We start from the raw sequence: 71,004 nt of genomic DNA on the forward strand, positions 1-71,004 counted from the left end.
CACCCCCACCACCCATCTGCCACCACCCATCAGCCACCACCCATCTGCCAGTGGAGGCCTGCACGCTGCTGGGATGCTGAACAGGCTTCAGCAGAGATTCCAGACTAAGATGGACTAGGAAGACGGTCCTGGCGATCAGCTTCCGAAAAATCAGCCAATGAAAACGTTATAGATCACAACAGCCCAATCCACAACTGATCACCGGAATGGTGAGGGACAGGGCAGGGTTTCATTCCACTGTATACGGGGTCACCAGGAGCTGGGGGCTGGCCTGACAGAAGCTAACAAGAAGAAAACAACAGAGACAACTGTAGGACCAACCTCACGGAGCTGGTGCGAGAATGAAATGAGATGACCCCCCTAAAGGCCTGGCACTCAGTCAACGTGAACTGTTCTCACACACCGCAGAGGGAAGAGGAGGAGGAGGGTGGGTGGAGGTGGGTTTCTGATCCAGCTGCCACGGGAAGCGGACACTTGTATCCATGAACAACAGCCTGCAATATTCTCTCCTGTCTTGTCCTCTTCTCCGGTGAGCAGCGGATGTAACGCGGAATAGCAGAATAAGGTTGTTTGGTAAAGCAAGAGAGTTGAGTTTTCTAACAGCCCAGACTCGGCTCATCGGTGCCCAGCCCCGGCTCATCGGTGCCCAGCCCCAGCCCTCCTCTGTCCGCATACCCTGCTCAGTGACCCAGGATAAAGCTGAAGGGGCCGAGGACGAGGTCCAGCCAACAGAGAATTCATGGAGCGGAGCGGGGACTGAGGGCAGAATGCGGACGTTGAGGGCGGCTTGCTGCTTTATAGAGGGGATGGGAAAGGAGGCTAGGACAGTGGGGCTGGAGGTAAACACCACCACATACCTGGCCCTTAATTAAGCTAAGGGTCAAGGCCAGAAGTCGTTGGACAGCATTTGGATCTGACATGGGATGTTTAATGTCCCCTGGTGAAAAAATAACCAATGTGTTTACTTAGGGGATTTTCCAGAAGTGCTCAGTGCTCCTCCTGACCCAATTCATCCTCACCTTTATCGTGTGTCTTTTAAGGAGACAAGGCAACTGGGGCGTAGAGAGGTAAAATTTGCGGTGAGGGGAGTGGGTGCAGCGGTCAGGTGTGTGCTGTCCTCCTTGTATCTACCAGAAGTTGGGGCTGGGTGTGGGCGACCATGGGGAAGTGCCTCGATTTAGGAGCCCAAGGTAGGCCAGAGACACAGGGGCTGACCTGGTCTTCCCCTGACATTGTGTGGGTGTCTCACCTGCACAGAGGAGATGCCCACCCCCATCTTAAATCACAGGCGAGGGTCCCTCCAGCATTCAGAACCCCATCCCAAGCTGTGTGCCCCCACTCAGTGTCATTACTGTAACCGTGCTCACAGGATTCATGCTTTCCAATTTCCTGTCCCTGCTCTTTCTTGTTGGACTGAAAGTTCCCTGTGGGCAAGGACTGACGGTGTGGATGCTTCATTCAGGGTCCAAATTGGGCTTCCAGGTAAAATCCAGGACACTCAGTTAAATTTGAATTTATGATAAGCAATGCATTTTTTTTTCTCTAAGTATGTCTCCAATATTTCATGGGACATACTTAGACTAAAACAAGTATGCATTGCCACTGGAAATTCAAATTTGAATTTGCTAAATCTGGCAACCCTAGATCCCAAGCACCCTGGGTCTTTATCTCCTCCACTCTTCTGAAGATGAGCGGGGCCAGGGGGCAGGCTGCAGGGAGGCCAGAGCTAGGAGGGAGACAGGGGTGGTGCAGGAGGGCCAGCTGCTGGAGGGGGTGGGGTTCAGCTCCCGCCTCTAGACGCAGCCCCATCAGAAAGATTCCTCTTGAAAAAAGCAAAGCCATTTGGGTTTCCAAGAGCACAGAGAGGGACTAGTTCCTTGTTTTCCTTCTCCTCATCTGGGCTGGGGCTTAGAAAGAGGGCTCATAACCCCTTCTTTTTGCAGGGCAGAAAAGAGGTGGTCAGATGAGCAGCCAGCCTCCAAGTTAGAAAGAAGCATCCACACCCATGAGAAGTGGGGCAACACATTTTCCACACCCAAAGGCCCTACAAGAGGAAAGTCTCCAGCCCCCTCCTGTCAATGCCAGGGCCCCGACCCTCTTTCTGTGCCTCTGACACATCCTTACAGGCATGTGTGCCGGCAGCCTGTGGGGCAGTCAATTGGCAGGCTGAGTACATAGTTTGTTTCTATGTACACGGCCACACGGCCCGGGGCATATGGTTTTGCCCACCAGAACCTCACTCTTACCCTACAGGGAACCCCAGATCCATGAGGGAAGGGTGGGATGCCCCAATAAGCTGGGCATGCCCGAGGAGCTCACACCAGGCCACCATCCCTCTGGGAGACAGAGGGAGTCCTGGACATTCCACTGGGTCTGGCCCCAGGCTGGGGCCCCCAGCAGCTCCTCCCAACCCACCCATCACCTCTGTCCTGTTGCCCGCCTTCGAATTCAGCAGCTAGGCTCTGCTCAGGACCCTGTCCTCAAAGACCACCCCAGAAGGCCTGGCCATCAGGTCACTTTCAAGGCCTTGGACCACCTGCAGCCTCTGCCTTTCCCTGTCTGCCCTGGGGGAGTGCCACCCTGGCCACCACTCCCCCGCTGCCTGGCAGAGGCCACAGGGAAGGGGTACCACCAGGGGCTAAAGCTTGCTCCCAATTGACCCACTGTGCAAAACCAACAAGGGGCTCCCCTTCCCACTCCCTGTCTTCCAGCCCTCCTCAACTAGAAAAACAGGGAGCCAAAATGAGGCCTGGAGGTGCCTTTGTGAACCAGGCCCTGAAGGACAGGCCTGATTCTACAAGCAGGCAGCCTGCCAGGAGCAGCACCCTCACCCCCCTCACTCCCAGGGTGGCAAAGGGCATTCATTACATGGAGGGGGAGGGGGCTGTGCTCACTCTAAAGGGGACTGGGGTGTGGGGGAATGGGAGGGCCAAGTCACAAAAGCCAGCGCCAGCAACTCCCAAGGGTATTTTTTGAGAACTTCCCTCCCCTCCCCTCCCCTCCCCCTGCGCGGCGCCCCTCCCCCACCCCAGCCGCAGGTGGCCTGCAGCCAACACTGGCCACACTGTCCGCATTCAGGCCTCCCGCCCTCCCGGCCCTCTATCTCTGCCCCTGGCCGCCCCAGGACTGGCTCTCTGCCCCCCCCCATTCTGAACTGCGGTGACCTCTTCCGCCCTGGCGCCCTGGACGGCTTGGCCTCCGTCCCGGAGGACAGGCAGGGGCACGGAGGCCCCCAGCAGCCCCGAGCCCCAGGCCCCGGGCGGCCACCCCGCCAGGGGGGAAGATCGCTGCGTCTGCAGAAAGCGGGCTGCCGCCTGCCCTGCTCGAAGCTTCCAGGCAAGCTGGCAGCACCCGGAGCTAGGCCCCTCTGATCCCCCCCTCGGTCCCTTAACCCCTTTCTCCCCAAGTCGCAGTAGCCCTGGCCTTGCCACCCACAGAGAGAGGGCTGAGATGGGGACAGCCCTCCCCGCTCACGAAAGAAGCGGGGGCAGGGCCGGGCCCTCTCCTGCCACCTCGCAGGAAGCACCCGGCCCGCCCGCCCCCAACCCCCCCCCACCGCGTCGCGCCTCCAGTCTCTGGCCTGGTTGTTTCCGGGGAGAGTGCCTGGCAGAGAAAGAGCCTCGGCGGCTTCCTCCGTGGGGCGGGGCCCTGATGGCAGCAATGGACGCTGGAGAGGGTGCAAGTCCCCTGCCGCTCAACCTGCCCTACAAGGCAGGGATTGCCAGAGAGAAACATCTTCATGGTGGCAGGGCCTGCACCGGGTGGGACGCCCACGGGGGGGGGGGTGGACGCCCACGAGGGGGTTAGCTGGTCGGGTTGGTGTGTGGGGGGCTGGCCCCACTCGCGTCTTTGCGCCCCTTACCCCTCTCCCCACCACTGCCTGCTCCCAGGGTGGCCAGGGTGTCGTGGGTGCCACCTGACCGACTGACGTCAGCACCCCCACCGCAGGAATCCCCTCCCCGTTGGCGGCCCACCCGACTCCCCTGTGCGGGTCACCCCTCCTGAGGGCGTTGCCACCGGAGAGACCCGTGCACGTGGCTTTGCCAAGCTTTAGCGCAGGTCGCGCAAGTATTCCTCCTGAGACCTACAGCCGAGCTGGGGTGGGGAGGGGGGTTCCGCAACCTCTGAAGTCCCTCTGTGCTCATCGCAAACGGCAAACGGGCACCTTCAACATCACCGTTTAATATTTACATTCAAGCAGGTAATAACCGGAAGCTCAGACTTCAGACATTTCTAATAGCAGCAGTTTCTAGACAGCTTGTTTAGCCTTTTAACAAACTTTTTTTTTTTTTTTGCACATAGAAACAAGACATCCATGTGTACAGTATCAAAAAATATATACCAAGGTCACCGGTATTGCAGGTGCTGGGGAGGGAGGAGGGTAAGAAATGAAATCAACTGAAATACTGAATGACGGGGGAGAAAGGGCAACAGAAAATAGTTTGTCTGATATAGAATATAACATGATCTAGAGGAAACTCCATAAATCTAGGTTTTTATATTTCAATATATAAATACCTACAAATAAATATATATATATCAGCCCGGAGGGGGTGGTTGGGCCTTTTGAGCTCAAACAATACATTTCAATAATAACACCACGTACAAACGGGAGCAAAGTCAGCACTTGACAAGTTAGCACGGTTAAAATATAATACTATAACTCTGCGACCCCCGCGCCAGGCTGCCCTGTCAGTCCCCAGGCCCACGGGACAGGGGTGGGGAGCAGAGCGGCGCAGCTCTCCTCCCGCGTGGGCAGCGGAGGGGAGGGACTGAGGCCGCGACCCACAGGCACTGCGTGAAGGGAGGCAGTGCCCCGCGGGGACGCGGAGGGCTGTGGCTCCGCGGTTATTTCCGGGTCCTGGCCTTGGGAACCTGCAGGCTCTCCACTGGTCTGAAAGAGGGGGAGTCTGCCCCAGGCCCCAGGTGCTAGGTCCCCAGAGGGGACGACACTTCCCCTTCCGACGCCCTCCGGCTACGTGAGGCTACACCGTCACATACTCCTTGAACGTGACGGTGAGGCAGTTCGCGGTGACGTCAGTGATAATTATATTCCCAAAGAAGGGCTTAAATTCGGCCAGCGGCTCCTCGGGCTCGTCCTGGGCCTCTGCAGGAGGCTTCTCCGCCGCTGTCGCCGGCACCGCGGCCACCGCCACCGCCGCCGCCGCCAGCGCCTCGGGCTTCACCTGGCGGGAGCTGGGCGGTTCCCCGGCCTCGCCCCGCGTCTTGATGCAGCGCAAGTCTATGGGCTCGTCCAGGTCCGAGTCCAGCAGGATGACCTCAGGCTGTGGGAGGGCGGCGGCGGCAGCCGGCGGCCCGTCGGCTGGGCGCTCGGCGGCCGGGCTGCCCCCCAGGCAGGTGGGGGTGCTGATGCTGCGCGCCGTCAAGCGCTTCTTGCAAGGCTCGCGCTCCCCGTGGGTCTCCGAGAGGCAGCGCTTGCGCGCGTGGGAGAGGTTGAGGCCGACGGCGTGGTGGTGGTGATGGTGGTGGTGGTGGGGGAGCGGGTGCGTGCTCCGAGCCGGGTCCCAGGCCAGCAGGTCGGGCTTGGTGGTGAGCTGCAGGGGCTGCTCGCCGAAGGCCTCCTTGGCCGGGGAAAGCTTGCGGGAGGCGGCGTCCTGGGGTTGCGGGTCTCCGGCCCCCGGCGGCTCCTCCTCCCTCCTCTTGGAGGGCGCGTCCGCCTTCTTCTCCTCGGCGCCCGATGCCTTTTTGAAAGTCCTGTCGGCCGGGGGGTGACGCTCCTCGGCCGGGCGCTTCTTGTGGCTGGGGGAGCGCGCCTCGCCCTCGGCCGCCTCGCCGGACTTGATCTTCACCGCCTGCATGCCGTTCTCCATGTATTTGCTCATCACGATCACGATGCGGCCGTTCTTATTCTTGTTCTTGACGATCTTCATCTTGCCCCCAATCCCGTTGCCCGTCACCGCTTCCTTGGGGGTCGGCGTCATGCCGTTGGGCGGGCCCTTCTCGGCGCCCTTGCCTGGAGCTCCTGCCGACCCAGCTAGGGGCTTCACCGCTCCCAGGTAGCCCTTGGCCCCCGCGCCGTGGGCCCACTTGTCGGTTGGGTGGCCCTTGGCGCCCAGGTCCGGGCAGGTGGGGCTAGGCGCCTCCTTGTGGCCGCCTTGGTACTGCAGGTCGTACATCTTGGGGTCCGGCTGGTAGGGGTGGTGCTTCTTGCTGTTGAGCTGGTAGTAGTACTTGCCGCTCTTGCCCGGCGGCGGGGGCTTGCCGGCCCGCTCCTTGCTGTGCGGCTGGTACTGGTGGTGCTTCTTGCTGTTGAGCTCGTACTGGTGCGCCTGGCCCTTGCCCTGCGCACCCAGCTCCAGCTTGGCTCGATTGTCAGCGGAGGAGTCCTGGAGTCCAGTCAGCACATTGGAGCGACGGGCAAAGGTAGGTACCTGCGAGAACCCGGGAAGGTGAGAGAAGGGAGCAGGCCCGCCCCAGGGCATGCCGGGAGCATCAGGAGTCCCAGCCCCCGCTCGGTCTGCAGCTGCGTCATGGGGGGCGGGGTGTGGGAGGTCTAGCAGAAAGGAAGCGGAATTGGGGTGTCCGGAAGGAATTCCCACCGCCCTCGGGGTCTGGAGGCAGCTCAGTAGTAAGGCCAAGTGAAGGGCTGGGGGGGGCGGCCTGGGGCCGGCGGGTGTATTCACCTGCACCACCAGCGGCTTGGGCTTCGGGCCTCTCTTCCGATATCCCATCAGCTGCTCCTGCCGTTCCCTGGGGGGAAGGGGGGGACAGAGGGCAGCGCCGTTAGCCTCAGGCTCATCTTCCGTCATTGCCATGCCTAGAACCTGTGGTGACCCCCCTCGGTGAGCAGCGGGCAGGGGGCCCACAGGACCCGGAGGGATAAAGAGCAAGGGGCAGAAGGTCGCCTCTGCCGCCAGCTGGGCGCCTCTGTCCGGTCCCAGCTCCCCACTTCATGCTGGCGTCCACCCGCATCTGCCCAGGGTGTCCTCGACGAAGGGCCCTCCACCTCTGTGTTCCGCACCTGAACTAGCGCCCAGCGGCCCTGCCCGAGCGGCAGCGCAGGGCTGGGTCGCCGACTCTGCCGGCCGCAGCCTCGGGCCCCCGGGGCCCTGCGCAAAGTGGAGTGGGCGCGGGGGTCTGGGGACAGCAAAGCCGTCCAAGCGAGGTGGGTGCGGACCTAGTCCCTCTCCGTCAAAGAGGAGGGATGCTAATGACCTCATTAAGATTCAGATAACGAGTGCTGCCGGCAGAAGGGAGGACTCGTTTTCTTAAAGGCCAGCCACTAAACAGGGGGAGGGGCTGCGCCCTTGTTTACACAACGGCAAATGAGCCAATTAGGGGCTGGGGGCGGGGGCCGGCCTCGAAGCCAGGCCCGGCCAGGTTCGCAGCCACCTGGTGAACCCCGACAGGCGGCCCGGGGGGCGGGGCACAAAGGGCAGCCTTCTAGTCCGGCTCCGGGCCACATCGATGTCCAAATTATTAATCAAGCCTGCGAACCGTGGCGCCGGTCAATACAGCTGCCGGGCGTCCGCCTGGGGTCCTGCCGAGGCTGACCCTGCCTCGGCTGAGGACCGGTCGATTCGGTTGCTGCCCGGCTGTCCACGGAAGAAGAGGGCGCCTCTCAGGCGTTTGCCAAAATAAGCATCCCGTTCCCAGTTCCCCAGCGATCCCACCCCACCCTGCTCGTGGGCTAACTCAGGGGGGTTCCACCAGGCCCTGGGGCCAGGGCCCGTGCCTGACTCTGAAGTTGCCTGGCATTGCAACAGCCTGCGTTTGAATTCTTCAGGGACCTATTATGCAACATGGCATCAGCCGCTGACATGGTTACAGGGTGGTGAACTCCCAGGTGGAGTCGGGGCAGGAGCCCTGCTCGGCGCCCCCCTGCGCCGCGGGAGAGCAACTTCCCTGTCGGTCGCTGGCTCAGAGGGTCTAAAGTTTAGAGTTTTAGCGCCAAACACGCCACAGGAAATAATGCAAAATAAAAGGGGGGGGGGGAGGTTGGAAGGCTGGAAGGCGGCGCGGTGGCCAAGCTCCGGGCTCCTGCCGTTCCTCCCTTCCTCACCCTCCCTCCTTCTGCCCTCCCGAAACAGAGAACCACAGCCACCGGCGGCGGCAAATCCAGCTGCAGCAGCTGCAGCGTGACAAGCATCTGCGCAAGAAGATGAGCCCCTATGAAGAAGCCCCCTCACCGGGCAGCGCCCATCTTACACCCTCAGAGCCAAGCTCCCCCCGCCCCCGGCCCGGAGGATAGGGCGCCCTGCCCACCAGCAGCCCAGTGGCGGTGGGGGGGCGTCCGAGGCATCAGGGCTAGACAGAATCTGTCCCCTGACGATCCCAAGCTCCCTGGGGGGTGCAGGTGGGGGATAAGGCCTTGTCAACTTTTCTCCAGCCCCCAATAGGTTAAGTGCAGTTCCCTGACGTCCCGGCTGTTTCACAATGCCAGCCAGGTGTCGGTGCCAAGGGGCCGGTGGCTTCAGGAAAGCAACACCTTGGCCCTGGAAGTGGAGCTGCAGGTGTGCGACAGGAGGGGGGCCGCGGGACCCAGAGCCACCCACAGTACCCTTTCAGCAGTTCCCCCCAAAAGCAAGCCTCGACTTCCCCAGCCCTGCCCCCACCCCAGGCTGCAGCAACAGCCAAGGACGTTAGTTAGAGAGGAGGCGAGATCGCAGCCAGGCCCGTTCAGGCCAGCAAGGGTGGGGGGGGACATGTCCCCCTCCCCCACCCTTCCCCTTTTCCTATTGCTTGCAGCGCCCACTTTCCCATATACGGTCACGGCTGCAGGCCGTGGCTGCTGGGGGACGCTCACCTGTTCTGGAAGGCGATCAGCAGCCGGGGATCCAGGATGTTCTCCTCGGGTTCCCACGTGTTATATCTTGCAAGGGAAAAGGGAGGGGGACACGGCATAAAACAGGCGAGCCAGCTTCTCGGCCTCCAGGTGGGGAATGACATAAGGCCCTACTCTGTCTTCCTGAACCAAAAGCTATTAAGCCGTAGATGTGGGGGGTGGAGGGTGGATTTCCGCAGGCCAGATACACTCCCTGATACACCCCCCCCAAGTCAAATAAACACACAAGGGCAGGGAGAAAGGGGAGCGGTAAGGAAAATCAAACTAGCAGTTTATTTTGCAGTTGTCAAGAATTTTAAGCATGTTACCGCGACATGTTCCAAAGCCACTTTGCCCACCAGGCACCCTACGTGCAAAGCAGCCGAAATGCAAAGTCGCAGTCCCCTCCTCCTCTCCCCAGCCCCGAGTCTCCACGAGAGCTTCAGACGTTCTCCATTTGACCCCTAATCCTATAACCGTCAACCGGGCGGCCCCCCCACACCCCCTCGCGGCCCAAGAGCCCGCTGTCACAGGCAAGCAAACCCCAAATACTCGGCAGCACAAAAATATGCCTCTGTGTGTGTGTGTGAGTGTGTGTGTGCCTGCGCGTCTGTCTCCATCCGGTGCCATCGCATTTCAAATTAAAAAAAAATATTCCCTACCAAAAGCGCCGCAGTGACAGTTCCCAACATTTTCTGCCTTTTTGCGTCCCCTCCCTGCACCACTAGGAGGGAGGAGGCTCACAATTGCATTTTCGTCGCTTTTTAATTTTTTTTTTTTTTTTGGTTTTGCAATATGGAGCCGTTCGGTGGAGGGAAAGGGGAAAGGAGCCATTTTCTGCTGCACATCAGTCAGTGCCTGCGCCCTCCCTCCCTGCGCCGGCCTCCCCGGCTCGGCCCCGCGTCTCTCCAGCTCCTCCGGCTCCTTTTAGTGCATAAATTAGTGATGGCATTTCCCGGAGAGCCGAGCACAACACAGGGCGCCCGGCTCGGGCTGGCGGCTCGGCTTCCCTAGTGCCTGCCACCGACTTCCCCACCCCCTCCTCCGCCACCCCGCCTCCTGGCCGCCCCCCGCCCTCCACCCCCCACCCCCGGCTGGTCCAGCGGCCGAGCCCCGGCCTGGCGCCCCCTCCTCCCTCCCCGCTACTTACTTGGGGGACCAGCCTCTCCATTTCACCAGATACTCCACTCTGCCCTGCGGGTGGAAGAGACACGACTCCATCAGCTTCCGCGGGATCCCCGCTCCGGCCGCGGCTCCCCACCCCCTCCCGCTCCGCGCTCCCGGCCGCGGCTCCCGCGCCGCCCGCTGCCGCCCCCGCGGCCGCCCTACCTTGCGGATCCGCTTTTTCTCGATGCTTTCCACGGCGAAGACGTGTTCGCCGACAGCTGGCAGCTCCATGGCCGGGCCGAGTGCGCCGGGGCGCGGGGCCGGCGCCGCTGCAGACGCTGCTGGCCCCACGGGCGCCGCTGCCGCCCTGGCTGAGGCGCCGCCGCCCGGCCGCCCTGGCCGCCCTGCCGCCCGCTCGCCCGCTCCGCCGGCGGCCCTCCGCTGCCCGCCGCCCGGCTCGGCTCGCGCTAGCTCAGACAACTGAGCCCGGGCCGCGGTGCACAAGAACTCATGCAAATCCCGGACGTCAGCGGGCGGGGCCTGACGGGCCAGCACGGCGTCAGGGGGCGGGCCACGGCCCGGATTGGCGCAGCCCGGCCTACCCGAGGCCCCGGCCGGGCGGCGGGGGAGGGAGCAGGACGCGGAGGGGGCCGGCGGGGGGGAGGGGGCCGGGCGGTGCAGGGGAGAGAGCTGCGAGCCGGGCGAGGGAGCCTGCGGGAGGGAGCGAGGGCCGGGCGGAGAGGTGTGTCGCCTGGGGGCGGGGGTGACAGGGTCAGGGCAGTCTCTGCAGCGATCCCCGCCTCTCGCCCGGCTCCTGGGCCTCCCCCTCTCAGCTCCTGCTCGGCGTGCCTGGCCCGGGACCCCTGCTGGGTGTCACGGAAGCATCGACTGCAGTTCACAGTTGCGCCGAATTGCGTCATGTGCGCTCCGGACGCCGGGGAACCGCCGGCAGGGAGCGGAATCCGGGTCGGGGCAGCTCGCGCCCCCCTCTCCGCGCCCGCTGCCCCGCCCCGCGCGACTTCGGGCGTTTAGGAAAAGGAGGGCAGGAAGAGACAGGACTGGGCGCGAAGCACCCAGCAGGGAGTGTGCAGAAGGGACGAGGATGAGAAGCAGCCAGCCCTCGGGCCTTGGGGCGCGAGAGCCGTGACCAGAAAGGGGCTCAGAGTCGGATTCCAGCCACCCCCTCCATCCAGATCCGCTTCGAGTTTACGCTCGACTTTCTCATTGGCGGGGCGGGGGATGTCTGGTGTCCAGCAGCCCCCGCAGCCAAGCAGCGGAGAGGCGGGGAGATCAGGGAGGGCGCAGGGGCTTTCGGGGTCGGCTCGAAGCAGGGATCCGCAAAGGGTTGGGGCTGAGTCGGGAAGAGCCGGGCGGTGAATGGAATGGCGACAAGCCACGCCTTCGTCACGAGTTCGCGCTCCCTAGTCCCCGGCGGAGCCGAGGCCCTCCCGACGCGGCCAGAGAGGCCGCCGAGTGTGAAGTTTAGCACCTCCGGGCGGCGAGAGAGCATGTTCCGGCGGCGTGCTCCGGAGGGGGAACTGCGGTGCCCCCTCAGCGGCCTCCGGAGGGCATCGCCAGCGGGCCGCCATCACCGTGGGGTCCGGGGAAGGGGGGCGAGGGACGGGAGCGGTAGGGGCGCGCCTGCCCTGGGTCCTGCTTTTGAAGGACCGAGCAGGAAGCTTGCGCAATCTCTTGGCTGAGCGTCCACCGAGCAAGACAGGGAGGGAAAGAAGAGCAAGTATAGGGGGCAAGAGCCATCCGGGTCTCGGCGCTCGCCCAGCACGCATCTCGGAGTGCCATAAAGGGACTGCACCCGAGGTCGGCGAGGCCGGGAGGGGCCAGGTGCAGCAGCGAAGCCCCAGAGCACACCCAGGGCGCGTGTTCTTCCAGGAACCCGGGGAAGCCTGAAGAAGGTCTGGTGTCTGAGAGCGCACACGTTGACGCCACCGTTCCACCATGCCGTCGGCAGCTCGCGGGCACCGCGACAGCGGTGGCTCTGCGGTAGTGGCGGTCGCTGCGTAGGGGACCGCGTGGCTCCTCCTCCTACAGGGATGCTGGGTGGGGGCGTCTCCCGCGGCAGAGAGCGGCGCAACCTGCAGCCACTCTGCTCTCCGACTAGCTCGAGGCGCGAACCGGGAACTCCCTGAGAAGTCTGGGAGGGTAGGTAGGGACAGACAAGGTGGGGGCGACCCCTGCCTGCTGTCCCCTGACCAGGGGCTCACATGGTTTACACAAGCTGGGGGAGGTGAATTCTTTTTTGGGGTAACAGGGAAAGGTCTATCTCCTCCAGCTGTTTTCGGGCGTTCACCGAGCCTCTTGTCCAAGGGAAGGAACTCTCGTGTGAGACAATCGGCTCTTGAGGGAGACAGGTCCCCTAGGTCGGCACAGGACGCTCTGTCAGCCGGCAGTCACTGGTTGGATTGAGCCAGCTGTCCAGACTGTCGGCGCTATCTCGGTGGGTCGTGAGCTCTGCAGCAACCGTGTCTCGGCTGTCCCCTCTTCCGGGAAGGGGCTGAACTTCCCGACACTCTGCCGGCCCCCTCGCTCGAAAATCCCCTGGAAAATGCGTCTCGGGAGTTGTTGCCGCGGCGTCCAGGTCCGGGGGGATCGGGGGAAGGCCAGTGGCTGCTGAGCCTCCCGGCCACCAGGGGCATCGGACTCCGCAGGCTGCGGCCCTGCTCGCTCGGCTTGGACCATTCGGGGATCCGCGCTGGGGACCTCGGGGCCACACGGCGGGGCCCAGAGCCACGACGGCGAGTTCGCTCAGGAGGGGGCCGCCTGGGCCCTCGACCCCGCTGGGGAGGAAGCAGGCCTGCTTGCCCACAGGCAGATCTTTTCTGGATCTGAATGTGCCGCAGCGCAAAGAGCCGCCAGACTCCCCGACTGCATGAGTGGTTCCCCTAAGCACCTCAGAAGACCCGGGAGCCGCGGCCGCCCCGCCCGGGACGACTCAGAAAGCTACTGAAACACAGAAGCATCCGCGGGGTCAGAGCAGCGCGCTTCCCTTGCGCGGCTGTTTTGTCTTGGTGCGGGGTGGGCGGATTTGGAGAGAAGTCCACACCGGGTCCCCGTCCTCACTTGAGGGCCGGGCCTAGGCCAGCCCTCGCCAGCCAGCGTGTGGCGGAGGAGTTCAGGTCCGCAGTAGGGCGAATGTGCGGCACAGTGGAGGCGGGACAAATTCGGGAGGGGACGGTGGGCGCCCCTGAAAGATAATCTGTCTCAGCCTCTCTGGGAAACCTCCCGCGGCCGCCCCGCCCACCCCACCGCCTGCCTTGGTCCCTCGGGGGGAGTTGCAGGCAAGTGTGGCCCTAAACCCGGGATTCCCAGAGCCTTCGGATGGGGCCCCTGCTCTGGACTGGGATACCTCGAGCCCCTGGGGGAACCCCGGACAAAGGTCGCCGGAGTACATATTTGACGTTACCCCGTCCCAACCCGGGTCAGGTCGCACTCCCCAGCTCTGCTGCAGGGCAGAAGCAGCCAAAGGGGCACTTTGGGCTGTGGCCCCCAGGGGCCCTCAGGGGCCCCGAGAGAGGAGGACGCCACCTCACCCAGCCCCAGGCTCCCGCCCCAAGTAGAAAGGGACGAATCAGCGGACCCTTGGGAAGCCTAGAACCTTTCATGGCTGAGGACCAGAGGGTGGTCACCAAGTGTCCGGTTGGAAGGGGCATGACCCTCCAAGCTGGCAAACAAACAACTTCTGAAGAAACACTCTCCCTGAATGGGCGCCCGGTCTGGGAGGTCCCCACAGCCGCCCACGGAGAGGCGGGCTCTGGGCTCAGCCGGCGCCTGTGTCTTCGCGGCCAGTCCCCGCACTGCCAGTGTTCTCAGTCGGGGTGGTTTTCCCCGCCGCAGGTGGGATGCCAAGGGGAATCACCAGCACTGACTACAAACCTGTCCCGGGCTTTCCTCGTGTTCACTTCTGTCCCCTGTCCTTAGCAGGGAACTTTTTTTGACTTCAGTGCTGGCATTTGTAATGTTGTCTTTTTAGCCGAGGGGACGCTGACCTAGTGGGCGTGTGCAAGAGGCTTTGGAGGAGCCACGCACTCTGCTGTCTCCACCCTCCTGGAAGGGTGGCTTGTTTGTAAGGCCACCCCTCTGCCCCCCGTGTCCCCACCCCTCTTTGTCATACTGCCCGCAACGGGACGGTTTTCATGTGGGTGGTGAAGCCCCAGACGCCCCGCATTCCACCAGGCAGGGCTGGAGGTGAGGGTCCAGGCAGGCGGCCCCGCAGGGGGCACCGGCGGGGGTTGGTCCGGGCGCCGCCAGGCAGTGGCCCCTGGGCTGGGACCGGCACCCCTCGGGGCCACGCGGGCGCCCTCCTCTACATTGCGGCACGCGGGAACCTCCCACGCCTAGGCTGGATGCGGTGTTTTCCGCGCGGTCGGCGGGCTCGCCCCCTCCCCAAGGACTGGCCGCTTTCCAAGCCGCTCGGCTGGCCCGCGCGCGCTCGTGTTTCCCTCGGCCCGGAGCCCGGTGCCCTCGGGATCCGTATTTCAAATGTGATCTTTCCAGCGGCTTCCACTGCCTGCCTGCCGCCGCCGCCGCCGCCGCCGCCGCTGCGCGCGCTCACAACGGCCTCGGCGGACTTGGTGCTGATTTATTCGGGGTTCGTTTGCCCGTGGCCTCCTCTCGGGGTACCCTTCGCCCCAAGGGTCGCCCCTCCGCGCCTGCGCGGGTGGTTTGCGCACGGCCGCCCCCGTGGCGCCCCCAGCCCGGCGGGCCCACACACAGGGACGAGCTCTTTCTTCCCTTTTCAACCAAGAACGGTTGCAGCACGCCCGGGAAAGGGGTGGAATCGCCGGCGGACCCGGGGTGCTCGTCAGCTTGAATGCGTTGGCCCGCCCCCGCTGCGCCCCCGAAACCCTGCGCCCCCAGGGTGAAGAGCGCGGGGAGGCATGGGGGGAGGGGTCACGGTCCAGGGGGCTGGTTTGCCCCCGCTCCTCCACCCAGAGCAGTGGACCGCAAGATCCGAGGCCCGGGGACGCCCCATCCCCCCAGCTGGCCGGGCGCGGGGGCTGGCTGCGGCCCGGAACCGCGAGGACGTACTGGGAGGCCGCATCCTGCGTCGCCGAGCGAGCGGGGAGGGGCGGAGGCTCGGGAGCCGAGGCAGCGCTTCGTCCCGCGTCTGATCGATCCCGGCGGGACTCGGACACCTGGGGGCGAGGGAGACACCCATACGGGGCCAAGGGGCGAACAGAGGGGTGCCCAGGGCTCGTGTGACGGGAGATGGCGGCTGGGAGGGCCCAGCCAGACCGTAGCTAGGCCTGCACTGCAGGGCGCTGGGTCCGGGGTGGAGGGGGTGCTGACGCCTCGGGCACCCCCAGAGTTCCATCTTGTCTGTATCAGGCCCCAGCTTTGGCCACTTTCAGAGCTGAGTCTGGCGGTGGTGCGACTTCGTCCCTCCCTATTCAGACCTGAGTCTCCGCCCCACGCCCACCTCGGAGTCTAAGGTCGTCGTCGGAGGTCAGCCAACCCATCCCCTCGCCCCGCCCTCCTGTATCCTGATAGAAATGTGTGGGTGTCCCTTCGACCCCACCTCCGGAAAGGTACACCAGGTTTTCACAAGAAGCCCCCCTGCCCAGCTTCTTCCGGAGGGCCGCTTCCTGGGATGGCCCACCCTGGGCCCTAGCCGAGGCCTGGCCTGACTGCTCCCGACGCCCAGGAAGGGCCAGGGCCGGGGCGCGAGGAGCCTGCACTCGCAACGCCCTCCCCTAGGGGGCGCGCTCCCCTTGGGCTGGCCCGTGGCTCCCGGCCTCCGCGCCTCTGCGGAGTAGGGAGGCGGTCTGGTCTGCACGCGGGGAGGTGGGGGTCTCGCTGCGGCCGGGTATGGGCAGAGGCGCCCTCTGGGCCCTGCCTCCTGCACCCACACCGCACGCTTCCTCTTCCCTCTGGCTGCCACACGAGCTGCATTTCCAGCGAGAGACAGCCGGCTCCGGGGGGACTTTGAACCTTAGGAGCCCTGGCATTGAGTGCCGAGAGCGCCTTTGTTTGGAAAATGGTCGCGGATCGCGAGCCCTTCCACTCCCTGGGAGAGGACACGCGTCCTTTTGAGTTTTTAAATGTACTTCTCAGGTCGAGAGCCTCACAGACCCCTTGTTGTGCTGTGGAAGAGCCAATGAGAATCGAACTGGTATTACCGCGCTGATTTCCCGGAGATCCAGGCCCCCTCCTAAAGGCAGGAAGGACGGTTCCAGGGGACAGCCGAGAATAGAAGCCCCGCCAGGACCTGTCCACCCTAAATTGAGAGTCACTTGAAAAAAGGAGTGTACTTTGCCTTGAAGTTCATGGCCTTCTGAAAGTGGCCCCAGTCTTCTGTGTAAGGGATCCCTGGCTGCCAAGAGATAGTCTAGGCAGGGGAAAGGGGCCCAGGCCTTAGGCCTCCGACGGAGTCAACGACCTTGGGAAAGGGCAGGAGCTGGGCATTTGTCTTGAGATTATTTACAACCAGAGGGTGAAGTTCTAGATTAAGTTCAGAGTTTCATTTTTCCGGGGCTTGGACAGACATGGAATGAGAGAAGGACTATCATGAGTATAGCTGTGTGAGAGTGGTTGAGAAAGTGTGTGGGTGTGTGTGCACACGTGCATATGCACACACGCCCATATATGCATTCATACACACGTGCATGCACGTACCCACGTGCACACTTGTGCACATACATGCACATGCACTCACATGTGTGCACACTTGGTCACACACATGCACACATGCACCCATGTGTGCTCACTCACATATCATATACAAACTCATACATATGCAAGTGCACACACACGTGCACACATTCATATGTATGTGCATCCTCACTCACACACATGCATGAACACGCACACATGCACGCACCCATGTGTGCACACACACATACATGCGTGCACTCACACATGTACACCCATGTACACACACACACACATATACTGGCAGAGTGTGCTTCTCCTTCAGGCCCAGGAGGAACAGCACCAGATTTAAAAATCAGAAGAAAAAACACCTTTTAGGTTGAAGAAAATGTTTTAAAATACAGTGTTAATGCATTTCTTTATACCACTGCAACTGGAAAATATACTTTTATTTATTTATTTTAATGGAGGAAGGAGCCCACAGAGGCAAATGTGCCCAGGGCCCACGTGGGGTCAGGACATGGCCCTGTTCCTGGAGGAGATCTCAGGGGCCACTCTGGGGGGAACACCCACTCACCTGGGTATGGCTCAGGCTGTGTCAGCTGTCCTCCTCCACTGAGGCCCCAGGGGCTGGGAGCTGTCGGCTACACTCGTCCTGGGACGCTTTGTGGGTGTTCTCACTTCAGAATGCAGGTTTCTGTCTGATGCTGCCAATATAAAGAGAATGAAAAAAGGACAGGGGAAACCAGGAAAGAAAACACAGGGCATGCGTGTCTTTCTTTTCTTTCCAGAATTCGATTCTGAGCGGTTCAGAACCGGCCCTGGCGCAATGGGTTCCCCCCCGGAGCTTGATCTGGCCTGTGTCAGCTCGACGATTGCCCCTAATTTCACTGTAATTCTATAATGGGGTGATTCGGTATTCTTTGACTCATTCAGATGGGAAGATTCAGAAATGGACCCTTGTTCCCTACCTCCCACCACCTTTCTTGAAGCAGGTGTTTGCTTTGATTTCAAAGAAAATGAAGAAGTTCCATACAGGGAAAGGGTCCTTCTCGTTTTGATCATATTGGTAATTACTGGGATTTTTTTTTTTTTTTTTTGGTCTGCAGATCAAGGAATAGAAGCAAAGAAATACTGCACAGAGCCAGAAAAATATTGCCACAGAAGCCTACGTGGGAGAGAAGTCTTTCTCAGAATTTTGAGAAACAGCTACAGCTGTTGTGTACACTGAGATACCCAGGATGGGCCCTCCCACACACTCTGCTGAGTGACTCTTCCATCTCCTCCTCGGAGACCCACTGGCGAAAAGACAGTCCCATTTACTAAGCCCGACTTCTGCCTTCTTTCCCCAGATAGACCCTGAGAGACAGACAGACAGGCAGACATGGATGCAACAGTCTGGGAGTTCAGCAAGTGAACCAAGGGCATCTTGGCCCCTGGAAACTTTCCGCGGGCTTTTCAGCCTGACCTAGGTGGAGCTATGCCTGACCAGCAGCCTTTGAACGTCACAGGAATTACGAAACAGCACTGCACTCCAATATGGGGCCAGCGAGTGTGGGAGGACGCGTCGAGCCCTGGGGCAGCTCTGGTTTTGAGAAACGAGAGGCGGGTGTTTATAGACACAGCCTGTGCAAGGAACTGGTGCGAGCAGCTTAGAAGCAGCATTGATTATGTGTGCCCTTGTTTTTCATGTCACTCGTTAGATGGCCTGGCTCTTAACAATGCCCACCATTGAGTCCCCCAAACTTCGGTCCTCCAATCCCACGAAGGAGTTCCTGGACTAGGGGTTTGTATGTCTGACACCCCCTTTTTATGGTGTTTTTAGGGAGCTTACAATCTAGTAAACTTTTTTATAAACAACTCATCCTTTACCGCCCCCCCCCCCCATCTGCTGGTAACCATTAATCTTCTTTTGTCCTGATGGATTTACCTGTTCTAGCTATTTTATGTAAGTGCGGTCATACAGCATGTGGGTTTTTGTGTCTGATGCCTTCCCCTCAGCATCAGGTTGTCGAGGTTGAGCCACGTGGTGGTGTGTATTGGGACTGCGTTCCTCTGATGGCTGAGTGATACTCTGCTGTGTGGACTGACCACGTCGTATTTACGCATATGTCTGTGGATAAGCATTTGGGTTCTTCCACGCTTTTGGCTGTTGTGAATAATGCTGTAATGAGCACTGGTGCACAAGTCTCTGTCTGAGTGCCTGCTTTCACGCCTGTTGGGACCATACCCAGGAGCGGAATTGCTGGGCCACATGGCGGTTCTGTTTAACTTGCTTAGGAACCATCAGCTGGACCATGTTATATTCCCACCAGCAGTGGATAAGGGTTCTAATCTCTTCGCATCCTTGCCAACACTGGAGCCCTGGTGGCACAGTGGTTAAGGCTCCAGCTGCTAGCCAAAAGGCCGGCAGTTCAAATCCACCAACCGCTCCTTGGAAACCCCCTAGGGGCAGTTCTGCTCTGTCCTGTAAGGTCACTATGAGTTGAAATCGACTTGGCGGCAATGGGTTGGGTTTGATTTTGCCAATGCTCGTTATTTTCTGTTTTTCTGACAATAGCCATCCTGGTGGATGTGAAGTTGTATCTCATCGTGGTTTTGATTTGCATCTCTCTGTCCCACACCCCGTTTTTGTGGTGAGATTAGAGTCAATGTGGAACACCTACCTCTGTCAGCCGCAACCCCGAGTAGACGAGGGTTTCCAGTGAGGTTGCTGAAACTTTCGTTGGGGCAAAGAGGAGCACCCCACTGGATGGATGGGCCAGGAGGGGTCCCCATCTTCTGCTCTTGTCATAGCAAAAGTGCTTGGTCCCCTTCCCCACCTTGGGCCACACTCCAGGCTGCCAAGCTGGTGCCTCTGAAGACAAAAGACCCAGGCACCTATAGGTCCAAAGAGAGAAGGGTCCTTTCTCTGTAAGGCGCTTCATCCACAAGTCTCTGCCTTTTCTTTCAAATCAAAGCAAACACCCACATCAAGCAAGGTGGTGGGTGGTGGGGGACATGGGTCCATTTCTGAGCCCTCCAATCTGGGTGAGTCACAGAGTACCATGAGGCAGAAGCGCTGAGAGGAGCTGGGCTCCAGGTTGCCAGGGTGAACCTGTCAATAGAGTATTGAACAAGACCATCCACGGCCTGTAATTGTCTGTCTCAGAGCAGGCAGCCTCTGGCTCTCCTTGCTCAGCGGAGCGCAGCAGGTTGAACTGAGCCTGGGGCATGGGAGGGCTGGGGGGGGTGGGGGTGGGGGTGGGGGTGGGGTGATCCGGAGAATGAGCCCCTCCCGAGAACCGCACATGTCTCAGACCTGGGGGTTCCTCTCCGCCCACACCCCCTATCCTGGCTTGTGACTTGAGGCGACACAAGGAGGTCCCTGGAATTTGTCCTCTGTCCTGAGGACCCTGTCCATGAAGGACCCTCTTACCCGATAGCTCCCTGCCAGCCCTGGACAAGTCCAGTGGGTTGTTTGTGTACTTAGCGAAGCCCTGTGTTGATGAAAATGAGGGGCTCCTTGCTCAAAAAGTCTGAAGACTTTCAAGATGGTGATGGCTGAGCGAGCCTGAGACACAGGGTGGGACCTTCTGAGGGGACCTTGTGGGGCTACACCACCGTGACACCTGCCCTGTCCCCTCCTCAGCAACTGGCTGCTCCAGCTCTGCTGGTTCTCCAGGGACCCCTCCTGCTCCTCTCTGGTCTCTGCTCCCTGCACCCCTGTGCCCACCATCAGGTCGGCTCACTCGAGCAACCAGAGTCCTTACAGGAGGTGAGCTGTCCTGTTAACCTCATCCTTGTCGGGGGGTACCGTAGGGCTGGCCACCTCCGTCAGGTGCCCAGCTGTGGTCGAGATGGTTGCGGCAAATGTTAGGAGGAGCCTGTGGCAAGGCAGGGAGTTTGAGGGGTGCCCTCATCAGTCCCCAATCTGCTAGAATCCTACCGCTGTGTATTTACCAGCACAAGCTGTACTGACTCATGGCGAGCCCCTGTGTGTCAGAGGAGAACCGTGCTCCACAGGGTTTTCAGGGGGTGAGTTTTTGGAAGTAGATGTCCAGGCCTTTCTTCAGAGGCACGTCTGAGTGGGCTCGAACCTTCAGCCTTTCAGCTAGCAACTGAGTCTGTTCACTGGTATTACCCCTCAGGGGCTCCAGTGTGACATTTACACACCCATTGCCCTCCTGTGGTCCCTGGGGGGTGCAAACCTTTAATGTGCTCACTTGCTAAGTGAAAGATTGGAGGTTCAAGTCCCCCCAGAGGTGTCTTGACAGAAAGGCCTGGCAATCTACTTCTGAAAAATCAGCCGCTGAAAACCCCGTGGAGCTCAGTTCTACTCTGACACACGTGGGGCTGCTGCAAGGTGAGGCCACCTCTATGGCAGCTGGCTTACCTGCCTCCCAGCCTCACCCGCTGTATCCCCTTCACCTGGGTGGGCTTGCTCCCCCCCAGGCCAACTGCAGCTGGGAGGCTGTTCACACTGTGGACACGCCCTCAGGTGGGGGTCCCCACCTATTGCACGTCATACCTCATCTGACGTGTCTGCTCCTTCCAGCAGTCTCAATGTCAGCGCCATGTGATCCTCCTTTGGCCCTGGGTCTTGACACCTGGTGGTGTCTCTGCCTTCCCTGCCTGTCCCACAGTCACCCACTCAGAGATGTCGAGATTCGCGTCAAGATTCAGGGAGTTCCAGCACCTTCAGACATGGCCAGGGCGCATTGGAGACCCACTGGCAAGCCCTTCTATCTAGTGGAGGCAGGAGAGCAGAGTGGTCAGGGCCAGGCTTTAGAGCCAGCCAGACCTCCCTGTGAGCCTGTGTGTGCATACACCGACACCTGTGAGACTCTTGGCCTCAGTATCTTTATCTGCAGAAGTGAGAGAAGACCTTCTCAGTTCAACACCCACAGAGAGGTCCAGGGCCCATGTGACTGGCCCGCCTCTCCTTCCACGTGCCCCCTGCATGCTCTGCCCCAGCCACACCAGCCCCCCTGCTGACCCTCAAACATGCCATGCTGCCCTGCCCGCAGTCTGGAGCACTCTTCATCAGGCATTTGCATGGCTGTCTCCCTTTCCTTCAAGTCTTTGCTCAAATGTCATCTTTCAGTGAGCCCACCCTGATCACCCCACCCCTGCAGTCCCACCCCTGCTGCTGTCCGCCCTCCCCCGCCCCGTGTCATCTCCTTTCTGTAGCACCTCACCCCCTGACAGACGGCATTGTCTGCGTATTGATTCTGTCCACAGTCTGGTGACCTATTGATGGTGCTCCTGCTGGGATGCACCTCCTCCAGGGTAGGGTCCTGCTCAGCTCCTTCTCTGACGATTCCCCAGCACCTAGAACTGTGCCTGGCACATCACAGACACCCAGGGGAGTACTAGTGAACTAAATGTTGAATAAACAGGACTTGGGTGAGGAGTAAGAAGGGGTTATATAGACAGTGGTGTGCTGGCTCATGGGAGCCAATGGCTACATTTTCAGAAATTTGGGGACTCAGCTGTTAAACAACAACAACAACATAGTGAAAGAAGCAGCCCAGACCAGTGGGTGGTGAGCCCCGGGGCCTTTCAGGATGGTACCCCTCAGTTTCTGCCCCCCGGACAAGATGCTTACCACCCTGGAGACTGCTCAGATGGCCCCAGACCCCTGGACAAATGTCCCCATGATCCTTGGGGTGCCTCATGCTGTGCTGTCTCTCCTCCCAGCTGGCTGGGGGACCTTGTGCCCTGGGACTCGTTATGACCACGTCCACTGGCCACTGACACTGATCAAATCCACCCTCCTGGCCTCTGTATCTGCTGGCCCTGAGTAGGACCAGTCCATCTCCATCCCCAACCCTGCTCTTACTGTTGGAAAGGATATCTTTTTTTTTTTTTCTTTTTTAAATGTTTGCATAAAGTATGCTCTAGATCAGGTGGCCAGAAAGGCCTCCCTGAGGAGGATACACGTGAACTATGATCTGTGTGTTGAGAAGGAATCAGCCATGCAAAGATTTGGGGCACAGTCTTCCAGGGAGAGGGGGTAGTGGGTGCAAAGGCCCTCGGGCAGGCATGAGCCTGGGGTGCTCAGGGACTGGCAGAAAGGCAGTGAGGCTGGGGTGGCGTGGGCTGGGGGATTGAGGTAGGAGAGCAAGCTGGGGAAGAATGAAGCCAGTGGGTTGTGTTTGGCCAAGTGGCTGTGATAAGGAGCATGGACCTTATTCTAACTGCTGTGGAAAGCCTTTGGAGGTTTTAAGTAGGGGAGTGATGGAGTCAGTACTTGCTGGCAAGACCCTGGGGACACAGGACAGTTCCCAGGACCTTAGAAGCAGCCTGCAGCATCAGCACTTCTTGGAGGCAGAGAGCAGCCCAGCTAGTGACCTTTCTGGAGGTCCTTTCCCTTCAACTGGTCATCTCTTAAGAAGTATCTCAGGAATAGCCATCACCCCACTCCAAGGAGTGTGGGTTTGAAGACTCAAACACCAAAGACAGTAGAGGGTAGTGCTAAAGAGGACAGACTCTAACAGTCAGACTGCTGGTGGAACCCACTGGACCATTCGCCTGCCCTGTGACCTTGAGTACCTGACTCATTGCCCTGTGTCTCAGTTTCCCCATCCAGAAAATGAGGTTAATGATAAAATGGCTGGTAGGCGTGGAGGGTGACTGATGAATACCCACAGACTAGCGCAGCGCCTGGAAGAGTTCCTGTTATTGTTACTAAGACAGGGAGCCACCCAGGGGGCTGGGTCAGACCCCTGCCCAGGACAGGCAGCCATGCCTTCCTTTGGCCACGGGGAGGGTGGGGATCCTGTTGGGATCAATCCTGTCTGAGATCCTTCTCTCCTGTCCTGCCCCACTGCTGTGCCTCCTTGAAAGCAGACGTTCTGTGTGGTCAGGGAAGGCTGGCCGAGGCTACTAACATCTGGGGACCAAGGTTGGTGTCTGGCGTGTGGGGCCCACCCAGCCCTGGAGCCTGGGCCCAGGGCTGATAATTGCCCATCAATGTCCCCTTGGTGTCTGGGTGCAGGAGGAAGGCTGTTTTCCCTGGGTCTTTCATTCCCAGAAAGTCCTTGGGCACGGGGGCAAGCACATCCTGGCTCAGGCTGTAGGGGCCGAACTGAAGACAGGCTCTGGGGGTGTGGGGCCTGCTCTGAGAATCAGGGCCCCTGTGCCCTCTATTTTGGGGAACACTATGTGTGAGGAGGTCTTTTTAGCCTGGGCACAATGCCAGCCTTGCACGCATGGCGGACCTCTCACTCGACTGCCCACAGGCCAGGCTGAGCTCCTGGTAAAGACATACCTGTCCAATCCCTACACCCCCTCCTGAGATGGTCACTACTCTTCTCAGTTCTGTGGGGAAACTGAGGCTTAGATAGCTGAACAATATGCAAGAGGGCACATGGCTACTTGAAGGGCGGAGCCAGCCTTCCAGCCTTCCAGCCTGGGGATGTCAGTCACAGGCCTCATGTCTCACTCCCCTCCCTGCACCCTGCCTGCTGCAGGGGGTCCTGGCAGGAGAGTCCTGAATCTTCTCTTCCTGCTGATCTTTGCTGAGCACCTTGAATGACCAGGCACAATGATGTGTTTTCTCACCCTCTGGTTCCCACGCTGAGCATGTGACTTTTCTGTGTGACCCATTTCACAGATGAGGGGACAAAAATCGGACAAGGCCCTGGCCTTGCACTGAGAATGTGGGGGGCCTTCTGGGGCAGGGGTTGTAGGCCCTTCTGCCAACACAGCCCTGAATGTGCATGACATGATCTTGAAACAAGTGGATCGTCCAAAAAACAACACTGGGCTTGGAGTCCACTCCGACTCATGGCGACCCCGTGTGTCAGAGTAGAACTGCGCTCCACGGGGCTTCCGATGGCTAATTTTTTGGAACTAGATCACCAGGCCTTTCTTCTGTGGCACCTCTGGGTGGCTGAGAGCATTAGCTGTTTGCACCACCCAGGCACTCTGGTCCCTAACAGGATGCCACTAAAATCCCCATCATCCCCCCTCAATATGTGGACAAAGTCTGAAAGGATGTACCTCTTGGGGTGACTCCTTCCCTTCCCACGACTCCTGCCCTGGGCGCAGTTGTCATCCAGGAAGGCCTGGACAGGGGCAAGCCCTTTGGCTTCCCCTGTTGACCTCCCCCTTGTCTGAGCCTCAAGTTCTTCTGGCATCCATCACCCCTTGGCCCTCTCTAACCTCATCTCCGACCCCCTGCTCCCCTTGGAGAAGCCCCATCCCAGCTGAGCAGCCTTCCTACAGCCCTCCTTTTGGGCTCTGGGCTGCTCAGGTCACCGAGTCTTCCCTATGTCCCAGGCATGGCACAAGGCCTTGAACCTACTGACTCCTCATAAAAGCCCTGAATTTTGATGTTTTACAGATGAGGAAACAGGCTCCTGGTTGAATAAATTGCTTTACACAGCTGCTGAGTGTTAGTGAGTGGGGACTGCAAACTGGGCCATCTCCAAGTTTTGTGCTCTCAATGGTCATCAAGCCCCTACTGCGTGCTTGACACTCTGTGTCTCCCTGATGGCTGGCCCCAGCTCCCTGCTCTGTGAGCCCCTTCTCTGCAGCTCAGTGTTGATGGCAGGTGACCAGCTTTTGTCTGTTTCCTTGGCATCTAGATTCTTCTGTCCCTAGCAGCGCTCAGGCACACCTACAGCCATTCTTGTTGAGAACACAGAAGATGGGGAGTAAATAGTTACTTTCACCCCAGGTGTTAGGCTTCCGTGAAGCACAAATGCCCATGTAGAGGTAGGGCTAAAGAGGATCAGGTACTCGTGGAACGCTCACTTGGTGCTAAGTACCTGTGCTAAGTACTTGATGGAATTCCTCAGTCAATTTTCCCAGGAGTAGGGTAGGCGATGTTCCATTTTACAGATGGGCTCGGAGAGGTCAGATGACTTGCTTGGTGTCACTCAGTTGGCAAGTGGCTGAGCTAGAAACTGGACTCTGGCCCCTCTGACTCCCCAGTGTGAGTGAGGAGCTGGGTGGGCTTTTCTATTTCACAGTGATGGTCTAGGACAGAACAGCCCAATACAAATATCGTACGAGCCTCCCATGTCATTTCTGAAATGTTACCGATTGCCATTGTGTTAATTCCAACTCGTGGTGACCTCACGTGTGCAGAGTAGAACTGCGTCATAGGGTTTTCGAGGCTGTGACCTTTCAGAGGCAGATGGCCAGGCCTTTCTTTCGAGGAAGCTCTGGGTGAGTTTGAATCGCCAACCTTTCAGCTAGTTGTTGAGTGCTTAACCATTTCACCACCCAGGGGCTCCTAGTTTTTGAAATAGATTTTATTTTTTTAGAGCAGTCTCTAGTTTTAGAGAAAAATTTGCTGAAAGTACAGAGTTCCTGTATACCTCTCCAAAACACATAGTTTCTTCTACTATTGTTGTTGTTAGGTGCCATCGAGTCCATTCTGACTCATAGTGACCCCATGTACCACAGGACAAAACACTGCCCAGTCCTGAGCCATCCTTACAATCATTGCTATGCCTGAGCGCATTGTTGCAGTCACCGTGTCAAGTCATCTCATTGAGGGTCTTCCTCTTTTCCGCTGACCTTGTACTTTATCAAGCATCACGTCCTTCTCCAGGGACTGATCCCTTCTGACAACATGTCCAAAGTATGTAAGACGCAGTCTCGCCATCCTTGCCTCTAAGGAGCAATCTGGTTGTACTTCTTTCAAGACAGATTTGTTCGTTCTTTTGGCAGTCCATAGTATATTCAATATTCTTCGCCAAAACCACAATTCGAAGGCGTCAGTTCTTCTTCGGTCTTCCTTATTCATTGTCCAGCTTTCACATGCACATGATGTGACTGAAAATATCATGGCTTGGGTCAGGTCCACCTTAGTCTTCAAGGTGACATCTTTGCTTTTCAACATTTTAAAGAGGTCCTTTGCAGCAGATTTGCCCAATGCAATACATCTTTTAATTCTTGACTTATGCTTCCATGGCTGTTGATTGTGGATCCAAGTAAAATGAAGTCCTTGACAACTTCAATCTTCTCTCCATTTATCATGATGTGGTTTATTGGTCCAGTTGGGAGGATTTTTGTTTTCTTTATGCTGAGGTGTAATCCATACTGAAGGCTGTGGTCTTTGATCTTCATTGGTAAATGCTTCATATCTTCTTCACTTTCAGCAAGCAAGGTTGTGTCATCTGCATAATATACAGGTTGTTAATGAGTCTTCCTCCAGTTCTGATGCCATGTTCTCCTTCCTATAGTCCAGCTTCAGAGATTATTTGCTCAGCAAACAGATTGAATAGGTATGGTGAAAGATTACAACCCTGATGCACACCTTTCCTGACTTTAAACCACTCAGTACCCCCCTTGCTCTGTCCGAACAACTGCCTCTTGATCTATGTACAGGTTCCTCTTGAGCACAATTAAGTGGTCTGGAATTCCCATTCTTTGTAATGTTATCCATAATTTGTTATGATCCACGCAGCGGAATGCCTTTGGATAGTCACTAAAACACAGGTAAACATCCTTCTGGTATTCTCTGCTCTCAGTCAGGATCCATTTGACATCAGCAATGATATCCCTGATTTCCCATCCTCTTCTGAATCTGACCTGAATTTCTGGTGGTTCCCTATTGAAACACTGCTTCAGCTGCTTTTGAATGATCTTCAGCAAAATTTTGCTTGCATGTGATATTAATGATATTGTTCTATAATTTCCACATTCAGTTGGATCACCTTTCTTGGCAATAGGCATAAATATGGACCTCTTCCAGTCGGTTGGACTGGTAGCTGTCTTCCAAATTTCTTGGCACAGGCAAGTGAGCACTTCTAGCTCTGCATCCATTTGTGGAAACATCTCGAATTCTGTCAGTTCCTGCAGCCTTATTTTTCGCCAACGCCTTCAGAGCAGCTTGGACTTCTTCCTTCAGGACCATCGGTTCCTGATCATATGCCACCTCTTGAAATGGTTGAATATCGACTAATTCTTTTTGGTATAATGACTCTGTGTATTCTTTCCATCTTCTTCTTCTTCTTTTTTGATGTATAATTTTTATTGTGCTTTAAGTGAAAGTTTTCAAATCAAGTCAGTCTCTCACATAAAAACTTATATACGCCTTGCTACATACTCCCAATTATTCTCCCCTAAGAGACAGCCCGCTCTCTCCCTCCACTCTTTCTTTTTTCGTGTCCATTTCTCCAGCTTCTAACCCCCTCCACCCTCTCATCTCCCCTCCAGGCAGGAGATGCCAACATAGTCTCAAGTGTCCACCTGATCCAAGAAGCTCACTCCTCACCAGCATCCCTCTCCAATGCATTGTCCAGTCCAATCCATGTCTGAAGAGTTGGCTTCAGGAATGGTTCCTGTCCTGGGCCAGCAGAAGGTCTGGGGGTCACGACCCTTCCATCTTCTTTTGATGCTTCCTGTGTGGTTTAATATTTTCCCCATAGAATCCTTCACTATTGCAACTCGAGGCTTGAATTTTTTCTTCTTTTCTTTCAGCTTGAGAAACTTGTTCTTCCCTTTCTGTTTTTTTTCTCCAGCTCTTTGCATGTGTCATTGTAATACTTCGTCTTCTCTAGCTGCCCTTTGAAACCTTCTGTTCAGCTCTCTTACTGCATCCTGTGATACATTTGTTACAACTGATGAACCAATGTTAATACATTGTTATTAACTAGGGCCCTTAGTTACAGGAGGGTTCACTCTTCTATGGTGCAGCTCTTAGGGTTTTGACAAATGCATGATGTCATGTGTCCACCATGTGTTGTTGTTGTTGTTATTGTTATTGTGTGCTGTTGAGTTGATTCTGACTCATAGTGAGCCCATGTGACTTCTGCCCATCTGCCTCATAGGGTTTCTTAGGCTGTAATCTTTACAGGAACAGATCATCAGGTCTTTCTCCCAAACAGCCACTGGGTGGTTCAGACTGCCGACCTCTTGGTACATCTATGTAATTTTGAACTTTGGTGGTGCAGCAGTTAAGATCTACAGCTGCTCACCAAAATGTCAGCAGTTCAAATCCACCACCTGCTCCTTGGAAACCCTGTGGGGGCAGTTCTACTCTGTCTTATAGGGTTGCTATGAGCCAGCATCAACTAGAAGGCAATAGGCTTTGTTTCATTTTTGGTAAACCTGTGGCTGTCGAGTTGATTCCGACTCAGCAACCCTATAGGACAGAGTAGAACTGCCCCATAGGGTTCCCAAGGCTGCAATCTTTATGGAAGCAGACTGCCACATCTTTCTCCCATGGAGCAGCTGGTGGGTTTGAACTGCCCACCTTCTGGTTAGCAGCTGAGCGCTTAACAACTGTGCCATCAGGGCTCCTAAACTTTCTAGTACCCACATGAAAAAAAGCAAAGAGAAACAGGTATGATCATGTTATTTATATATTTTATTTATCCCAGCACATCCTAAATATTGTCATTTCAATGTGTGATCAGTATAAAAATTATTAAACAGATAGTTTATTTTATTCTTTTCTTTTTTGGGGAGAAGAGGCTAAGTCTTACAAATCACTGTGAATTTTGCCCTTCCAGCGCCCCTCCATGGGGACTTGCGGCAGGCCAGGTGCTTGACAGCCGCATGTGGCTGCGCCCCATTCTGGACACTGAGGGTCTGGGGCAGAATGTAGGGACTTCCAAGTCCCCGGCTGAAGCACCCCTTGAAGTCTGGAGTCAGTGTTTTTGCTACTTCGCCTTTGTGTGTCCCAGCACAGACATATCAGCCGAGGTGGTACCGGGCAGCTGAACTTGTGCCCAGGGTCCTGTGGTCATTTCCTGTGCCCCATGTGTCCAGGCCTGGCATTGGGTGTGGCGAGGATGCTGCCTCCGAGCCTGTCTCCCCCGAAGAAGGCCCACCCCAGTTGATTTGGAAAAGCTCAGGGCCAGGAAGGGGAGGTGGCTTCTCCGGGAAGTGGAGGGCTGTGGAGCTGGGTCCCTGGATCTGGGAGGATGCATCAGTAATGTGTTAGCTGCAAACTGGGGCTCTCTCCAAAGGCTGCCACCCGAGAGACAGCTGTGGGGTCCTCCCACTGGGCTCCAGCCTTTCTTTCTCTCTCTCTCTTCCTTCCTTCCTCCATCTCTCCCTCCCTCCCTCTCTTCCTTCTTTTTAAGAATTTATTATGGTAATGTATATGTAACAAGACATTTGCCATTTTAACCATTTTTACATGGAGAACTCAGTGACATTAGCTATATCCTCCATGTTGCCCAACCATTACGACTGTCCATTTTCAAATGTTTTTATCCCCCTGAATAGAAACCCCCTGCCCCTTAAGTAATAACTTGCCTTTCCCCTCCCCCAGCCCCTGGTAACCACTGATACACCCTTGTCTCCATACGCTTGCCCGTTCTAGACCTTTCATACCCGTGAGGTCGTGCAACATGTGGCCTTTTGGGTCTGGCTTCTTTCACTCAGCGTCATGTTTTCAAGGCTCATGCACATTGTAGTGTGTATCAGGACATCGATTCTCTTTATGGCTGAATGATATTCCCTTGTGTGCTGTATGAACACACCGCATTCTGTTTATCCATTCATCAGCTGATGGGCCACAGTTTGAACAACACTGTACACGGATGTGCTGGTCGGCAGTTTTCAGTGGCCTCTGAGACTGGCTGGCAGGGAGCAGCCAGAGCTTGAGTTTCCTTTTTGGGGGTGTCCTCTTCCAGGTGCCCGCTGTGCAGGGCTTTGGTTACCGCGCAGAGCCGCTGAGGTCAGCAGGGACGGGCCATGCTCCAAGGTGTCTGTGCAAGAGCCTGGACAGCCTGGGTGGCGGCTGACCATTGAGGTGGCTGCTGTTTGTTGGCAGCTGAGGGTGATTATAGGGCTGCGTTCTGGGGGATGGGTCTGCGCATGTCTCTCATGGGGCTGGTGGCCATGGCTGGGGCTGCACGGCGGCGCCTGTCAGCTGCTCAGTGACATGTGAAGGGCCAAGACCCCCCCCCGTGATGGAGCTGGTTCCGTCTGCCTAGGGGGTGGGGTAATGGGGTCTGTGGACTGTCCTGTGGGTTTAACCTCCTGCCTCCAGCTGGGATGTCTGTCCCCAGGATGGCAGCCCTCCTTGGTGGTCCCTTTTCTCGTCCTCCTCCCCTCTTGCTTTGTCCCTGGGCGTTTCTCCTTGCCCTCTTCTCTTCTTGTTTAGCAGGCCTCCGTATCTGGTTCCAGCATCTTCTTGGATTTTTCCCACCCTTCCTTTCTAGGGGTTTCCCTGGCTGCTCCTGCAGGCCCCCTCTGAGTCCTATTTCCTTCTCAGATGCTCCCTTCCTTGGACTGAGCCTCACAAATGGCAGAGCACCCCCTCCAGCCCCTACTCTTGGGGACACTTCGATGCCTAGAAGCCACCACTGGAATCCAGCCCCGTGTGCAGACCCCTGAGCTCGCATGCAGAAGTGGTTTGCAGAAGCCCAGAGCATTTATTACAGCCTCCAACGCTGGCCACAGCAAAGCTGAAACCCTACATCTGACAACTGATGCCATCCACTCTTGACTCCTGACAGTGTTTCCGGGAGATTTGCTGAATGGCAGAGAGTGGGGTGGACAAGAACAGGCAGCCCAGAGCAGGTTACTGCAAGGGTACAGATGGAAGGCACCAACCCATGAACCAGTGTGGGGAGGTGAGAGAGAGCAGACCCCAGGAGCCCCATGGCATGGAGGGAGATGGCAGAATGGGGTCACTCTGGCAGAGAAGAAAGGTTACCAGGTGGGTGGTCTTGTGCAGCGGCGCGGAGGTGGCTGGGGGCAGCCACAGAGAATGCTCTGTGAGTGGCAGGGGGTGGGTAGGAACCATCCAAGGGAGTCTTGTCTCAACCCCTGACCGCCTGTGGGAGCCTGGACATCAAGCTACCCTTCTGCGAATTGGGGGACTAGATGAAGGGGAGGGTAGGGAGGATGGTAAGCTCCTAAGTCTTTCTACTATTGCCCTATGTTATCGCTAGAAGCCTGGGACATGTTGAGGCTACGGATCCATCACTCCACAAAAAGCAAAGGAAAGACGAGCAGAAGACCAACAGCAGCTCTGGGGTGTCCAAGGGAGAGCAGCTATAGATAAGATGGATGCATTAGTTACTTAAAACTAGTTGCTATCAAGTTGATGCTGACTCATGGAGATCCCATGTGTGTCAGAGTAGAACTGTGCTCCATAGGGTTTCAATGGCTGATTTTTGGGGATTGATGGCCAGGCCTTTCTTCTGAGGCACCTCCGGGTGGACTTGAACCTCCAACCTTTCAGTTAGCAGCTGAACGATTGTTTGTACCACAGCACCACAAAGAAATAGCACGTCACTCTCCCTGGGATGGCGATTATCCGAAACGAAAAGAACAAGTGTTGGCCAGGATGTAGAGAAATTGGAACCTTCGCGCATTGCTGATAGGAATGTAAAATGGCAGAGCGGTTGTGGAAAACAGTTGAGTGGTTCCTTCAAAACGTAGACATGGAGCTGCCTCTTGATCTGGCAATTCCACTCCTAGGTGTATACCCAAAATACGTGAAAGCAGGTGCACAGAGTCTTGTACACCTACGTTCATAGCAGTATTATTCACAATGGCCAAAAGGTGGAAATGACCTGAGTGCACATCAGCAGATGAGTGGACAAACAAAATGTGGTCCGTACATACGATGGAATGTAACTCAGCCTTGGAAACCCTGGTGGCATAGTGGTTAAGTGCTATGGCTGCTAACCAAAAGGTTGGTAGTTCAAGTCCACCAGGCACTCCTTGGAAACTCTATGGGGCAGTTCTACTCCTTCCTATATGGTCTCTGTGATTTGGATTTGACTCGATGGCAACGGGTTTGGTTTTTTGGTTTTTGGTGTTCCTTTGCTTGTGGGTGGTCCTCCCGTGTCCTATATCTTTCCCCGTGTATGTGTCTCTGGGTCTATTTTGGTGTTTTTATAACTGAGATGTGATTGGGTACAGAATCCAGCCTACACTGGTGTAAGATGGCCATAGTGGTAATAACAGCATCAGAACCTGTCTGACTTCAGGGGGATAATGCAAATCAAGACACGGCTGAGGCCGATCCCTATGAGGTGGAGCTCAGACATACCTTCACTCTCCAACCCTTTTACCAACTCTGACAGCAGCCGTCCCTCCCACAGCACTCACTACTTCTTTGCTGGATTTGATAATCTGTTGCAGGGCCAAACAACTCACAGGCCATACTTAACATACTTAAGAGTTTATTTAGGAAGTAGTAGGGTACAACTTGGGATCAGGATCAATAGGCTACAACTCAGGATCAGGATCAGGAAGCACACAGGTAAAGTCTCCTTTTTTCAGTGCAGGACAGCTCTTAGCTCCTCTAGGTCATGCAGGACTCCTCTCAGCCCCCTCAGGACAGGATCTTCTTGGACCTGCTGTCTATCACCGTCAGCTCTGCCACTGGGGCCCTTCTCAGCCTGTTGCATGTTATGGCTCTTTTAGGACATTCCTTGCCTCCTCTTGCTCTGCTTCTTCTTTCTTCCTTGTGCTTCTCTTCTGCTTCTTTCTGTCTGCCAAACCTCTGTGGGGTTGGCTGCTTATATGCACAACTCCTCGTCAATTTCAAAACATGACTCCCTCCCACTAGGGTGGCCTCAAACTGACCAATACCCTCTTGGTAGGCTACAGACTCTTCAGTTGCATTGTTGTTGCTGTTAGGTGCTAGGTTCTCTAGAGAAGTGAAACCAGTAAGATATGTATATACAGAAAGATTTATATTAAGGAAATGGCTTACACAGTTGTAGAGGCTGGAACGTGCATTATGGAAGTGACTACATTATGTTACATTATGGACCGTAATCTGCTCTACATAAGACCAACTGATCTATTCACATGCAACTGCCCCATGACAGCAACAAGACTAGTGTTAGGCCAAACAACTAGGAACCAAAGCCTAGACAAGTGGACATATAAAATTAACCATCACATTGACCATCCTTCTAGAGTGGTGGCCTCACTTTCCTTCTTTATTGCTGATCCCTGCTTATTCCTTTCTTGCCAGTTATTGTAAGCTAGAAGGAGTGTCGTATTTGAATATTTGTCTCCTGGTTTATAGCCCTGCTTTCCCTTGCATTTACTAGTGCCTGGCAAAGCCTTGGTATTTGATAGATATCTGTTGAATAAATGAATGAATGGATGCAACACAACCATTTATTCTTAGTTTAAAACACTCAGACAACATCATCATTGTGGGATGAACTGTGTCCTCCCTAAAGATATGCTGAAGTCCTAGTCTTCAGTACCTGCGAATGTGACTTTGTTTGGAAAGAGAGTCTTTGCAGATGTAATCAAGTTAAGGCCATACTGGGCCCTGAATCCAGTGTGACTGGTGTGCTTATAAAAAGAGAAGAGGGAAGGTGGTCATGTGACCAGGAAGCAGAGAATGGAGTGATGTGCCCACAAGCTGAGGAACACCTGGAGCCACCAGAAGTTGGAAGAGACAGGGAAGGATTCTCCTAAAAACTTCAGAAAGAAGACTTCTGACCTCTAGAACTGTGAAAGAATAAGTTCCTGTTATTTTAAGCTATCCAAGTTTGTGGTCAGGAGGGACCAGTCCCTGGAGAAGGACATCATACTTGGTAAAACAGAGGGTCAATGAAAAAGAGGAAGGCCCTCAATGAGATGGATTGACACAGCGGCTGCAACAGTGGGCTCAAACATAACAATGATTGTGAGGATGGCACCAGACTGGGCAGTGTTTTCTCCTATTGTACGTGCGGTCACTATGAGTCAGAACTGACTCGATGGCATTTAACAATAACAAGTTTTTGGTCATTTGTTACAGCAGCCACGGGAGACTCATACAATCATTTGCCACCAGTCCCCTTCCTGGGGTCTGCAGGAACCTGCTAGGCAGTGAATAAAAATCAGCTTCAATGTCTATTTCCCAAGGGAGGGATGCGGTGCTTGTACTGAGGGACTGTTGGAGGCAGGGATAGAATCCTCTCATTTTACAGTTTTACACAACACTTTGATCATCTCATTGGATCCTCTCGCTAGCCCTAGACAGGTAACATCCCCCTTTCCTGAGGGGGAAATTAAGACTCAAGGCTAAAGTAATGTGACCCAGACCACACAGTGGGGATGGTGGTGGTTCACTGGTAGAATTCTAGTCTTCCATGCAGGAGCCACGGGTTTGATTCCCCGCCAGTGCACTTCAAGCACAACCATCACCCATCTCTCCTTGGAGGTTTGTGTGTTGCTAGGATACTGAACAGATTTCAGCAGAGCTTCCAGACTAAGATGGACTAGGAAGGAAGGCCTGGTGACCTACTTCCAAATATCAGCCAGTGAAAACCCGGTGGATCACAAGGATCTGATCTGCAACCCATCATGGCGATGGCACAGGGCTGGGTAGCACTTGGTTCCATTATGCATGGTGTTGCCATGCGTTGGGGGCTGACTCAATCCAGTGATGGATGGTGGAGCCAGCACCAGTGCCCTGGGGGTGGGGTCTCCAAATGCCAGCCCAAGGCCACCCTCCCCCCACACCTCTGCCTGCTCTTGTCTTTAGCCTACCTTTTCCAAGCTGGTGGCTGATCTGATGTCCCTCAGTCCTGACCCATTCTCCTTTTCCCCAGCCTCCCGTGTGGGTAGGTAGGTGGGCCTCAGCAGCTATCCCACCACTTCCCAGGGGCCTCCCTCCAATGCAGAGAGGAGGGCTGAAACCCACCTGCCGCAGACGTCCTTGCCATTCAGGTTTGGCCAATCGGGTGCAGTCTCAGGGACTGGGGAGCAGGAACTGACATGGAGGCCACCCTTCTGCTCTCTCCTCCTGCCCTGCTTGGTGACAGTGTTCCAGGGGCTGGTTGCTGGCTCCAAGGGCGTGGAGAGGTAGGGTGAGGGGGTTTGTATTTTGTCCAGTGTGATCCAGCAGGTGTGGCAGGTCACAGCAGCGTGCTGACTTGGGTTGTGCGGGGCGTTTTGAAGTCAGCAGCTCCAGAGGGGTCCTCCTGACCCTCATCTTCCTGAAGTGACACAGGGAGTGGCTTTCCTTGGGGCCCAGCCTAGGAATTATGTTGGAGACTCACGTTATGGCCTGCGCTGTGGCCCTTCTACCAGTTTTGTAAGCACCTCATTTCATTTCTGCCCAAAGTAACCAGTGTGGTTTCTGTTTTCTCCATCTGAACCTGACCACGCACCTTCTAACCTGATCACCTCAGTCCTTACATCCTGTGGCCTTCATTCAATCCTGGGACCTCCAGCTCCATGGGGCTTATCCCTGTTCTTTTTTTTTCTTTGTAGTGGGATGGGGTTGTCTAGACTCTCAGCTGAGACCTAACAAGTGTTTTCATTTACATCCCTGTACTTGGTGAGCACTTCTGGAAAGATGGGTTTGCCCGGCACTGTTGAGAACCTGGAGCAGAGAAGACATGCCTTGATGCTGAGTGGCCGTAGAGGCCAGGTAGGATGTAATGAGGTCTATGGCCTAAGTTCACGCATTTTATTCTACAAGAGTGCCTGCTTCTCCCTCAAAGCTGACTTCCTCTAACTTTACACACAATTGGAACAGCAGAGGCAGGCTGGTTGCCCATCCGCTGGTCCACAGGGGATTAGAAGGAATGCAAAGAAGTGAAAATTGCTGGCTGGGGCCAGCATGCAGAGGGCAGTGAGTCCTGACAGTTGACAGAGAAGGAGAAAACTCAAACCTATCAAAGCAAAATGAAGTGTGGGAACCAGACAAGGAAGAGGGGAGAGAGCCCACGTGGGGAAGCACACTGTGACACCCCCCATGCCTGTAGACCCTGAGGCCATTCCCTGCCCCCGATCTTGTTGTGCTATTGATGCCGATGACACAAACTCATCAGGAAAAGTATAAATGGTGTCAGGTACATGTAGTCGGGAAGCACACAAGGGCACTCGAACTTTCCAAGGATGCTTGAGAGGTACTAAAGGAGCCCGGGTGGCGCAAATGTTTTGTGCTTGGCTGCCAGCCCAAAGGTTGGCTGTTCAAACCCACCCAGCGTTTCCACAGGAGAAAGACCTGACGATCTGCTTCCATAAAGACTGCAGCCAAGAAAGCACTGTGGGACAGTTCTACTCTGTAATGCACGGGGTTACCATGGCACCCAGCAACAACAGGAGCTACCAGGATGGGAGGGTGGTGCACGAATTTTGTCTTTTTTATTCACTCACCCGGAACAGTGCAATAGCGTTTTGAAGAGATTCTTCAAATCACAGAATGACTGTTTTGAAACATACATTTTATAAAAAATGACATATAGCTACTGAAAAAAGTTAGATTTTTTTTTTTTTTTAAATGAGAGAAATAAAAATGGCTTGCAATCTCATGATCCAGACATTGTCACTATAAACCTCTTGGGGGCTTCCTTCCAGTCTTTCTTCTGTGTCTGCCCACCCCTCTGTCTCCATCTCAGGCTCCTGCCGTTCTCCATCTGTGTCACTCTCTCTCTTTGTCTACACACACAGACACAGACACAGATGTGCACACACGTGCACACACACACGTACACATGCATGCACAAGCACACACACGCACGCACACATACACAGACACACACGCATATATATATGGGGCCCTGGTGGCACAGTGGAAACCCTGGTGGCGTAGTGGTTAAGAGCTACAGCTGCTAACCATAAAGGTCAGCAGTTCAAATCTGCCAGGTGCTCCTTGGAAACCTTATGGGGCAGTTCTACTCTGTCCTATAGGGTTGCTATGAGTCGGAATCTACTCGATAGCAACGGGTTTTATATATATACATATATACAGTAAAACCTGAGAAAGCTGGAACTTGTGTAAGGCGGAAACCTGTCAGAGAAGGAAAACTCAAATATTTTCCATTAATAGACAGTGATGGAAAAGTGGCAAGACTTCACCTTGTCAAAGGCAGAAAGCTTGCGAGATCCAGAAAAACAAGGCAGTCCCCTTGAGTTCCAGCTCTCATAGGTTTTGCTGTATGAATATAAGCTAAAATTTAAAAATAAATAATGACGACATTGCATTTATAGATTTGTGTCTGGCTTTTCGCTAATTCTTTCGCCTCCTACCATAAAATAGAGAGGATTTAAAAAAACCTAAACTCCAACTCCTGTTACAGGACATGCTCCAGTTAGGGTTTCCAGGTTTAGCAACTGAAAATACAGAGCACTATCACATCTGATCTTCAGAGAAGCAGCAGCGCCCCCCTCCCCACGCAATGCTCAGGACATACTCACACTAAACATTGCTACTTGTGTGTCTGATCCCCTCGTTTCCCTGGGAGTCTGCGTTCTGTCTGGCGACCCTACCTCCTGTGGGTGTTGAGCAGCTTTAGACCCTGGGACAGGAGGGAGTCTCCAGGCCAGGCTGGGGCTCCCAGCTGGAGGGATGGGTCCTCTGGGTGGTGACTGGTACCAGGGTGATTCTTTGCTTCTGTCTGACACTCGGGTAATTTAAGGCCATTGTCTTGTTTAACCCTCAAAAACTCCATGAAGCCCATTGTGTTAGATGACACCAGGAGACGTGAGTGGAGTAATTTCCAGAACACGGGTTTGAATCCAGATCTGTCTGACTGGGCTTACCTTTCCTGGGCTGAAGAGAGTTAGAGGGGAAGCCAGTGGGCAGGGCCTGAGGTGCCTGGGCCAGGGTTTGTGGTGATGACGCCACCCTTTCTGTACGCCCCCTCTGCAGAAGCCTCATCCCCTGGACATCCCTCCCCTGGGATGCGTCCCCTCTCTTCCCTAGTGCGTCCCCTCTCCCACGTCGGGCTCAGTCCCCTGAGCCTCGGGGAGGGTGGAAGCCTCTGTGTCCACCTGGAGCCCAGGAATCCAGGGCAGCTGGATGCAAAACCTCCAATGGCCCTTAGGGTTGGGGGCTTTGAATTGCTGGCAATGACTTCTTTGGGAACTCCAGAGTTTATTTAAAAGGAGTTAAGTAGAACAGATGGAGGATTAAGTGCTGGCTCGGGGCATGAGGGGCCCTCGGAGGCTCTGGAATGGGTCTGACCCACCAGCTGACCCACTGCCCCCTTCAGCCCCTCCCTGCTTCACCAGGTGGGCCCTGGTACCACCCCCTCTCTGGTCCTCACCAAGGTTCTCAAAGACAGAAGTCTCCATGCAACTGCTTCCCCGATACTGCTGGGGTCCAGTGGGTTGGGGGGGGTCCCGGCCCTGAACCAATGCCCTCCCTGCAGCTCAGACCAGGCCTGGGTGTGACTGGGGTTGGGGGGGGGCTTGGCCTGGTGAAGCAGACAGGGCAACAGAGCGCCTCTCCCACCTGCCAGCCAGAGTCTGTCAAGAGGGCAACCCTTCACCGAGGTTGATAGGCAGTTCACCTCTGCCAGGTCCCCTGCTCCTGGGACTGTACCTCCATACCAGCCAGTCCCCAGGGAAGCGGGGCCTTTGGGTCTCTCTTGCTAAGTTTTATTTGAGCTGGGGGGCAGCTGACCCCAAGCAGCCTGGGCATTGGCTTGAGAGCTGGACATAAGACCGATTCTCTGGGGGTCTCAGCAAGTCCCCTTCTTCTTCTCAGTCCTGAAAGATACAAGTGGCCCAGGTCCCCGGGCTCTCGTTTCATCCTGGAGCCCATGCTCTCTGGGGAGAGAAGTCATTTGTTTTTACCTGAGCCAAGGTGGAGGCCTTGCTGACCACGGCACACCCAGGACTGGCTGCAGGGAGCCCGGAGGCCGCATTCTGGGATGCCCACCACCCAGCCTCCTCCCAGCCGCTCTCCTTCTGGGGCTGCCTGCCCCAAAGGCCACCTTAGGCTCGCCCTTGGCAGGTCTGCTGGTTTCGGGCCAAAGTGGGCCTGTGTCACAGCCTGGGGGGTTTTCCCTGTGTGTTCCAGACACCGGGAAGTACCTGCCTGCGAGCATTTGTCCACCCCTCCTCCCGACTCCTTCGGCAGGTGACGAGGGAAACCGAAGCTTCCTTCTTGGCTCTCTTACTGGGAATGGGACCCGGACACACCTGGGTTCCATCTGCTTCCTAGCTGTGCGGCCTTCTTTCACTAAAATAATTCCTGGAGAGTCACCCAGGTTGTGGCTTGGATCAATAGTTAGTTCTTGTTATTGCTGAATAGTGTTCCTTGGTGTGGGTGTACCACAGTGTGTTTAACTGCTCACCCACTGAAGGATGAATATCCATCTGGGTGGTTTCTAGTCTTGGGCTATTATGCATAAAGCTGCTACAAACACTCCTCTATAGGTTTACACATGAACATAGCTTCCATTTCTCTGGGATAATTACCCAGGAGCGCAATTGCTGGGTCGTATGGTAATTGCCGGGGCAGTGGTGGTGCAGTGACAGAATTCTCGCCTACCATGCTGGAGACTGGGTTTCTGGCCAACCACCTCATGTGCAGCCATCACCTGCCTGTCGGCGGAGGCTTGCAGGTTGCTATGATACTTCCAGAGCAGCTTCCAGACTAAGACAGACTAGGAAGAAAGGCCTGGTGATCTGTTTCCGAAAATCAGTCAATGAAAACCTTATGGATCACAATCCTGGGGACGGCATAGGGCTCAACAGCATTTCATTCCTTTGTGCATGTGGTCACCACGACACAGCAACAGCACAGTGACAGCAGGTTTAGTTTTGTCTGCTTTCCAGAGTGGCTCTCGTTTCGTGTTCTCCTCAGCCATGTACGAATGGTCCATTTCACCTTATGCTCACCAGCACCTGGTGTTGCTACTGTTTTCTATTTTAGTCATTCTGACAGGTGTAGTGACACCTCATTGTGTTTTCAGTTTGCATTTCCCCAATGCCTGATGATCTTCAGAACCTATTCATGTACCTATTTACCATCTGTGTGTCCTCTTCGGTCAAATGTCATCATTGAATTTGAAGGGAGTTTCAAGTAACAGCACAGAGCTGGCTCATTAAAAAAAAAAATTGATACTGCCAATCTCTGCCTTTTAGGTGATATATTTAAGTAATTTATATTTAAGGTAATTATCCATATGTCAGGGCAAAAGTCTGTCATTTTATTATTTGTTTTCTCTGCTTCTCGTCCCTCTGTTTCTCTTTTCTTGCCTTTCTGTGTGTTACTTGAACACAGGAATCCATCTTGATTTATTTATGGTGATTTCTAAAAACATTTTTTTGTACTTTAGTTGAAAGTTTACACAGCAAATCAATTTCCTGTTCAATAACTCACACACAAAGTGTTCTGTGACATTGACTGCAGTCCCCACCATATGTCAGAACACGCCCCTTTCCACCCTGGGTCCCCGTTTCCGTTCATCTGCTTTTCCTGTACCTCCCTGCCTCCTCCTCTTTCCTTTTGGGCAAATGTTGTCCTTTTGGTCTCCTAGAGTTGATAGTTCTAAGGAGCACCTCCCTCACGGGTATAATTGGTAATTTTGTAGGCCTGTCTCTTATTTGGCTGAAAGGTGACCTCTGGGAGTGGCTTCTGTTCTGGGTTAGAAGGGTGTCTTAGGGCCATGGACTCGGGGGTTATCTAGAGTGATTTTGAGCACATCTCTTTGCATAGTTTGCTTAGTGTTTACACTGAGGAGTCCCAATGGCGCAGTGGTTAAGAGCTCATCTGCTAGCCGAAAGGTCGGCAGTTCGAATCCACCACCTGCTCTTTGGAAACTCTAAGGGGCACTTCTACTCTGTCCTATAGGGTCTCTATGAGTCAGAATCAACTCAACAGCAATGGGTTTTTTTTTTTTTTTATTTTATTTTATCATGACAATGCACATGTAACTTAGCTTACCAGATTATTACTGGTGTTGACATATTACCACTGGAGTGAGGTTGTGGGACCCTCATTTCCACTGAGAACCATTTACCCTCCCCGCGCTTAAAGATCAATGCTTTGAGTATCAGATGGTGCTGTAACTTTTGCTTCAATGATCAAATACGGTTTATAAAACTCATGATACGAAAGATACACTATTGTATGTACCTGTGTTTCTGCTATTTCCATGGTTCTTTCTTTCTGATGCTCCAAGACACCTTCCTTTATCATTTCCTTTCAGTGTGAAGATCTCCCTGCAGCCATTCTTTAAGGGTGGGTCAGCTTGCAATAAATTCTTCTACTTTTCCTTCATCTGAGGATATTTTTATTGTCACTTCATTCCTGAAGGACAGTTTTACCAGATATAATTAGTGGTTGGCAGTTCTTTTTTTTTCTTCCAACATTTGAAAGTGTTCTGCCACCTTCTCCTGGCCTCCGTGGTTTCACAAGACAAATCTGCTGTCATTAGAACTGATGTTTTCTGTAGGTAACGTCTCCTTTCTTTCAGGATTTTTAAAAAAATTTAATTTCGGAAGTTTAATTATGACATCTCCTGGCATGACTACCACTTGTCTGTCAGTTTGTCATACTGTGGTGGCTTGTGTGTTGCTGTGAGGCTGAAACTTTGCCACCAGTATTTCAAATACCAGCAGGATCACCCATGGTGGGCAGGTTTCAGCGGAGCTTCCAGACTAAGACAGACTGGGAAGAAGGATCTGGCAGTCTACTTCTGAAAAAACTGGCCAGTGAAAACGTTATGGATACCAGAGGAATAGTGTCTAATAGAGTGCTGGGAGATTCGCCCTTTAGGTTGGAATGCACTCAAAATATGACTGAGGAAGAATTGCCTCCTCAAAGTAGAGTAGACCTTAATGGTGTAGATGGAGTCAAGCCCTCAGGACCTAAATTTGCTGATGAGGCATGACTCAAAATGAGAAGAAACAGCTGCAAATATCCATTAAAATTGGAATCTGTGGTGTACAAAGTATGGATCAAGGAAAATTGGTAGTTGTCAAAAATGAAATGGAATGCTTGAAGATTGGTATCCTAGGCATTAGAGAGCTGAAATGAACAGTTACTGGCCACTTTGAATCAGACAATCATTTGGTCTACTATGTCAGGAATGACAAATTTAAGAGGAATGGCATTACATTCATCATCAAAAAGAACATTTCAAGATCTATCCTGAAATACAATGCTGTCAATGATGGGATAATATTCATATGCCTACAAGGAAGATCAGTTAATGTGACTGTTATTCAAATTTATGCATCAACCACTAAGGCCAAAGATGAAGAAATCGAAGATTCTTACCAACTTCTGCAATCTGAAGTTGATCAAACATGCAATCAAGATGCATTGATAATTTCTGGTGATTGGAATTCAAAGTGTGGAAGCATATGGAGGGTTGATAGTTGAAAACATGGTCTTGATGATAGAAATGATGAGAGAGATCACATGATAGAATTTTGCAAGACCAATGGCTTATTTATTGGAAATAACTTTTTTCAACAACATAAATGGTGACTAAACACATGGACCTTGCCAGGTAGAATTCACAGGAATCAAATCAACTACATCTGTGGAAAGAGACAATGGAAAAGTTCAATATCATCAGTCAGAACAAGGCCAGGGGCTGACTCTGGAGAAGACCATTAATTGCTCATATGCAAGTTCAAGTTGAAACTGAAGAAAATTAGAATAAGTTCACGAGAGCCAAAGTATGACCTTGAGCATATTCCACCTGAATTTGAGACCATCTCAAGAATAGATTTGACGGATTGAACACTAATGACCGAAGACCATATGAGTTGTGGAATGACATCAAGGACATCATTCATGAAGAAAGCAAAGGGTCATTAAAAAGACAGGAGATGGAACACACTCCGCATTTGTCAAGCTGAAAGAACCGAAGAAAAAATTCAAGCCTTGAGTTGCAATATTGAAGGATTCTGGGGAAAATATTGAATGATGCAGGAAGCATCAAAAGCAGATGTAAGGAATACACAGAGCCACTGTACCAAAAATAATGGGCTGACGTTCAGCCATTTCAGGAGGCGGCATATGATCCAGAACCGATGGTACTGAAAGAAGAAGTCCAAGCTGCGCCGAAGGCATTGGGGAAAAACAAGGCTCCAGGAACTGACTGAACACCAAATGAGATGTTTCAACAAATGGATGGAGCGCTAGAGTTACTTACTCATCTATGCCGAGAAATTTGGAAGATAGCTACCTTGCCAATTGGCTGGAAGAGGTCCATATTTATACCTGTTCCAAAGAAAGGTGATCCAATGGAATGTGGAAATTATTGAAAAACATCATTAATATCTCACACGAATAAAATTTTGCTGAAGATCATTCAAAGGCAGTTGCAGCTGTACATCAACAGGGAACTGCCAGAAATTCAAGTTGGATTCAGAAGAGGGTGTGGACTGAGGGATATCATTGCTGATGTCACACAGATCTTGGCTGAAAGCAGAGAAAACCAGAAAGATGTCTACCTGTGTTTTATTAACTACGCAAAGGCATTCGACTGTGTGGATCATAACAAATTACGGATAACATTTCGAAGAATGGGAATTCCAGAATGCTTAATTGTGCTCGTGAGGAACCTGTACATAGACTAAGAGGCAGTCATTCAGACAGAATAAGGGGGTTTTGAGTGGTTTAAAATCAGGAAAGCTATGTGTCGGAGTCATATCCTTTCACCACACTTATTCAATCCGTATGCTGAGCAAATAATCCGAGAAGCTGGACTATATGAAGAAGAATAGAGCATCAGGATTGGTGGAAGACTCATTAACAACCTGCAGTATGCAGATAACACAACCTTGCTTGGTGAAAGTGAACAGGACTTGAAGCACTTACTGATGAAGATCAAAGATCACAGCCTTCAGTATGGATTACACCTTAACATAACGAAAACAGAAATCCTCACAACTGGACTAATAAGCAACATCATAATAAATGAAGAAAAGATTGAAGTTGTCAAGGATTTCATTTTACTTGGATCCACAATCAACACCCACGGAATCAGCAGTCAAGAAATCAAACAATGCATTGCATTAGGCATATCTACTGCAAAAGACCTCTTTAAAGAGTTTAAAAGCAAAGATGTCACTTTAAGGAATAAGGTGTGCCTGGTCCAAGCCATGGTGTTTTCAATGGGCTCATAGGCATGTGAAAGTTGGGCAGTGAATAAGGAAGGCTCAACAAGAATTGATGCTTTGTGATGTTGGTGAAGAACATTGAATATACCATGGACTACCGGAAGAATGAACAAATCTGTCTTGGAAGAAATACAGCCAGAATGCTCCTTAGAAGCAAGGATGGTGAGACTTCATCTCACATAGTTTGGACATGTTATCAGAAGAGATCAGTCCCTGCAGAAGGACCTCATGCTTAGTAAAGTAGAGGGTCATCGAAGAAGAGGAAGACCCTTAATGAGATGGACTGACACAGTGGCTGCAACAATGTGCTCAAGCATAGCAATGACTGTGCGGATGGCGCAGGACCGGGCAGTGTTTTGTTCTGTTGTGCACAGGGTTGCTCTGAGCCAGAATTGACTTGATGGCACCTAACAACAACAACAACCTGGCAGGCATTTCCTTGTGTTTATCCTATTTGGGGTTTGCTCAACTTCTTGAATCTGTAGGCTTATGCTGTTGGGCAAACCTGGGAAACTTTGACCTATTATTATTATTATTTTTTTAATATTCTATTGGAGTCACTCTTCTTCTCCTCTTCTTCTAGAACTCCGGTGATAGGAATGTTGGAATTTTTGCTTTTGTTTCATGGGTTCCTGAGGCTCTGCTTTTTTTCTTTATTTCTCCTCGGTCTATTTTCTCTCCACTTTTCAGAGTGGGTAAATTTTCTTGATCATTCCTCAAGTTCATCGAGTCTATCCTCTGTCATCTCTACCCTATGACTGAACCCATTCAGCAAGTTTTTTATTTGTTATTGTATTTTTTGGTTGTATAATTTCCATTTGGTTCTTTTTTATATCTTTTTTTTTTGCTAAGATTTTCTATTTTTTTCATTTGTTTGAAGAGAACTTGTATTTGCCTGCTGAAGCATTTTTACGATGGCTGCTTTAAAATCCTTTTCAGATCATTCCAACATCTGATTCATCTCGGTATTAACATCAGTGGAATGGTTCTTGGTAGGACGGGTGATTTTTTTATTGTGTCCTGGACATTTTGGCTATTATGTTGGAAGACTCTGGTCCTATTTAAGTCTTTTATTTTAGCAGGTGGCCACCCTGTTTAGGTTTAGCAAGCAGGTCTTGGCCTACTTTTTGGGGCTGCGGTTCCAATGACAAGTTAATTTTCAGAGCTTTTGCAGTGCAATTTTGATCAGCTTGGTTTATCCCATGCCTCTGGGGCTCTCACTGGTTCCTGCTGGTGCTACCTGAACAGGTGAAAGGAGCTTCCCCAGGCCAGGCCACCTGGTGCCTTTTGGTGGAGGGAGGGAGTCTCTGGCCGGGAGGGACAACGAAGGACAAAGTTCCCTCTTGCAGGTCCTCCCTGCCACCCACAACCTGGTATCTGTATTGGGTGGGGGGGAGTCCCAGGCCCAGTGAGGGGAGGAGACGGCCTCCCTTGGCCACTTAGTGGGACTCCTCCTTGCTGATGCTGTGGGGGCTGCCAGGTGTTGTAGGAAGGGTTCCTGCTCAATCCAGGGAAGGAAGAAGCCTACCTGGCTCATCTTCTTTGCTAGGTGAGGAGTCAGGAAACTCCAGGCCTGGGTTCCTTCCTTCTGTTGTTGGTGGGGTCCTAACATGCTCTGCCACTTCTCTGCACCTAGGGTTCCTAACCCACTCACCTCTTCTTTTCACCTTTCCAAGGTCTCCTTCAGTTGCCTTTTGCGTTATGCACTGGGTTTGCACTGGTTCTCCGTGGGGAGGAGCAGGGAGAGACGAGTCTATGCCGTCTTGTCCAGACTGGAAATTCTGTTTTAATTTTTAAGATGGGCAACATGAGAGCAAGCTTGGAAACCCATGGGAAGGACAGGAAAGAAGGAAGGCTGAGGATGCAGCCAGAGAAGGGAAACTGAGGACATGAAGCTCCCCGGGGCTGCATGCTCGATCCGCTGCCCTGTCCCGGGCACCCAGCACGGTGCCTGGCACACAGAGGCACTTGACACAGAGTTCTGGAATGGGATTGACCCTGAGCATATGGGGAAGGACCTGCTTCCCCCAGAAGAGTGAGGCCTCCTTTGTGTGCTGGAGGGAAAGAGAATGGGTTTGCGTGGCGGCAGGTGGGCCGATGGGGAACCTCTCCTGATGGTGGCTGGCACAGATGTGAGCAAGGGCTTCCCCTGGAAGTGGGACGTGGAGGCTTGAGTTCAGTGACCAGTGAATCGGCAGCACGTGGCGGGTGTCCATGCCTGATGGGTCCCTCTCTGTCTTACTTTGAGCTGCAGGAGCTGAGGGGAGTGCGGGTGGGGGGACCTCACTCACTGCAGACCCTCCCCCAGGCTCCAGGAGTCATCACCCGCACCTGCCAGGCCAGGAGGTGCTCAGCAGCCCTAGAGCCTTCTGCAATTACAGTCTTAAGAGTGCAATGTCATAAACAGGAGGGAAAGCAATTTCCCTTTCAACATGTCAAAAACTGCTCACCCAAAACACTGCGAAGAGACATCAGGTGGAGAACTCTCTGCTGACTCCTCCCAGGGACCTAGCAGGGAGCTGGCAGCAGGTCAGGACCCAGGTTCTCATGCGTGGGGGTGGGAGGGAGTAGCCTCCTGTTTATAGGGAGAGGGAAGGTGGATGTGCGGTGGCCAGGGGTTGGGGCCTAGGTGCTGGAGGTGAAGGGTCTGTACAGATGGGGTGTCAGGAGGTGGAGGAGTGTCACAGCAGGCCAAGTAGTCCCCCAAATCCTTTCCAAGGTCTGGATTGGCTGTCCTGTCCACCCACAACCCACCTGTCTGCCTCGGTTCTCCTGTGGCTCACACCTCATCCAATCCCGGCTTGGGTCTTCCTGCTGGCATGGGCTCTGAGACATGGCCCTTCTCCCCACAGTGTGTGTACACACACAAATATGTATATACACATGTGTGTATAGGAGCCCTGGCGGTACAGTGGTTAACATCCCAGCTGCTAACCAAAAGGTCGGCAGTTCGAATTCACCAGCTGCTCCTTGGAAACCCTATGGGGCAGTTCTGCTCTGCGCTATAGGGTCACGATGAGTCAGAATCCAGTCAACGGCAACAGCAATGAGTGTGTATATGTGTGTGTGTGAGCATGTGTACACACATGTATATAAGTGTGTACGAGTGTATATATGTGTGTGTGCATGTGTACACATATGTATATAAGTGTGTATATGAGTGCATACATGTGTGTATGTGTGCGTATATGTGTATGTGTGTGTGTGTGCATGTGTGTGTGTGTATGCATGTACATGTGTATATGTGTGCATGTATGTACAGTGAAATCTGTGAGAGCCGGAAGTTGATGAGACTGCCCTGTTTTTCCAGATCTCATAAGTTTTCTGCCTTTGAGAGGGTGCTCGCTACTTTTCTATTAGCGCAAAATATTTGAGTTTTCCTTCTTTGACAGGTTCCTGTGTTACACAGTTTCCAGCTTTTGCAGGTTTTATTATATAGGTGTATGTGTGTGTGCATTTATGCACATATGTGTGTGTATACGTGTGTGCATGTGTGTGCATATATTTCTGTGCATGTGCGTCATATGTTTCATTTGCCCAATACGCAAAAAGCTCATACAATTTGGTAAGAAACAGAAAACAACTCAAGAGAAAAATAGACAATGGATATAAATAGGTAATTCATAGAAAAGAGCATTCAAATGGCAAATTGCTTTTAAAAAATACACGAAACCCTGTTTAAATCAACGCCCAGCTTTTTTGGAAGGGTGTTTATTTTTTTCTTTTTTCAATTTTATTTTGTTGTTGTTGAGAATACACGCAGCGAAACACGCCAATTCAACTGTTTCTCATGTACGATTCAGTGACACTGATGCTTCTCCAAGTTGTGCGACATTCTCACCCTCCTTCTCAGAGCTGATTACTTCTCCACGTTGTGAGACCATTCTCATCCTCCTTCTCTGAACTGGGTACTTCTCCAAGTTGTGCGACCGTTCTCATATTCCTTCTGTGAGCTGATTACTTCTCCAATCTGTGTGACCATTCTCATCCTCCTTCTCTGTACTGAGTATGTCTCCAAGTTGTGCGACGGTTCTCATCCTCCTTCTGTGAGCTGATTACTTCTCCAAGTTGTGCGACCGTTCTCATCCTCCTTTTCTGATCTGATTACTTTTCCAAGTCGTGCGATGGCTCTCATCCTCCTTCTCTAAGCTGAGTACTTCTCCAAGGTGTGCGACCGTTCTCATCCTCCTTTTCTGAACTGAGTACGTCTCCAAATTGTGATACATTTTCATCTTCCTTCTCTGAACTGAGCACTTCTCCAAGATGTGCGACCCTTCTCATCCTTCTTCTCTGAGCTGATTACTTCTCCAAGGTGTGCGACCGTTCTCATCTTCCTTTTCAGAGCTCAGCACTTCTCCAAGTTGTGCGACTGTTCTCAAACTCCTTCTCTGAGCTGATTACTTCTCCAAGTTGTGCGACCATTCTCATCCCCGTTCTCTGAGGTGATTACTTCTCCAAGTTATGCGACTTTTCTGAACTGTGTACTTCCCTATGTTGTGTGACCCTTCTCATCCTCCTTCTCTGAACTGAGTACTGCTCCATGTCATGTGACCGTTCTCATCCTCCTTCTCTGAGCTGATTACTTCTCCAGGTTGTGCGACTGTTCTCATTTTCCTTCTCTGGACTGAGTACTTCTCCATGTTGTGCGACCTTTTTCATCCTCCTTCTCTGAGCTGAGTACTTCTTCATGATGTGCGAGCGTTCCCATCCTCCTTCTCTGAACTGATTACTTCTCCACGTTGTGTGACTGTTCTCTTCTTCCTTCTCTGAAATGAATACTTCTCCAAGTTGTGCGACCATTCTCATCCTCCTTCTCTGAGCTGTTCCTCCCCAATTGACATAAACTCACTACCCCCTAAGTTTCCTATCCAATCTTTCAAGTTGCAGTTGTCACTTCGATGCTATATAGACAGCTCTTAAAAGAGCACAATGCTCAAGGGAGACATATTTTACTAGTTAAGCTAAACTATTGTTCCGTTTTAAGGAGACATCAGGGGATATTTTGAATTTAAGTTTTAAAGGTTATCTCAGGGCAATAGTTTCAGGAGTTCATCCAGCCCCTGTGGATCTAGAAAGTCTGGAGTCCATGATAATTTGAAACTCCGTTCTGCATTTTTCCCCTTTTGATAAGGATTCTTCTATAGAATATATGATCAAACTGTTCGGTAATGGTAACCAGGTATCATTAAGTTCTTCTGGTCTCATGGCAAAGGAGGCAGTATTTTCTTATTATTGAGTTTCAAGAGTACATACCCCTCATCACATACGTGCTTTACAAATATTTTCTCCCAGTTTGTATCTTTTCCATTCTTTTAACAAAATCTTTCAGAGATACATTAAAAATTTTTTTTTATTTAAAAAATTGCAACACATTTATTGATCAGTGAACTGATCTATAATTTACATACCATACAATTTACCCATTTAAAGTGTACAATTCAGTGGTTTCTTAGTATATTCATGGAGTTGTGCAACCATCACCGTGTTAAACTTTAGAACATTTTCATCACCCCATGAAGAAACTCCATACCCAGTAGTAGCAGTTCTCATTTTCCCCCAACCCAAAGCCCAGCCCTAGGCAGCCACTGATAATAGTTTTTGCCTTTGATTATGTCTAATTTATCTAGTTTCCCTTTCCTGGATCATGCTCTTAGCATCTTATCTAAAAAGACATCTTTGCCTACCTCAAGATGATGAATATTTTCTACTAGGTTTTAGAGTTTTAGGTTTTCCATTTTTCTATCAATCTTCTGTCAATTTTTCATACTGTGGTGGCTCGTGTATTGCTGTGATGCTGGAAGCTACGCCACCTGTATTTCAAATACCAGTAGGGTCACCTATGATGGAGAGGTTTCAGTAGAGCTTCCAGACTAAAACAGACTGGGCAGAAGGACCTAGCAATCTACTTCTGAAAAAAACTGGACAGTGAAAACCTTATGAACAGCAGCGGAACATTGTCTGATATAGTGATGGAAGACGAGCCTCTCAGGTTGGAGGACACTCAAAATACGACTGGGGAAGAGTTGCCTCCTCAAAGTAGAGTTGACCTTAGTGACACAGATGGAGTCAAGCTTTCGGGACCTTCATTTGCTGCTGTGGCACAACTCAAAATGAGAAGAAACAGCTGCAAACATCCATTAATAATCCGAACGTGGAATGTACGAAGTATGAATCTAGGAAAATCAGAAATCCTCAAAGATGAATTGGAATGTTTGAGAATCAACACCATAGGCATTAGTGAGATGAAATGAACTGGTATTGACCATTTTGAATCAAACAATGATATGGTCTACTATGTTGGCAATGACAAATTGAAGAGGAATGACATCATATTCATTCTCAAAAAGAATATTTCAAGATCTGCCCTGACGTACAGTGCTGTCCAAACAAACAAACAAAAACCCCAAACCCATTGCTGTCAAGTTGATTCCGATTCATAGTGACCCTACAGAACAGAGTAGAACTGTCCCTTAGGGTTTCCAAGGAGCACCTGGTGGATTTGAACTGCCGATCTTTTTGTCAGCAGCCGTAGCTCTTAACCACTATACCACCACGGTTTCTACAATGCTGTCAGTGACAGGATAATATTCATATGTCTACAAGGAAGACAAGTTAATTCGACTATTATTCAAATTTACCCACCAACTACTAAGGCTAAAGATGAAGAAATTGAAGATTCTTACCAACTTCTGCAGTCTGAAATTGATCGAACATGAAATCAAGATGCATTGATAATTATTGGTGATTGGGATGTGAAAGGTGGAAACAGAAGAAGGATTAGTAGTTGCAAAATATGGTCTTGGTGATAGAAATAATGCTAGAGATAGCATGAGAGGATTTTGCAAGGCCAACAACTTATTCATTGGAAATATCTTTTTCGAACAACACAAACGGTGACTTTATAAGTGGACCTCAAAGGATGGAATACACAGGAATCAGATCAACTACATCTGTAGAAAGAGATGAAGAAGAAGCTCAAAATCATCAGTCAGAACAAGCCCAGACTGTGGAACAGACCGTCAATTGCTCATATGCAAGTTCAAGTTGGAGCTGAAGAAAATTAAAACAAGTCCATGAGAGCCAAAGTATGACCTTCAGTATATCCCACCTGAATTTAGAGACCATCTCAAGAATAGATTTGATCCATTGAACAGTAATGACCAAAGACCAGACGAGTTTTGGGATGACATCATACATGAAAAAAGCAAAAGGTGATTAAAAAGACAGGGAAAAAAAAAAAAAAAAACCCAAAATGGATGTCAAGACAGACTCTGAAACTTGCTCTTGAATATTGAGCAGCTAAAGCAAAAAAAAGAAATGATGAAGTAAAAGAGTTGAACAGAAGATTTCAATGTGTGGCTTGAGAAGACAAGGTAAAGAATTATAATGGAATGTGCCAAGACCTGGAGTTAGAAAACCAAAAGGGAAGAACACACTCAGCATTTTTCAACCTGAAAGAACTGAAGAAACAGTTCAAGCCTTGAGTTGCAATTTTGAAGGATTCTATGAGAAAATACTGAATGACACAGGAAGCATCAAAAGAAGATGGAAAAAACACACAGACTCACTGTACCAAAAAGAACTGGTTGCCATTCAACCATTTCAGGAGGTAGCATATGATCTAGAACTGATGGTACTGAGGGATGAAGTCCAAGCTGCACTGAAGGGGTTGTCGAGGAAAAAAAAAAAAAAAAAAGACTCCAGGAATTGACAGAATACCAATTGAGATATTTCAACAAATGGATGCAACACTGGAAGTGCTCACTTATCTATGCCAAGAAGTTTGGAAGATAGCTACCTGGCCAATTGACTGAAAGAGATCCATATTTGTGCCCATTCTGAAGAAAGGTGATCCAATGGAATGTGGAAATTATCAAACAATACCATTAATATCACATGTAATATAATTACTCTGAAGATAATTAAAAAAATGGTTGCAGCAGTACATTGACAGGGAACTACTGAAAATTTAAATTGGATTTAGAAGAGGGCATGGAACAAGGGATATCATTGCTGATGTCAGATGGATCTTGGCTGAAAGCAGAGAAAACCAGAAAGATGTTTACCTGTGTTTTATTGACTATGCAAAGGCATTTGACAGTGTGGATCGTAACAAATTATGGATAACATGACGAAGAATGAGAATTTCAGAACACTTAACTGTGCTCATGAGGAACCTGCACATAGATCAAGAGGCAGTTGTTAGAACAGAACACGGGGATACTGCACGGTTTAAAATCAGGAAAGGCGTGCGTCAGTGTTGTATCCTTTCAACATGCTTATTCAACGTGTATGCTGAGCAAATAATCCAAGAAGCTGGACTACATAAAGAATAGACAATTGGACAAAACCAAAAGCAAAGAAGTTTCCTGAATAAACTGAATGCTTCGAAGGCCAGCGTAGCAGGGGCAGGGGCCTGGGGACCATGGTTTCAGGGGACATCTAAGTCAATTGGCATAGTAAAATCTATTAAGAAAACATTCTGCATCCCACTTTGAAGAGTGGCGTCTGGGGTCTTAAACGCTAGCAAGCAGCCATCTAAGATGCATGAGTTGGTCTCAACCCACCTGGATCAAAGGAGAATGAAGAACACCAAGAACACAAGGTGATCACGAGCCCAAGAGACAGAAAGGGCCACATGAACCAGCGACTACATCATCGTGAGACCAGAAGAACTAGATGGTGCCCAGCTACAACCGATGACTGCCCTGACAGGGAACACAACAGAGCGCCCTTGAGGGAGCAGGAGAGCAGTGGGATGCAGACCCCAAATTCTCATAAGACCAGACTTACTGGTCTGACTGAGACTGGAAGGACCCCAGTGGTCACGGCCCCCAGACCTTCTGTTGCCCCAGGACAGAAGCTATTCCTGAAGCCAACTCTTCAGATGTGGATTGGACTGGACAATGGGTTGGAGAGGGATGCTGGTGAGGAGTGAGCTTCTTGGATCAGGTGGACACTTGAGACTATGTTGACATCTCCTTCCTGGGGGGGGGAGATGAGAGGTTGGAGGGGATTAGAAGCTGGTGAAAAGGAAATGAAAAGAGAGAGTGGAGGGAGAGAGCAGGCTGTCTCTTTAAAAAAAAAAAAATTAGGGGGAGAGTATTTGGGAGTATGTAGCAAGCTGTATATGGGTTTTTGTGTGAGAGACTGACCTGATTTGTAAACCTTCACTTAAAGCACAATAAAAATTATTTTTTAAAAAAGAATGGGGCATCAGGATTGGAGGAAGACTCATTAACCACCTGCAATATGCAGATGGCACAACTTTGCTGAAAGTGAAGAGGACCTGAAGCGCTTACTGAAGAGGATCAAAGACTGAAGCCTTCAGTATGGATTATATCTCAACATAGAGAAAACAGAAATTCTCCCAATTGGACCAATAAGCAACATGATGATAAGTGTAGAAGATATTGAAGCTGTCAAGGATTTCATTTTACTTGAATTCACAATCAATGCCCATGGAAGCAGCAGTCAAGATATCAAATGATATATTGCATTGGGCAAATCTGCTGAAAAATACCTCTTTAAAGTGTTAAAGAGCAAAGATATCACCTTGAGGAATAAAGTGCGCCTGACCCAAGCCATGGTATTTTCGATCGCCACAAATGCATGCGAAAGCTGGACAATGAATAAGGAAGACCAAGAAGATTTGATGCCTTTGAATTATGGTGTTGGTGAAGAATATTGAATATACCATGGACTGCCAGAAGAATGAACAAATCTGTCTCGGAAGAAGTACAGCCAGAGTGCTCCTTGAAAACAAGGATGGTGAGACTTCATCTCACCTACTTTGGACATGTTATCAGGAGGGACCAGTCCATGGAGGAGGACATCATGCTTGGAAAGTAGAGGATCTTTGGAAAAGAGAATGACACTCCACGAGATGGACTGACACAGTGGCTGCAACAATGTGCTAAAACATAGCAAGGATTCTAAGGATGGTGCAGGACCCGGCAGGGTTTCATTCTGTTGTACATAGTGTCACTACGAGTTGGAATCGACTCAACCGCATCTAACAACAACAGGTTATACATTTACATACCTTTTGAGATCATTTTAAAAATAAGGTGTGTGCTATGGATTGAAGTTCTATTTTTTGCATATGGATGTCCAATTCTGCCATGTAATGAAAGCACTGAATTTCTTTCGTACCTTTGTAAAACTCAGTTGTCCATGTATGTTGGAGTCTATTTCTGGGCTTCTTATTCTGTTCAATTTCTCTATTTGCCCATCTTTACACTAATACACACTGTCTGGTTTACTGTACTGTAGCTTGACTGCAAATTAGGTCTTGAAATTGGGTAATGTTAGACTTCCAACTTCTTTTGTTTTTCTCCTTTTTCAAAGTTGTTTTGGCTGTTCTTGGTACTTTTATATTTTTACATAAATTTTACAACTAGCTTGTCAATTTCTGCAGAAAAGTCTGTTAGGATATTGGTTGAAAATGTACTGAATCTATAGATAAATTGGAGTCCTGGTGGTGAAGTGGTCAAGAGCAATATGGCTGCTATCCAAATGGTCAGCAGCTTGAATCCACCAGCCGCTCCTTGGAAACCCTATGGGGCAGTTCTACTCTGTCCTATTGGGTTGCTATGAGTCAGAATTGACTCAATGGCAATGGGTTTGGTTTTTCATTTTATAGATAAATTGGGGGAAATTGACATCTTAACAAAATGAAGTCTTCCGAGCTATGAACAGAGTATATCTCTCCATTTATTTAAATCTTCTTTAATTTCCTTCAGCAGTGTTTGGTAGTTTTCAGTGTACATGTCTTAGACATCTTTTGTAAGATTTATTTGTAAACAATTCATATTTTTGCTTCTATTGTAAACGATATTTTTAAAATTCAATTTCTGATTGTTGGTTGCTGGTATATAGAATAGGATTGATTTTTATATACTTATGTTTTATTTTCTAATCTGGCTAAACTCACTTATTAGTTCTAGGAGTTTTTTCTTGGTAGATTCTATTAGATTTTCTATACAGACAATTGCATTGTCTTCAAACAAAGATAGTTTTATTTTTTCATTTTTAATCTGAATGCTTTTTATTTTTCTCTTGCCTTATTTTACTGGATAGAATCTCCATTACAAGGTCCAGTAGAAGTGGTGAGGGGAGACATTCTTATCTTCTTCCTGTTAGGGGAAAGCATTCAGTCATTCACTATTAAGTACGACGTTAGCTGTGGGCTTCTGTAAATGCCCTTTATCAGGCTGAAGAAGTTCCCTTCTTTTCCCAGTTTGATTAGAGATTTTTTTCTTGAGTCAGAAATGGATGTTGGGTTTTGTCAAATGCCTTTCTGCATCTATTTTGAGATAATCTTACGGTTTTTCTTTTTTAACTTGTTAATATGGTGGATTAAATTAATTGACTTTCAAACCTTAAACCAACCTTGCACTCCTGGCGTAAGCTCCACTTGGCTATGAAGTGTTATCCCTTTAATACATTGTTGAATTTGATTTGCTGAAATTTTATTTAGAGTTTTTTTTTTTTCTTTCATCTATGTTCATGAGGGATATTTGCCTGTAGTTTTCTTTTCTTGTAATGTTTTTGTCTGATTTTTGTGTCAGGGCAAGGTAGGCCCCATAGAGTGAGTTCTCTCCTCTTTAATTTGCTGAAAAATTGGTACAATCGCTGTTATTCAATCTTCAAATGATAGGTAGAATTCTGTGAAGCCATCTGGGCCTGGAGTGTTTTTTAAGACAATGCTTTCCCGTGGTGTTTTAACAAGTCCAGGCAGACATTTTTCTTAAAGAGCAAATAAACCAGAAAACCAAGCCTGCTGCGGTCGAGTCGATTCTAGCGAAAGGGGAAATAAGTAGGGTCAAATGAGCTCATTAATTTACTGTTTTTAAAAATTATTTTTAAATCAAAATAATACATGCATATAGATTTTGAAAATAGTGCAGAAGAAAAAGTGAAACAGGACCCAAACCTCACACCATACACAAAATCTAATTCAAAATGGATCAAAGATCTAAATATAAAACCAAAAACTATAAAGATCATAGGAAAAAAAACAAGATCAACGTTACAGGCCCTAATACACGGCATTAACAAGCTACAAACCATAACTAACAACACACAAACTCCAGAAGATAAGCTAGATAACTGGGATCATCTAAAAATTAAACGTTTATTCTCATCAAAAGACTTCACCAAAAGAGTAAAAAGAGAACCTACAGACTGGGAAAAAAATTTTGGGTATGATAAATCCAACAAAGGTCTAATCTCTAAAATCTATGGGAAAATCCAACACCTCTACAACAAAAAGACAAATAATTCAATTAAAAATTGCGGGAAGGAAATGAACAGAGACTTCACCAAAGAAGCCATTCAAGTGGCTAACAGATATATGAAGAAATGCTCACAATCACTAGCCATTAGAGAAATGCAAATTAAAACACAATGAGATACCATCTCACCCTAGCATGACTGGCCCTAATAAAAAAAACAGAAAATAATAAATGTTGGAGAGGTTGCAGGGAGATTGGAATGCTTATGCACTGCTGGTGGGAATGCAAAATGGCTCAACCATCCTGGAAAACGAGACGGCACTTCCTTAGAAAACTAGAAATAGAAGTACCATATGATCCAGCAATCCCATTCCTAGGAATATATCCTAGAGAAATAAGAGCCGTCACACGAATAGACATATGCACACCCATGTTCATTGCAGCATTGTTCACAACAGCAAAAAGATGGAAACAACATAAATGCCCGTCAACAGATGAATGGATAAACAAACTATGGTACATACACACAATGGAATACTATGCAACAATAAAGAACAATGATGAATCTTCAAAGCATCTCACAACATGAATGAATCTAGAGGGCACTGTGCTGAGTGGAATAAGTCAATCACAAACGGACAAATATTGTATGAGACCACTACTATAAAAACTCATGAAAAGGTTTACACACAAAAAGAAACAATCTTTGATGGTTACAAGGGAGGTGAGGGGTGGGGATGGAAAAACACTAAATAGACAATAGATAAGTGGTAACTTTGGTGAAGGGTAAGACAGTGCACAGTACTGGGGAAGCCAGCATAACTTGTCCAAGGCAAGGCCATGGAAGCTCCATAGACACATCTAAACTCCCTGAGGGACCGAATTATTAGGCTGAGGGCTATGGGGGTCATGGACTTGGGGAACATCTAGCTCAATTGGCATAACATAGTTCATAAAGAAAATATTCCACATTCTACTTTAGTGGGAAGCCTCTGGGGTCTTAAAAGCCTGTGAGCAGCCATCTAAGATATTCCACTGGTCTCACCCAGTCGGGAGCAAGGGAGAATGAAGAAAACCAAAGACACAAGGGAAAGATTAGTCCCAAAGGCTAATAAACTACAAATACTACAGCCTCCACCAGACTGAGTCCAGCACAACTGATGGTGCCTGGCTACCACCACTGACTGCTACGACAGGGATCACAGTAGAGGGTTCCGGACAGAGATGGAGAAATACGTAGAACAAAATTCGAACTCACAAAAAAAGAAAAAAAAAAGATCAGACTTTCTGGTCTGACAGAGACTGGAGAAACCCTGAGAGTATGGCTCCCGGACACCCTTTCAGCTCAGTAATGAAGCCACTCCTGAGGTTCACCCTTCAGCCAAGGATTAGACAGGCCCATAAGATAAAAGAAGATTAAATGGACACGCCAGGCCAGGGGCAAGGATGAGAAGGCAGGAGGGGACAGGAAAGCTGGTAATAGGGAACCCAAGATCAAGAAGAAGAGAGTGTTGACGTGTCATGGGGTTGGCAACCAATGTCACAAAATGATATGTGTGCTAATTGTTTAATGAGACACTAGTTTGTTCTGTAAACCTTCATCTAAAGTATAATAAAAAAAATACTGCAGAAAGCTTGTAATAACAAGGAATAACTTCCTTTGCACCATTTTCCCTACTGAGGCCTTTCTGCACAGTCAATCACCCTTAAGGCTGTTAGCTCTGTCTGGTTTTCGTGCTTCTGGTCATCACCTCCGTATCTTCAAATGGCATGCTCATGCAGTCACCCACACGGCAAATATTTGCCAAGGGCCTACTAGATGCTAGGCATTGTTCTGGGCCCTTGGAAAACTCAGCGTATAAAATAGGCCAACATCCCTGCCCTCTTGGAACTGACCTTCTGGAGTTGCCATAATTCTAGCAGAGGCAGACAGACAAGACAATCAACATGTCCATCGGACAGTACCTGAGAATGCGGGAAGTGTTCTGGAAAAAATAGAGCAGGGTCAGGAGAACCAGGAGTGCCAGAGTGAGGTGGGTGAGGTTTAAATAAGGTGGTTGGGTACAGCTGATAGAGAAGGAGATAGTTGACCAAAGGCTTGAAGTGGATAGGTGGGTAGCCATGTGGGTATCTGGGGGGAGAGGTGTTCTAGGCAGAGGAAACAGCTGGTGCGAAGGCCCTGAGGTAGAATGTGTCTGGGCTATCAGGGAATGGCAAGGAGGCCAGTGGGGCTGGAGCAGAGTGAGCCTGTTGGAGAGAGGTAGAGTCAGAGCTGAGAGCCTCGAGGTAATGCGGGGAGGGTGTTCCATACTTAGAGCCTTGTAGGCAATTGCAGGGTCTTCAGCTTTTTATTCCTGAGCAAAATGGGGAATTGTTGCTGGATTTCGAGCAGAAGTGTGGCATGGACTGAAGAGCTTTTTAGAGGGTGTCCCCAGCTTTTCTGTTCAGGACTGACCTAGGGTGAAAAAAAAAATTTGCTGAGGGGGGTGATAAAAGCAGGGAAACAAATGAGGAGGCCATTGCAGTAATCCAGGCAGGAGATGATGGTGGTCTTGGACCAAAGGAGGGAGGAGAAGTGGCCCAATTCTGGGTCAATATTGGAGGTAGAGCTGCCAGGATTTGTGGATGGGTTACATGTGGGAATGACAGAAAGAGAGTGTCAAGGATGATGTCAATATTTTCTGCCATTTGGAAGACTACAGTTGCCAAAGGTTAAAATGCAGAGAGTGTAGGTGGAGCAGGTGTGGGGTAGGGGAGGTCAGGTGTTGAGTTTGGGTGATGAGTTTGGGGTTCTCTTTGACCGCCTGGTGGAAATGTCAACTATAAGAGCTGGATATTGTCAGCTTGAGCTGGGAGAGTGGTCTGGGCTAGCGCTATAAACTTAGGGGTTGAGTTGACAGCACAGAGATACTATTTAAAGCCATGGGGTTGGATGAAATCACCACTTAACATCTTATCTTTTAATCGGTTTGTAGAAGCCATCTATTGGATTCCTGCTGTGATGGCTGAAGATTCAATCTAGTTTCATCCGCACTGGGTCCCCTCTCTACCCATCCAGTATAGGTGGACAACTACTTTTAACTCCCCTATTGCTGACTTTATTACATCCATTTCTGGAGCCACCATGGTTACTGTTGGCGCTCTCAACATCCCCCTGGGGAGATAAGGACGTTAGAATCCTTGACCTTCTCTTGCTGGCTTCTCTCCATGGCTGTGCTTCTCCACTGCCAAGGCCACTGACATTTATAATCTGCTCTGTAACCAGTTATCTCCTCTGCCTTCTTTATAGGTTGTTACTAAAAATTGAAGATCAATAACAGTAACACTATTACGACTCTATGTAAAAACACAGGGCACAGCTGAGGAGCATGTAATGGTTATGGTTTTGGTTGTTTCCTGGGGTTTCTAACGGCTCTCCCTTTTCTTCGCATGGCCTGCCTTTGTTCCATCTTTGGTCAGTGATAGTTAAAATCTCTGGACTGCTCCTGCTCTGGGAGAAGACCCTTCTGGAACCATCTGCCCACTGCTTCACTTCTGGGCTGGCATCTGGGAACTTCCTCCCCCTTGTGCCTGGGCTGGACCCAAGGATCCCCACACCCTGTCACTTCGTCTTCACTTTTTTAATTGAGGTAAAATTTACATGACAAAATCAGGTGTCTTAAAGCGAACAATTCAGTGGCATTTAGTACATTCACGATGTTGTACGACCATCATTTCTATCTGGTTCCAGAGCATTTTTATCACCCAAAAAGAAACACTGTTCCCACTAGCAGTCACCCCCTATTCCCCCACCCCTGGTCCCTGCCCCCCACCAATCTGCTTTCCGTCTCTAGGATTTACTTATTCCGCACATTTTGTATAAATGGAATCTTACAATAGGTGACATTTTTGGCTGGCTTATTTCACTTAGTATAATGTTTTCAAGGTTTGTCCATGTCTTGGCACGTATCAGGACTTCATTTCTCTTCATGGCTGAGTAATATGCCATTGTATGCATGGGCCACATTTTGTTTGTCCAACTCTTGGGTTGTTACCACTTTTTGGCTATTGTGAATAGTGCTGCTATGAGCATGCGTGTACATGTATTTGTATGAGTCCCTGCTTCCAGTTCTTTGGGGTCCATGCCCAGGGGTGGAATTGCTGGTTAACTTTCTGAGGCAGCCCCATTGCCTTTGGTTTAGTCTCTTGTTTGGCTGGAACTCATCGTGAAGAACTTCCTAGAAGGTCTGTGGGGGATGAACTCTTCGAAGTCTTGCCTGTCTCCCCAGCCTCCCAAAATAGAAAACCCTTCTACAGGAAAGTGGGTGGCCTCGTGGGGGCAGCAGGCTGGGGTCTGCGGCCCAAGCCCAGCCCCTCTGTCGGCATTTAGGGACCACTGGGTTCCTGTGGAGACTGCATTCAGGGAAGCTTGTGGAGCCTTCATGGAGCAGTGGCTAAACAAGGGCCCTTCACATGCGCCACCCTTGTTCTGTTTTTACAACTGATGAAGTGCTCATCCTGTGTGACGGGGGTGGGAAGGGGGCTCAAAGGGCGACCGGTCAGAATCAGACTGGACTCGACTCTGTGATTCCACACTGGGGGCCTCTGTCTGAGGGTGAGGAGCCTGGGGCAGGGTCCCAATTAGCAGCTTGCTGGCTGGTGTGACTCTTCCGGGGGGGGGGGCTCAGTCATCTCTGTATAATCATGCCCCCCACCCAGTTGAAGCCCTGACTCTGTGCCCGGGGCTGGGGTAGGGAGACAAGCCCCACACCCTCGCCCTGATGGTCCCCATCTATGGAAAGCTGGGAGCACAGAGCCAGGGCAGAGGAGGCACCTGGATGGGGCCAGCCCAAGGGGGCAGCTGGGGGATGCAAAGGGGATATTCAGGAAGGAGAGTTGAGGGAGACAGCCTGGGGACCCCTGGAGTTCGCTTGGGCTCAGTGGGGGGCAGGGAAGGGAGGCAAGGAAGTGAGGATGAAGCTAAACATCTAGGAAGGGTCCCTTCTAGGAGGGACCATGAATGCCAGAACCAGGGGTGTAGATGTTACGGGGAACACTGTGGGGATGCTCTGTATGACTCTGAGCAAGAGAAGAGGCCTGATCCCATCTGGAAAGTACATTGGGGGCAAGTGAGGGGTGATCTGGGACAGGCTACACCACCACCCTCTGTCCTGGGAGCTGCTGAGACCCTTACACTCAGGACTCACACACCCACCTTCACACGAAGGAGAATCACATGTTACTCAGAACTGATGTTTACAGTGAAGTTTTCAAACCCTTCTCTGCACCAAAAATCAGCATTTGCCCGTGGAGCGATTCTTTCTCTGTGCTTAGTTAGTTACCCAAGGGCCAAGTTGGATGTAAACTTCCAGCCAGCAAACAGGACTGTGGACAGCCGGCCTCACCTGGATTGGGAGGCAGGACTGCTGAGCCCTGACTGGCTGTCAATGGGCTAAGGAACCAGCACCAGGTGTGCTGGCCCCGTCCCACCTGCCTTCCAAGGCCCGGGAAGCCCAGGTGGTACAAACAGTGGAGAGAATGTGGCTGTTAGGGAGGCCAGCACAGGGGCTTCAGGCCCACCACCCAGGCCCCTGCCCCACAGCAAACCAGAGAGAGTGTGTGTGAGTGTGTGTGTCTGTGTGTGCAAGCACAAGTGTGCGTGTGAGTGAATACACATGTGTGTCTCAGTCATCTAGTGCTGCTATAACAGAAATACCACCTGTGGGTGGCTTTAACAAAGAGAAATTAATTTTCTTATAGTCTAGTAGGCGTCTATTCCAAATTCAGGGTGCCAGTCCCAAGGGGAAGGCTTTCTTTCTCTGTTGGCTCTGGAGGAAGGTCCTTCTCATCAATCTTCCCCTGGACTAGGAGCTTCTCCTCGCAGGAGCCCTGGGTCCAAAGAACTCACTCTGCTCCTGGTGTTTCTTTCTTGGTGGTACGATGTCCCCAACTCTCTGCTTGCTCTCCTTTCCTTTTATTTTTATAAGATAAAAGGTGGTGCAGGCCACACCCCAGGGAAACTCCCTTTACATTGGATCAGGGAGGTGACTTTAGCAAGGGTGTTACATCCCATGCTAATGCTCTTTAACCCCAAGTAGAGATTATGATTTACAACACACAGGAAAATCACAAAATGGAGGACAACCACACAATACTGGGAATTATTGTCAACTTAGCACTTTTTTTTTTTTTAGCACAGTTGACACATGCTTTTGGGGGATACAATTTAATCCATGACCATGTGCATGTGAGTGTATGCATGCACAAGTGTGTGCAAAGGTGTATGTACATGTGTGAGTACTTGTGTGTGCATGGCTGTATGTGTGTCAGTGTCTGTGTGTGCACATGAGTGTGTGTCTTGTGCACTAGTGTATGCATGTGTTTGTGTGTATACATGTGTGCAAGTATGTGTGTGCATGTGTACATGTGTGTGGGTGGGCCGGGGCAGAGACCTCTTTGTGTACCTTGTCCCCCCTCAGAGGCCGGAAGACCCCAACCCCATTCTCGTTCCCAGCTATTTTTAGGCACAGCCCTGCAGCCCCAGGAGATCACGGCTGTGAGCGTCTGCAGCTGTTGCCTCGTAGGCTCCTTCCAGGCTGGGGGTGGGGGTGGGGGGGCCATGGAGTCAAGTGGATAATGACACCTGGAGACCTGGGTCCCTCAGCAGGGGGAGAACACTGTCAGTGAGGGCGGGGGGCTGTGCGATCTGATGCAGGGAGAGTATAGGCCCTGAGCACATTCCAGGGCTCCTGGAGACCCACAGGTAACCAGTGGGTGGGAGTGCTGAGGCAGGTGCACCTGACCTGGGCCTGGCTTTGTGTGCTTTTTGTTTTAAAGATATTCCCCTCCTTCCTTCCCCTCCCTGCCTCCCTCTCTCCCCCTATTCCTTCTGCTTTAATTTAGCGTGTGTCTCAGAATAGATGATATATTCACTTCGTACAAATTCGAAAAGACACTAAGGGCATGAAGCCTCCTTTCCATTTCCATGCCAGGACCCATGGCAGTGCAAAATGAAAATGGGGAGGGGGGGGCTTAGCTAAAAAAAAAAAAAATTGAGTGCTGGTGCCATAGTGGTTAAGAGCTTGGCTGCTAACCAAAAGGTTGGCAGTTCAAATCCACCAGCTTCTCCTTGGAAACCCTATGGGGTACTTCTACTCTGTCCTATAGGGTCGCTATGAGTCAGAATTGACTCGACAGCAAAAAGTTTTTGGTTTTGGTAAAATTATTCTTTTTCAGCATAGTGACAGCAGAATATTAATTCAGGTGTGGGGCCTTCTGAGCCAGGGATCTTCCGCAGCTGCTTAGGAGACACGTCGATGGAGCTGGCCCTGCCTGTCCCTCAGCCAACTGGGTCCCTTTTTCAGAAGCACCTGGTATCGTCAATTTCTCCTCTGCCTTTTCAGAGATGTTCAATCAATACACAGTGACTGCTCGCATATGCATTTTTTCCCCTCCCTTCTGTTTACACATACCAGGGCATATCATACCCCTGCACCTAGCTTTTGTCACTTTGCGTCCTTAAACGTGGCTCCAGATAGCACAGAAAGGGCTTCCTCCTTCTCTCTGGCAGCTGCCAAGCAGTCCATTGTAGGGATTATCACCACTTATTCAACTGTACCACCCGTAATGGACATTTAGGTGGTTTCCAATATTTTGATAAGTACATAGTTGTACATGCATAATTTCTCCATGTGCCAATGTGTCTAGAAAACATTTCTAGAGCAGGAATTGCTGACTCACAGTCAATCCAAGCTTTTATAACTTTGTTAGACGCTAAGAAAATTTTCTCGAAAGAAGTTGTACTAACATATATACATGAGAAATGCATTTATCCAGCAATGTTATCTGTGTCAACGTTTCTTCTGATCTTTGCCAAATGAATAAATGAAAAGCAGTACTTCAGTATAGTTTTAACTTGTATTTCTCTTATTAAAACTGGAATTGATGACACCAAAAGCAAGAGCAATGCAAGAAAAAAAAAAAAAGATAAGTTGAACTTCATCAAAATTAAAAACTTTTGCACATCAAAGAACATTATCAAAAAAGTGGAAAGACAACCGTCGGAACAGGAGAAAATCTTAGCAAATCATATATTTGATAAGGGTCTTTGTTGTTGCTGTTTTTAGGTGCCATCGACTCAGTTCCAACTTACAGTGACCCTGTGTACAACAGAACGAAACACTGCCCGGCCCGGTGTCATCTTTACAATCCTTGCTGTTTCAGTCCATTGTTGCAGCCACTGTGTTAACCCATCTCATTGAGGGTCTTCCTCTTTTCTGCTGACCCTCTACTTTACCAAGCATGACATTCTTCTCCAGGGACTGGTCTGTCCTGATAACATGTCCAAAGTATGTGAGACAAAGTCTTGCACCCTTGCTTCCAGGGAGCACTATGGCTGTACTTCTTCTAGGACAGGTTTGTTTGTTCTGCTGGTAGTCCACGGTATATGCCTTATTCTTCGTCGATGCCATAATTCAACGACATCAATTCTTTGGTCTTCCTTATTCATTGTCTAGTTTTCATATGCATATGAGGCGATTGAAAATACTATGGCTAAGGTTATGCACACTTTAGTCCTCAAACTGACTTCTTTGCTTTTTAGCACTTTAAAGAGGTCCTTTGCAGTAGATTTGCCCAGTGCAATACATCATTTGATTTCTTGACTGCTGCTTCCATGGCTGTTGATTGTGGATCCTATTAAAAGGAAATTTTTGACAACTTCAATATTTTCTCCTTTTATCATGATGTTGCTTTTTGGTCCAGTTGTGAGGATTTTTGTTTTCTTTATGTTGAGCTGTAATCCATACTGAAGGCTGTGGTCTTTGATCTTCATCGGTAAGTGCTTCAAGTCCTCTTCACTTTCAGCAAGCAAGGTTGTGTCATCTGCATAACTCAGGTTGTTAATGAGTCTTCCTCCAATCCTGATGCCCCATTCTTCTTCATATAGCCCAGGTTCTCTGCTTATTTGCTCAGCATACAGATTGAATAAGCGTGGTGAAAAGATACAGCCCTGACACACACCTTTCCTGAATTTAAACCATGCAATATCCCCTTATTCTGTCTGAATGACTGCCTACAGGTTCTTTGTGAGCACAATTAAGTGTTCTGGAATTCCCATTCTTCACAATGTTATCCATAATTTGTTATGATCCACACAGTTGAATGCCTTTGCATAATCAATAAAACATAGGTAAACATCTTTCTGGTATTCTCTGCTTTCAACTCGGATGCATCTGACATGAGCAATGATATCCCTCGTTCCACGTTCTCTTCTGAATCCAGCTTGGCTTTCTGGCGGCAGTTCCCTGTTGATGTACCGCTGCAACCATTTTTGAATGATCTTCAACAAAATTTTTCTTGTGTGTGATATTAATGATTTTGTTCAATAATTTCTACATTCTGTTGGATCACCTTTCTTTGTCTAGTACTCAGAGTATGTAAGGAACCCTTACAACTCAACAGCAAAAAGACAAATAATCTAATTTAAAATGGGCAAAGGGTTTGAATAGACATCTCTCCAAAGAAGACATACGAAGGGCCAAGAAGCCCATGAAAAGATGCTCAATGTCATTAGTCGTTAGGGAAACGCAAATCAAAACCACAACGAGGTACCACTTCACCCCTGCTAGGATGGCTGTTAAAAAACAGCAACAACAAAAAGGAACCTAGCAGGTGTTGGCGAGGACGTGGAGATGCTGGAACCCTGGTAACATTGCTGGTAGGAATGCAAAATGGTGCAGCTGGTGTGGAAAATATTTTGTCAATGCCTCAAAAAGTTCAAATTAGAGTTACCGTATGGTCCACTCCTGAGTATCTACCCAAAAGAACAGAAAACGGGAACTCAGACAAATACATGTACCCATATGTCTGTAGCCGTACTATTCACAATAGCCAAAAGGTGGGAAAAACTCAAACGTCCATCAATGGACGAATGGATAAACAACGTGGACTGTCCACGCAATGGAGTGTTTGTCGGCTATAAAAGGGAATGAAGTTCTGATACAAGTTACAACATGGGAAACATTGCGCTAAGTGAAAGAAGGCAGTCACAAAAGGCCACATGTTGTATGATTCCATTTATTGAAAAGTACAGAGAGGAAATTGGGAAAGGGGTGGGTGGGTGGGGGGAGAGGGGAATGTGGGGCAACTGCTTAATGAGTAAGGGGTTTCATTTTGGGGCAATGAAGATACTTGGAAACTAGATAGAGGCGGTGGTTGCACAGCATCGTGCAGGTATAAATACCACTGGATCGTTCACTAAAAATAGTTAATTTTATGTTATGTGAATTTCACCTAGAAAAATACCAGTGGAGCTGAGCATATTTTAATGTCTTTAAGGGTGACATGTATTTCCTTGCCTGTGACCTGGTGATATCATTTGACCATTTTTCTATTGAGTTACTGACATTTTTCTTATTGATTTGTAATTCTGTGTTTTTAAAGAAAAATGATCCCTTTTGATGAATTGCAAATATTCTTTCTCAGTTTAAATTTCTCTGGCTTTGGCTACGGCGGTTTTTGCTCTGCAGACTCAAGCAGTAATAATCAGAAGCAAATTCGTTATTTTTTTTAAGGCTTCTGGTTTGGGCATAAAGTTTACAAAGATTATAAAAAATTCTCCTATGCTTTGTTGTGCAGCTCTTCAGGTTTTTGAACCTTTGCACCATCTAGAATGTATTTATTTGGTGTTAGGCGCGAGGTTCTGATCCAATGGCATCTTTATTCTGGATAAAGCCCAGGTTGTCCCTATGTCGTTCATTAAATAATTCATTCCTTCTCTGTAGTTGTTGTTAGTTACCATCCAGTTGACTGTAACTCATCACGACCCCACGTGTGCAGAGCAGAATTGCTGCAAAGGGTTTTCATGTCTGTGACCTTTGGGAAGCAGACCTCCAGGCCTGTCTTCCGAGGTGCTTCCGGGTGAGTTCAAACCACCAACCCTTTGGTAGTCAAGCGCTTAGCCATTTGCACCACTCAGGGACTCTGTGCTTTCCCTACTGGGCAGAAATGCCCCTGTCATAGGGTGTGAGGCTCTGGGAACTGCTGTGGCCAGTTATTGGGGAGATCCTCGGGAACAACACCCGCGGGGACCAGGAGAGTAGGACTGCATAGAGGGCAAAATCGAGCCGCCAGGCCATTGGCATGGCAGCCCCAGCAAACCTCTGTGGAGCTCTGGAGCTGGGATGGCTCTGCCCAGATCAGTCCCTTCAATCAGTCCCTGGATGTGAGCCTGGGCCTTTGGCAGGCTATGCTCCAGGCAGCTGGGAATGCCGGGTTCCGAAGAAGGGTGCTGTGTTGCACTGTGGGTTCCAATCCCAGCTCTGGGATGTAACCTGGGGCAGGTTACATCCCTCTCTGAGCCTTGGTATCTTCTCTGTTAAAGGAGGTTAAAAGTACTGAGCTCCTAGGTCCACCTGTGCCATAAGAACGTGTGCTGCCCTTGACATGTCGTCAGTGCTCAACAAACAATAACCACGTTATTCTTGCTGACGTTAACTATTACTGATAGAATTAATATTAATATCATCATCATTGTTGCTGTCCAGTCTCAATTTTTCTGTCCCAAGGCAAGATGCTGACCCTGTGGGCCCACCTCTTTGGCATCTAGCCTCTTCCCCAATTCTAGATACTTACCCCACTCCCTCCACCTGTGAGTTAGGATATTTTAAACTGTTTCTCATTGATCTGTAAGGTTTTGTAATCTGTAAGCCTTTAACATTAGGACTGTAACTGTTTTTATGCAGCCTTGTTCAGGCTTACAAAAATTGCCAACTTCGTAAAAGCTCCCAGCGTCCCCTCATGCGGTCTGCATCCCTATATCTCGGATAGCAAGCTCATCCCATCTGAGAACAAGTCCTCCTGGATTCCGGTTGGTCTCTGTATGAGCTTCCTGTGGCTGCTACAACAAACAGCACCAACTCCATGGCTGAAAACAACAGAGCTTTATTCTCTCGCAGATCTGGAGACCACAAGTCCCAAATCAAGGTGTCCTCAGGGCCTCACTCCCTATGGAACCTCTGGGAGACCCTCCTTCCTTGTCTGGTGGCTCCAGGCATTTCTCGGCCTGTGGCTGTGTCACTCCCATATCTGTCTCTGTCTTCACATGGCTGTTTCCCCTTTCTGTACTGCTCCCTTGCTTTAATTTTTTAAATTATTCTCTAATTTGATTTCTAAGGTCTTCCTCTGTATCAGGACAGTAAGTGCCTGAAACACTAAACACAAACCATTTCCCTCCTCAACTTTGACTTTGCCGGTGGTGTTGGGGTCAGCCCTGCAAAGTAGGCTCAGAGCTCACAGCTGCGAGTTCCTGCTGCCTCCTCCAGTTGCCCACCCTCCAGAGCTTGGGGCCGGTCCCCTGTGGTTGGCCGAGGCCCTGAGGTGCCCAGGCCATGGCGCAGCAGTTCCCAGGTGGCTCCCCAAACCCAAACGACCCCAGAAACTTCCAACTTGACATGTCTGAAACGAAACACATCTTGCTGTGGAACTGGCCCCCCTCCCCCGCCTGGTGGATGCACCCACAGTGAGACCAGGGCCTGGGGCCCCCTCAACTCCACACACCCTCACTCAGCCTCCATGCAGGGTTTACCTGGGTCTCAGGCCCCTCTGTGCAGGCTTCTTGAAGGCAGGAGGGTTAGTAGGGAGGTTCAGAGTCTTCCCCAGGGGGCCTGGAGGGAACAGGGACAGAGGGTGGGGAACGAGCTGCCGCTCTCTCCTGTTCTTGCCTTCTCCCCGCACCCCAGTGTGTATCTCCCACTTGTGGAGAAGGGATCTCCTGGGGTGCTGAGGCTGAGCGGGGCTGTGGCATGGAGGCCCTCCTCTTGCGGTTGTTGTTGGCTGCCGAGTTGGCCCAGACTCAGGGCCACACTACGTACAGTGGAATGAAACGCCACCCTCTCTTTTGCTATCCCCGTGGTCTGTCGGACAGTTGTGATCCATAGGGTTTTCACTGACTGATTTTCAGAAATAGATCGCCAAGGCTTTCTTCCTAGTCCTAGTCTAGAAGCGCACCAGCAACACGCAAGCCTCCACTGACAGATGGGCGGTGGCTGAGAGTGAGGAGCATCGGCCAGGAATCAACCCTGAGCCTCCTGCATGGAAGGCGAGAACTCTACCACTGGACCAGTGCTGCCTCACTGCTGTGTTAGAAGTTCTGGGAAACCCCCCCGGGGCTGGCTGAGTTTCCCGTGGAAAACCTCCATCAGGGTTTCCCTGTGCCCCCTCCCCAGGACAGCTCAGCAGGAAGTCCCTCCCCTCTTGGAAGAGCAAAGCAGGGCTCCGGGGCCAAGCTTTCAATGTCTGGCTCTCTCTTCCCAGGAACAGGAGAGCACCACCCCTGCGTTTATTGGGGGCCGACTGCTTGTCAGGTCTTAGGCCCCAAGCCTTCCTGTCCTTCACCTCCTCAACCTTCTCAACAGGCTGAGTTACTGTCCCCATTTTATAGAAAAGGAAGTCGTGGTTTGCAGGAGGGGTGCGACTAGCCTGTGTCTCAGCTGTGAGGGGCAGGGCCTGTCTCCCCCATGTGTGGGAGGCTGTTTCTGCCTGCTGGGCTTGGCCTCAGGAACGGAGGGCCTCCCAGCATTTCAGCCAGGGTCCAGTTTCCCAGTGACAGCAGGCTCTCTGGGGATTATAGCCTGCTGAGTGACAGGCAGAGGGTGGCTGTCCCTGTCCCTCTTGGGAAGTGATGTAAAAATAGACAGTAGACCTCAGGGGCCAGGTCTCCTCTTCCTTTACTTGGCCTCTCTGGAGATCCCCTCCCCCAACCCCTCCCAAGCACACAGCCCAGAGCACCCCCTCCTGAGGGGGAAGGGGCTGGCTATGTGGCTCTGTGGTGGGAGGGCACCCAGAGGCCATCAGAGTTGGGGGGGCAGCTGTGGCCTAGGAGCAAAAAGACAAAATTGGGGATGAGGTAGGTAGGGGGCCACTGGGAACTTTTACAAAGTTTGCAATGGTTTGGGGGCAAAACCTTATAGATGAATGAGAAATAGCCTAAAATGTCCTGTTACCAGGCACACAGGGGTGAGGGGTCTAGAATGGGGAAGAGGCCAGATGCCTAAGGGGTGGGCCCTGGGATCAGCATCTTGCCTTGGGACAGAGATATTCAGACTGGACAGCAACAATGAAGATGATATTAATATTAAGTCTATCAATAATAGTAACATCAGCAAGGATAACACAGTTATTGTTTGTTGAGCACCATCGACATGTCAAGGGCGGCACACACGTTCTTATCGCAAAAATGGACCTGGGAGGTCTGTATTTTAACCTCCTCTTAGGGTGTCCTGCATTCATCACGACTTCCAGCAGCCGCTCTGGACCAAAGAGGATGCCAAGAGTGAGCCCCGCAGTTGGTCCATGCTGCGAGCTTCCCATTGGCCTGGCTTTCCGGGCCAGCGCCTGCAGCCAGTGCACCTGTGGTCTACACGGCTCCCCTGGGCTTTGGAGGCAATGCGGTCGCCAGGCTGTCCTTTCTCCCACCTGCCTGTTGGGCCAGCAGCCACTGGTAATGGAGGGAAGGCTAATTGTGGATCCCTGTTT

At 51.0% G+C, this 71,004-nt stretch overlaps 1 protein-coding gene across 1 annotated transcript; it reads right to left on the minus strand.

Moving 5' to 3' along the window:
• Positions 1-4,144: 4,144 nt before the first annotated feature.
• Positions 4,145-10,275, minus strand: CBX4 (chromobox 4). Its single transcript, XM_049860555.1, has 5 exons — positions 10,115-10,275; positions 9,936-9,979; positions 8,768-8,833; positions 6,645-6,711; positions 4,145-6,392 (listed from the first exon to the last, which is right to left on the minus strand). Exons 1-5 carry the CDS (start codon positions 10,181-10,183, stop codon positions 4,986-4,988), a joined length of 1,653 nt encoding a protein of 550 aa, XP_049716512.1. The 5' UTR covers positions 10,184-10,275; the 3' UTR covers positions 4,145-4,985.
• Between the last annotated feature and the right edge of the window lie 60,729 nt (positions 10,276-71,004).

The sequence above is a fragment of the Elephas maximus genome, chromosome 19 (assembly GCF_024166365.1).
Source record: "Elephas maximus indicus isolate mEleMax1 chromosome 19, mEleMax1 primary haplotype, whole genome shotgun sequence".
NCBI classification, from domain to species: domain Eukaryota; kingdom Metazoa; phylum Chordata; class Mammalia; order Proboscidea; family Elephantidae; genus Elephas; species Elephas maximus.

Coding starts and splice junctions, on each gene's coding strand:
- CBX4 (XM_049860555.1), bottom strand. CDS start 10,183: ATGGAGCTGCCAGCTGTCGGCGAACACGTCTTCGCCGTGGAAAGCATC. Junction 6,712..8,767: donor CTGATCGCCTTCCAGAACAG/GTGAGCGTCCCC, acceptor CCTTCCCCCCAG/GGAACGGCAGGAGCAGCTGA. Junction 6,393..6,644: donor CCAAGCCGCTGGTGGTGCAG/GTGAATACACCC, acceptor GGGTTCTCGCAG/GTACCTACCTTTGCCCGTCG.